Here is a 72,089-nt window from a genome sequence, read left to right on the forward strand (position 1 = left end):
AAGTTACACATTCACATGTTCTGGAGATTAGAAGATGAATATCTTTGGAGAGAGCTATTATTCTAACAAACTGACGAAAAACATATGTAGGCAAGTTATATCAGTGGTTAATTCATATGCCAAGACTTTTAGGAAGACCGGTTTTCCCACTTTCTCCATTTGCGTAGAACTCTTATCAGTTTTATTACCAAAGTCCCATCACATGCTATACCATTTTGTTTTGGACAAAGAGAGATAGCTACCTTACCTGGGCCCCTAGCAACTCTAGTTTTCCTTCATCCCTCATACACCAAAAAATGACAGCTGTGTCTTGGGCAATGCTAGGTTTCATTTACACAGTACTGCTTGGAAAAGGGATATAGTGGTAACCATGGTTAAAGGGTTAGGTTTGGAGAAGACTAAAAAGGTTGTAAGGTATGTGAAATCCACAGGGACATTGGTATATTATGCAGTCTTCATGGTATTTTTTGGCTATTGCTATGCATTTTTTGTTGACAAATGTATAATTAAAGCTAACTTGATTCATCTTTAAAATGTGTCAACCTGAGACAGAGATGCAAGCATTCCCCAGGGAAGACTTAGTTAGAATCATAAAATTTGAGGGAGGAGTTTTTGGAATTTTATATATATATATATATATATACATATATATATATATATATACACACACACACATATTTACATGTGCTGGAAATGCTATAATTTTAGGACTGATTTTTATCATGTCAAAGTTATCATCCATGAAACCCACAGATATATATATGTATATATAAACAAATTAAGTGGGAGTTTATACCTTATTTGTTTTATTTTATTGTATTTATTTTTATTCATCATGATGAGTGTACTCTTTAATCCCCATCACCTATTTCAGCCATTTCCCCCACCCCCCACCTCTAATAACCATCATATACTTTATTTCTATATTTTGCCCAGTTTAATTAGTATTTTATATTTATTGCTAAGAAAAAATATTTTAACTAAAATTCACCGAGTAACATTTTGGATGCATGGTTTGCAATATCATTATTACTTAGGAACCACAGAATGCTTTCAACTATTGGTGATAATTCTAAGATCCATATTAATTATTCATAAATATTATTTTAGTTAAATTCAACATGTTTTCATTTCAGGAAAACACTCCTACAATTAAAATATGTGATATATTCTGGCAATATTTTTCTGTTCATTTTATCTTAATGGGAAACTTGCCCTAATTATGTGATAAATAAACTGTCAAAACTGAAATGTCAGTGCTTAGTGTAAAAGTCAAAGAAAAAAGTCAGTAGCTATATATAAAATTATATATCAGATACTGTTATTCCTATTTTAAGATAAACATTTTGAGTCTCTAAAACAAAAAATGAATCAAGTCATAGCTTAAAACAGAAAATAGAAAGAATAGCAGCTAACAGAATAAAAGATAGCCTGTTCAGTTAAAGTATATTTATCCCGGGTCCAATTACATATATACAGCTATTTTTTTTTTCCTATTTCTATTTTTTTCTATTGAAACCCAATTATAATTGAAAAAGAAAAGTTACCTCATGAATAGTTTGAAATATGGGTGTTCTACTGAGCTTATCATATTTAAATGCAAGGATTACGTGATATGAGTATTATGATCCAGATCAATGATGGTGAGAAAATATATTATTTGGGACGATTAGGATTAAAAGAAGCAAAGTAAAGACGAAAAATCAGAGAAGAAAGATAAGGAAAGAGGGTTCTTAGTTACCTGTTGCTACATAATACATCACCTCACAATTTCGTGGCTTAACACAATAAATGTATTTTATCTCATGGTTTCCGTGGGTCAGAGAATCAGGTGCATCGAAGCTGGAATCTCCTGGTTCAGGGTCTTTCATGCGGTTATAGTTAAGAGGTTGGGAAGGACTGCAGTGACAGTCATCTGAGGGCTTAGCTCTGATTGGAGGATTTATTTCCAATATGGTTCCTTACATGTCTGGTAAGTCGGTCCTGGCTAATGATAGCAGGCCGCAGCTCTTGACCATGTGGACATCCCCATAAGGCTACTTGAGTGTCATCAAGACATACCAGTAGACTTTCGGAGCAAAATGCTAAAGAAAAAAAATAATGTGGAACCAAAATTTGTTTTATAATTGAGCCTTTCTTGAATGCCCCATGCTGTTATTTCCACAACATCGTATTGATTATACAGGTCATAGGAGACTGCATAAGGATGTAAATCTCAGGAGGTAAAGTTCATTGGGCGTCGTAAAGTTCCTCATAATCACAAGAAGAAACAAAGATATCCATTATTGAAAAAAAAAATCGTATGATCATAAAAATGAATAAAACACACATAAAATTGTTTTAGTGTTAATGGTCTAACAGAATATACGCTGAAGGAGCAAAAGGATCTTGCAATATATTGGGCTAATGATTTATAGACAGTGAATTTGTCTCATTTCTTGATTTCATCCAAAATAAGTGTATGTGCTGGAGCCTTCTGCAGGTACACTCCTACACATAGGATGCCTCAAATCCTATGGCTTTGATGCTGGGGAAGGTCACTCCAGCTTTTTGAAAATGCTTGAGGATTAGTGTATCTTTTTTAGCATCTAACAAAATGTTACATTTGGAGCGAGGTTAGAGTATACAAAGGCTGGATGAGTGAGCTCTTGCCATGCATGAAGAAACTCTCCAGTGATGCTGAATTCAGAGTTGGCTGTTCCAACCACAAGCAAGTTTTATGCTTTCTGGATGTTTAGGCTCTTAATATAATGAAATCCCTGAAGATTGGTTGAGAGTTTCTTCCAACACACAGACATCTTATGTTAAAGATGAAGACTTTATTTAAGTTTAACAGACAAACTTTCATCTAATTATCAGGATCAGTTTTCCTTAGAAGGGAGTAAGAATTATTATTCTTTGATTATTCATTTTCTTCAACATATACAAGTTGTTTCAGTCTTTCCTCACCTTCCTCTTCTTTGAAAGTCAGTAACTAGAATACCATTAAGAAGTGTAATAGCATTTTTTGTCCTCACAGATTAGTCTGATTACTATCATCACCATAGAATGTCTGCTGTGTAGCTATAGCTCCTCCTTATGACCAAGTTTATTGTCTCAAGCCTGTCTTTATGGATTACATTACTGTTCAACGACTTAATGCCTTGTATAAATGTTAATACTGATATTATTAAATTTACTCCAGATGCTCTGAAATTACACACTCTCTGATGGGACTAGTAGAAACATTTTTTTAATGTACTTTGAGAACATACAGTAGTTTCAAAAAGTATAAGTAAAAGAATTCAAATCAAAGCAAACAAAGGCTAACAGAGCAAGATCTCATTTCAATTCCTTTAAATCCTGGAAATCTTTCTTATTCATATAACCTTGCCCATCCTTACACACACACACTACCCACATCTACACTGAACACAACAGAAAATCCCAAACTCTGCTGGCTCAGGCAGATACGAATAGTTTATGTGGCCAATGAATAGCACTTAGCTCATCTATCCAAAGCTCATTTTTACAAACAAGTTGGCTTCACCATTTTTCCAAAGAATAGTGGACAGTGAGTGTGGGTATGGTGAGTCCTAGAGCCCACCTAATCTATTTTGGATTCTGGACATCAAAACCTTTAAGATAATAAATTTGTGTTGTTTTATTATACTAAATTTGTAGTGTTTTTTTAAAGCAGCAAGAGGAAACCAATTTAAATAGCTTAAAATGTCTAATTTAGGTAAGTACTAATTTGAAAGGTGGATATAGGGGAAGATATAAAACAGCATAAGTTAGTATAAATATCAGTAAGGAAGGCAAAGATCTGTAGCATTGCCAGAGAGAGAAGATTATCAGGCATTTTGTACATTTTTTCCTTAGGATATTCTTAAAGAATCTTGGAAGAGGTTACACTTAGATTGAGGCATAAAAATCAGAAGGAGTCAGACATTTCAAGGCAAAATGGGGAGTTGGCCAGAGATAATCTGATTATCAGTGAATAGTATGAATAAAGGCACCAAGGAAGAAAACTGCTTTTCATGCTTACAAGTTAAGAGAGTACAGATGTGCAAGAACATTGGAAATTAGGTTGGGGAGTATTACATTTAATGAAGGAGACTAGAGTTCTTTAAAAATGGGATTGATCTATTACTGAGGAATAATTTGATACACTGAATTAGAGGGATAGAGGAAAGAGTGAAACCTTAATGGGGAGCAAGAATTCATCTATGATGTCCTTACTACTGAAGTGTGGTCCAAAGACCAGCAGCACCAGTTAACATAGGCGAGATTGTTAGAAATATACAATCTTGGGGCGCCTGGGTGGCTCAGTCAGTTGAGCGTATGACTTCAGCTCAGGTCATGATCTCACAGTTCGTGGGTTCAAGCCCCATGTTGGGCTCAGCTGACAGCTGAGAGCCTGGAGCCTGCTTCAGATTCTGTGTCTTCCTCTCTCTCTGCCCCTCCCCTGCTAATGCTCTGTCTCTCTCCCTCTCTCTCTCAAAAATAAAATAAAATAAAAACATAAAAAGAAAAGAAATATACAATCTTAAGGCCAGTCCTGACCTACTGAAACAGAATCTGATTCACTTTAACAAGATTCCCAGGTAATTCATAGGTACGTGAGAAAAATGCAATAAGTGGAATTTCCTGGAAGAAAGAAAGAAAAACTAAAGACCCAATAATCATATGAGAAAAGAGCAGCCAGAAAGGGAAACAAACAAAAGAAAAAACCCAAAACATTAGTAAGAAATGAGTACAAAAGGAATTTTTGAAGTGAAATACTTTATTCAGTGGAGTAGGCAATGTGACCTTTCTTATAATCCCACATATCCTGAATAAAATTATAGAAAACAAATTATGCCAATGTGATTAGTTGTCTTCTAGAAGTCAGTTAAGGTGATGAGTTTATGGGTTGTCTCAGGCCAAAAGGACAGCCATCTATCTGGATTACCTTCCATAATTCAGTGGATTTTTTTTTCTCCTTTAGATATCAAAAGCAGAGAGGAAAATAAATTACATGCTTCACTCTATATTTTGGGTAGTGTGCATAATTTTGAATGTTTTTATTTGCTTTAAGTTGTTTTTCCTTTAAAATCTTTCTGTTAGTATTAGTGTCACTTATCAATTTAAACAGACATGTTCTGTGTAAATGTAATGGTACCAATGATATCAATGAGAAGTATCAGATAATATTTATTAAGGGAATCATGCACAAGATAGAACACCAAACATTCTAGAACACTGATTAAAATACACAATGTTTTGACTGTAACTAGCTAACTACCTTCATTGTACATGGATATACGCTCCCCGCAAACTGCTCTATTTTTCATGACATCAGGGATAGATGTGATAATTTTATAAAAAGATATAAAATTTATGTGTACTCACATGCAAACATACATATATTTTAAAAAGTGTTTAGAAAAGAATTGATATTAGACAGGAAGGTGGGTGTTATCACGATCCATTTTTTGTTCATGAGGAAATCAATGTATAGTGTGATTATTGATATTGATATTGATATTGACATTTTGTACCCATCCTCTTTCCTTTGGCAAATACCCTTTTGTTCTCCATATTCATAAATCTGTTTCAGGTAGGTTTTTTTGTTGTTGCTGTTTAGATTCCACATGTAAATGAAATCATATGGCATTTGTCTTTCTGTATGACTTATTTTCTTAACATAATACCCTCTAGGTCCATCCATGTTGTCACAAATGGCAAGAACTCATTCTTTTTTATGGCTGAGTAATATTCCTGTGTCTATGTGTTTCACACCATTTTACTTTGAAAGTTTATACACAGTGTAATTTGCTTCTTTTTCCTTTTTCCCCCTTGTTATTTATTTATCTATTCATGTTTGTTTGTTTACTTACTAATTTATTCATTAATTAAGTTTTTATTTATATTCCAGTCAGTTAACATACAGTGCAATATTAATTTCAGGTGTAGAATCTAGTGATTCATTACCTACATACAACACCCAGCGCTCCTCATAAGTGCCCTCCTTAATACCCATAACACTTCTAACCCATCCCTTGCTCCCCTCCCCTCCAGCAACCCTCAGTTTGTTCTCTATAGTTAAGAGTTGTTTCATGATTGGCCTCTGTTTTCCCCCCTTATGTTCATCTGTTTTCTTTCTAAAATTCCACTGTAAGTGAAATCATATGATATTTGTCTTTTTCTTACTGACTCATTTTGCTTAGCGTAATACTCTCTAGTCCACCCGTGTTGTTGCGAATGGTAAGATTTCACTCTTTTTCATGGCTGGGTATTTTTCCATTGTGTATGTATGTATACACACATACACACACATACAACTTCTTTATCCATTCATCAGTTGATGGGACATTTGGGCCCTTTCCATAGTATGGCTATTGTTGACAATGCTGCTATACACATTGGGGTGCATGTAGCCCTTCCCACCAGTATTTTTGTATCTTCTGGGTAAATATCTAGTAGTGCAATTGCTGGATCATAGGGTAGTTAGTTCTATCTTTACCTTTTTGAGGAACCTCCATACTGTTTTCTAGAGTGGCTGTACCAGTTTGCATCTCTGTATCCTTGCCAACCCCTGTTGTTTCCTGTGTTCTTAGTTGTAGCCATTGTGACAAGTGTGAGGTAATATCTCATTGTAGTTTTGATCTGTATTTCCATGACCATGAGTGATGATGAACATCTTTTCATTTGTCTGTTAGCCATCTGTATGTCTTGGGAAAATGTCTATTCATGTCTCCCTCCCATTTTTAAACTGGATTATTTGTTTTTTGGGTGTGGGGTTTTCTATGTTCTTTATATATTTTGGATACTAATCCTTTACCAGCTATGTCATTTGCAAAATCTTCTCTCATTCTGAAGGTTGTTTTTTAATTTTATGGATTATTCCCTTCACTGTGCAGAAGTTTTTATCTTGACAAAGCTCCAATAGTCCATTTTTGTTTTTGTTTCCATTGTCTCAGAAGACATATCTAGTAAAAAGTTGCTATGGCTGATGTCAAAGAGGTCAGTACCTGTGTTCTCTAGGATTTTGATGGTTTCCTATCTCACATTTAGGTCTTTCACCCATTTTGAATTTAGTTTTTGTATAGTGTAAGAAATTGGTCCAGTTTCATTCTTTTACATACTGCTGTCCAGTTTTCTCTTTGCTATTAGATATCTTTCCTGTGTTGTCAAAGATTAGTTGACCATATAATTGTGGGTTCATTTTTGTGTTTTCTGTTCTGTTCCATTGATCTCTGTGATCTCTGTGTATGTTTCTGTGCCAATACCATAGTGTCTTGATGCCTACAGCTTTGAGGAATATAACTTGAAATCCAGAATTGTGATGCCTCCACCTTTGCTTTTCTTTTTCAAGATTGCTTTGGCTATTTGTGGTTTTTAGTGGTTTCATACAAATTTTAGGATTGTTCTAGCTCTGTGAAAAATGCTGGTGGTATTTTGATAGGAATTACATTAAAAGTATAGATGGCTTTGGGTAGCATAGACATTTTACTAATTTTTGTTCTTCAAGTCCATGAGCATGGGATGTTTTTCTATTTCTTTGGGTCCTTTTCAATTTCTTTCATAAGTGTGTTGCAGTTTTCAGAGTACAGATTTTACGTCTTTGGTTAGATTTATTCCTAGGCATCTTATGGTTTTTGCTGAAATTGTAAATGGGATCAATTCCTTGATTTCTCTTCCTCATCTTTCATTATTGGTGTATAGAAATTCAACAGACTTCTATATGTTGATTTTGTATCCTGTGGCTTTATGGAATATGTGTATATCAGATCTAGCAATTTTTTGGTGGAGTCTTTTGGGTTGTCTATATAGATTATCATGTCATCTACAAATAGTGAAAATTTGACTTCTTCCTTGCTTATTTGGATGTCTTTTATTTCCTTTTGTTGTCTAATTACTTAGGCTAGGATTTCCAGTACTATGTTAAATAACCGTGGTGAGAGTGGACATCCCTGTCTTGTTCCTAAGGGTAGAGAAAAAGCGCTCAGTTGTTTCCTATTAGTTGTAAGTTTTTTATATATGGCTTTTATGATGTTGAGGTATGTTCCCTCTATCCCTACTTTTTTAAGGGCTTTTATCATGAACAGATGTTGTACTTTGGCAATTGCTTTTTCTGAATCTATTGAGAGGATCATATGGTTCTTATTCTTTCATTAATGTGGTGTATCACATTTGCAAATTTGCAAATATTGAACCACCCTAGCAACCCAAGAATGAATCCCACTTGACTGTGGTGAATAATTCTTTTAATGTACTGTTGGATTCGATTTGCTTATTCTGGATTCTAAATAAATAGATTATTGAAAAGTTAACCAATGCCATTTCCCTCTTTGTTTTCCATTATTTGTTTCAATTGATATTTACTTAGTACTTCTTCAAATCCAGGCATATTATCTATTAGTGAGCTAATATTCTGGTATAGGCACCATCATTATACAAAGGAAATTATGTATGCATGTATATATTTATGTATATTTACAGCTATACGTGTGTGTGTGTGTGTATGCATGTTAAGGATGAATATATTTCCATAATACTCTTGTCATAGGACTTAGTTCATTTCTAGAGAGGTTTTTTAATACTCTTTTAAGAAAGCATTAAAGAGAGAATTTCAAGTTGGGTTCTCAAAATAGAAATAATGATTGAAATTTTGACTATTTTCAACAGCCTATAATTTGAGAATATTAGGAGAAAGAAATGGAATGTTTTACATACAAGGAAGATCAGCTAATATGAAAGTTCAGGGAAATTTTCTGAAATCCATGCAGAATGTTCAGTTGGAAGTTCTTGGTATCTCTGTAGTGCCTTAGCTAATTTTGCAGCAGTGCTTAACTGTCAGTAGTATCCGATGTTCGGTAATTGACTAGTACGGAGAGTTGGATGACCTTTGAAAATGCCAACCTCTGATCAACACCTGATGTAAAAGTCTTTAGGAAACCACAGATCTATGTATGGGCTGTTGCTGCTCCAGTAGCTATCATTCTTTTACTGTTAATGCCAAATTAGTATCAAGTTTAAGTTGACACATAAGGGTGATGACTACTGTTCTCATTATAATACATTCTGAATTTAAAAAAACATAGAAGCATCAGAAAATAAAAGAAAAAGATGAGATAAAATAAATAAATCTGAAGTACTTTTAAGCATATTTCTTTGCTTTTTATGAAGCTTAATATTAAAAATATAAAATTAAACTTGTATGTTGGAAAATATGTCATAAGGTTTTGTTAAACTTTATGTTTCATAGCTTAGAATAAAAGGAGTTCCAGGATCATTCTTTTTTCCTCAATGCAAGAAGTAGATCATTGTATGGGTACAAACAGCATCACGGTGTAAATTAAAAACAGTAATAATTATAATGGTAAACTCTTCCTAATATTATTTCAGGTACCTTGGACAACTCATTTAAACATAAATGACATCCGGAGTAAGATTAAATACCTCTGATGATATTGGAAATTTAGAAGATATGGTCAAAATAATAAAACATGAAAACACAACTTGCTATTTCTTTAGTTATATCTGATACTTAGACTAGTAAAATAATATTTTCAGATAGAAACAGAAAATCATAAAATATACAAGAAGAACACTACATTTTATTGGCCTTCTAAATATTCTACGTACCAGTTTTTCTTGCGATATGAAGTCATATTTTAAGTATTACATAAAAAAAGGTTATATGACTTTTAATATGGGACTTACTTTGGAGATTTTGGTATCATTGCTTTCTGTATATTTTTAAATTAGATTTTATAAGGAAAATTTTATTCCCAACTCCCAATGTCATGGGACAACTTGTTTGTCCAGTTTTATTTTTATCCTCTAGATATTGTGATTATTTTAACTGATTCCTATTTATCTTTTCTTTGCCTTATAGAACTTCTTATAGCTGCCTTTGTAAAACAAGTCTACTAATTACATATGGCCTAATAACATGCATTCCATGTGCTAACTTTTCCTTAATAACTATTTTAATTTCTACTTTTACTTCTCATTCAATAGTCCCTTCAATTATTCTCAAAGGCACTACAATTTATAAATTAACTACATTATGAACAAACAAATGAAAGAATGAATACACAATATAGTACTAAGAGAAAATTTATTAGTAGTGGTTTTAACTGGGGAACTATTGATATTTTATTACTTTTCTCAATGTCATGTGGCTATAAAACTGCATATATTGTATCTTCAGTATAAAAAAATTATAAAAACTATTAGAAACTATATAAAAACAAATATAATAAAGTTTTATTAGAATTTTTAATGGGATGAATTATTTTAGAATGATTTGTTTAATAAATTTTATTTTAGAAGAATATTTTTAGAATAAATTATTGACACAAAGTAAAGAACCTACTTTATTACAGATATTGATCTAACATAGGATTTTCTAATCTATTTGCTGGACCGTTTTGCTATTCAATCAACAGTGGGAGGCATCACCTAGCAGTTTGTGATCAATGAGAACACTGTGATATCTGTAGCCTCACCATAAAACTACTGAATTGGGATTTGAACTTTAACAAAGTCTTAGGTTATTATTTGCATGATTTAGTTTTAGAATCATGGCTGGAAACTGCATCAAATAAAATATCTCATGTAAAAGAAGAATTCTATAGTTTAAACTTTTAGTATAATACATTTTTGTTATCTTCTGCATCTGTATAGTACATCTTAATTTTTTTCAAACATCTGAGGTCACAAACAATATATTTTATTTTTTAAAGAATTTTTAAGTGTATTTATTTATTTATTTGGGAGGGAGGGGTAGAGAGAGAGGGAGAAAGAGAATTCCAAGCAGGCTCCATGCTGCCAGCCTGAGCTGAAGTCAGACGCTTAACCAACTGAGCCACGCAGGTGTCCCACAAATAATATATGTGAAAAATCAAACCCTAAATATTGCAAATACATTTGATAAAGATGACTTTTTTCAAGTAAAGGTTATTTAGCATATTAAAGAATAAGTGTTCCATTATAATGCACTTTAAAATTATTGGTTTAAGCCAAGAGCAAAATAAACAAATAAAAGAATATCATTTTAGGTGCAGAGATATAGAAAAGGACTAAGAAGTAAGATTATGTCTATAAAGGAATATTTTTCTTCTATTTTCTATGCTAAGAATTTGCTTATATAGAGGAGAATATATATTTTCACAACTCATTCTGTTGTTTATTTATCAGGTAGATAATTAAGTATCTATTCATCCAGATATTGGATACTAGTACATATAAGAATATATTGTCAGTGAAGTAGACATTCATAAAAATATTTTATGTATGGTATTATCATATGAAAAGCATTAATTTTAACAAATTTTCCTTATCATACTATCCAGAGATAAATATGGTTAATATTTTTCTTTTTAAATTTACATCATTATCCTCGATATTGGAAGTGTACTTTCTAATATGTTTTATGAATATATTTTCTATACAGTGTACATTTTTAAACAACTTTCAGTGTATATTGTATCAGAGTTTATACATCACTAGTTCATAGAATATGACAAGACTGCTGAGTCTCACACCCGAGAAACTTCAGTCTTTAAACAGTGTAATACGTTTTCTATGAGTTGGTGAATAAAACTATAATTTATATACTTGTATAACACATCAGTCTTAATGAAATCAAATCCTGTCAGTAATGCTTAGTGGAAAGATCTAGAAAAGAATAACTGTTTACTACTTTGAGCTAGTCCTTATGCAAACTTGCATCAAATCCTAAGGACAAAGAAACACCAAAGGGAGAGAGGAGAAGGTGGCCAAATTTCTTTAAAACCTATTGATTTTATCTTTCTGGCAATATTTTCCAAACATAAATCTATGCTGAAATAAATAAAACCCACAACCAGCAGAAGACAGGAAATAATAAAGATTAGACCATAAATTAATGCTATCAAAACCAAAAAAACAGTAGAACAGATCAATGAAACCAGAAGCTGGTTCTTTGAAAGAATTAATAAAATTGATAAGCCACTAGCCAGTTTGATCAAAAAGAAAAAGGAAAGGACTCAAATAAATAAACTCAAGAATGAAAGAGGAGAGATTACAACCAACACAGCAGAAATAAAAACAATAATAAGAGAATATTATGAGCAATTATACACAAATAAAATGGGCAATCTGGAAAAAATGGACAAATCCTAGAAACATATACACTATCACAACTGAAAAAGAAAGAAATAGAAACTTTGAACAGACCCATAACCAGTAAAGAAATCAATTTAGTAATCAAAAATCTCCCCCCAAAACAAGAGTCCAGGGCCAAATGTCTTTCCTGGGGAGTCTAACAATATTTAAGGAAGAGTTAACACCCATTCTCTTGAAGCTTTTCCAAAAAATAGAAATGGAAGGAAAACTTCCAAACTCTTTCTATGAAGCCAGCATTACCTTGATTCGAAAGCCAGACAGAGACCCCACTAAACAGGATAACTATCGACCAATTTCCCTGATGAACATGGATGCAAAAATCCTCAACAAGATATTAGCCAACTGGATCCAACAATACATTACAAAAATTATTCACCACGGTCAAGTGGGATTTATACCTGGGATGTAGGGCTGGTTCAATATCCACAAAACAATCAATGTGATTCATCACATCAATAAAAGAAAGGACAAGAACCATATGATCGTCTCAATAGATGCAGAGAAAGCATTTGACAAAATACAGAATCCTCTCTTGATAAAAACCCTCAAGAAAGCAAGGATAGAAGGATCATACCACAAGATCATAAAAGCCATATATGAAAGACCCAAAGCTAATATCATTCTCAATGGGGAAAAACTGAGAACTCTCCCCCTAAGGTCAGGAACAAGACAGGGATGTCCACTCCCACCACTTTTATTCAACATAGTATTGGAAGTCTTAGCCTCAGCAATCAGACAACAAAAAAGAAATAAAAGGCATCCAAATCGGCCAGGAGGAGGTCAGACTTTCACTCTTTGCAGATGACATGACACTCTACATGGAAAACCCAAAAGTTTCCACCAAAAAACTGTTAGAACTGATTATGAATTCAGCAAAGTGGCAGGATATAAAATCAATACACAGAAATCGGTTGCATTCCTATACACAAATAATGAAGCAACAGAAAGAGAAATCAAGGAATCGATCCCATTTACAATGGCACCAAAAACCATAAAATAGCTAGGAATAAATCTAACCAAAGAAATGAAACATCTATTCACTGAAAACTATAAAAAGCTTATGAAAGAAATTGAAGAAGACACAAAAAAATGGAAACAGATTCCATGCTCCCGGATAGGAAGAACAAATATTGTTAAAATGTCAATACTACCCAAAGCAATCTACATAATCAATGCAATCTCTATCAAATAACACCAGCATTTTTCACATAATTGGAACAAACAATCCTAAAGTTTGTATGGAACCAGAAAATACCCTGATAGCCAAGCAATCTTGAAAAAGAAAACCAAAGCTGCAGGCATCACAATCCCGGACTTCAAGCTGTACTACAAAGTGGTAATCATCAAGACAGTATGGTACTGGCACAAAAACAGACACTCAGATCAATGGACCAGAATGGAAAACACATAAATAGACCCACAAACGTATGGCTAACTAATCTGTGACAAAGCAGGAATAAAGGCAGTCTCTTCAGCAAGTGGTGCTGGAAAAATTGGACAGCGACATGCAGAAAAATGAACTTGGACCACTTTCTTACAACATACACAATAATAAACTCAAAATGGATGAAAGACCTCAATGTAAGACAGGAAGCCATCAAATTCTCGAGGAGAAAGCAGGAAAAAACCTCTTTGATCTTCACTGCTGCAACTTCTTACCCAACACATCTCCAGAGGCAAAGGAAACAAAAGCAAAAATTAATTATTAGGACCTCATAAAAATAAAAAACTTCTGCACAGCGAAGGAAACAATCAGTAAAACTAAAAAGCAACCGACGGAATGGGAGAAGATATTTGCAAACGACAAATCAGATAAAGGGTTAGTATCCAAAAGCTATAAAGAACTTATCAAACTCAACACCCAAAAAAAAAATAATCCAATGAAGAAGAAATGGGCAAAAGACATGAATAGACATTTCTCCAAAGAAGACATCCAGATGGCCATCCAACACATGAAAAAGTATTCAACATCACTCATCATCAGGGAAATACAAATCAAAACCACAATGAGATACCACCTCACACCCGTCAGAATGGCTAAGATTAACAACTCAGGCAATAACAGATGTTGGTGAAGATGCAGACAAATAGGATCTCTTTTGCACTGCTGGTGGAATGCAAGCTAGTGCAGCCACTCTGGAAAACAGTATGGGGGTTCCTCAAAAAATTACAAATAGAACTAGCCTACGACCCAGAAATTGCACCACTAGGTATTTATCCAAAGGATACAGGTATGCTGTTTTGAAGGGGCACATGCACACCGATGATTGTAGCAGCACTATCAACAATAGCCAAAGACAAAGAAAAATATCATATGACTTCACTCATATGAGGACTTCCAGAGACAAAACAGATGAACATAAGGGAAGGGAAACAAAAATAATATAAAAACAGGGAGGGGGACAAAACATAAGGAACTCTTAAATATGGAGAACAAACAGAGGGTTACTGGAGGGGTTATGGGAGGGGAGATGGGCTAAATGGTTAAGAGGAATTAAGGAATCTACTCCTGAAATCATTGTTGCACTATATGCTAACTAACTTGCATATAAATTTTAAATAAATGAATAAATAAAATACAAAAAAACAATTTTTTTATTTGCTATGTATGTAAGTTAGGTCTAAAGGCACATTAGGTATATTTAAGAATTTTTATTTTAGTGTATGATTTCTCAATATATTCTTGCTAATTTTATCTATTTTTAATGGAAGTACATTTACCTACTTTGATAAAAAGGCTATGGAGCTGGAAGATCCAAAAATACAAATTTGGGCTATGAATTTGATATCAAGAGTTAGCAGATCAGGAAAACAGCAATATTTTTTGAATACTGTCCCAATAAGTTTTTCTACTGGTGTATTTCACATTATACCTATGTACCGTAGTAATCTTTGTATTATTAAAATAAGTATTATTTCCTCTTTCTTTAAATTCCACACTATATCATTAAATCTTTATATTATTTCTTCATGCTCATAGTATTACATATATTCAGATTATTCCACTTTCTATTATTGTAGTGAGATTTAAAATATGAAGATACTAAACTATTCATAATATTACCTGGCAAATAGTAAGTGTGCACTTAAGGGATGTTATTATTATTATTATTATTATTATTATATTAATGGGTACTAATGGTAAAAACTGTAAAAAGTTAATGATGAAGAAATAATTACTTCTCAACTTATTACTAGTAAGTATCTTCATAGTAAATTATAGAATCTCAAAATATTTGCTGAAATCATGTGTGCTTTGCAAATTATTAGATATAGAAAAACTCTAAATATAGCTGTTGTACCTACTCCCAGTCATACATGTTTAAAACAGTAATATTTTGAAACTAATTCATCTAAAAATCATTCTTCTCAAACTATTCAAAATACAAGAGGATGGAAAACTTACAAATTCATTCTGAGATGAGTATCACCCTGATACCAAAACTAGATAAAGACATCACAAAAAAAAGAGAACTATAGGACAATGCCTCTTATGAATAAGGATGCAAAAATCCTCAACAAAATAATTAGTAAACTGAATCCAACAATATATTAAAAAAAATCATACATCACAGTCAAGTGGAATTTATTCCCAAGATGCAAGGGTGGTTCAATATTTGCAAAACAACTTTCTCAATAAAAGAAAGTATTAAAACTATATAGTCCTTTAACAGATGCAGAAAAAGCATTTGACAAAGTGCAACATCCATTCATGATAAAAGCCCTCTGTAAAGTAGGTCTAGAGGGAACATATCTCAACATAATAAAGGCCTTATCTTATATGAAAAGCCAGTAGGGAACATCATACTCAATGGTGAAAAACAGAGGTTTTCCCCTAAGATAGGGAATAAGACAAGGATGTTCACTGGGCCTCACTTTTATTTAACATAGTACTGGAATTCCTAGCTGCAGCAATTAAACAACATAAAAAATAAAAGGCATTCAAATTGGTAAGGAAGCATTAAAACTCTCACTATTTGCAGATGATATGATACTATAAATAAAACAAAACAAAAAAACACCCTAATGACTCCACCAAAACAGTATGAGAACAGATAAAGTTTCAGGATACAAAATCAATGTACAGAAATCTGTTAACATTCCTAAACAGTAATAATGAATTAGCAGAAAGTGAAATTAAGAAAGCAATCCTCCCATTTACAATTGCACCAAAAACAATAAAATATCTAGGAATAAAGTTAACCAAAAAGGTGAAAGACCAGTACTCTGAAAACTAAAACACTGATAAACAAAATTCGAGATGACACAAAGAAATTCCGTGGTAATGGGTGGGAAGAACAAATATTGTTAAAATGTCTACAGTACCCAAAGCAATCTGTAGATTTAATGCAATCCTTATCAAAATACCGATAGCATTTTCCCACAGAACTAGAACAAACAATCTGAAAATTTGTATGGAACCACACAAGACCTCAAATAGCCAAAGCAATCTTGAAAAAGGAAAAACAAAACAGAAGGTATCACAATTCAGATTTTAAGTTATATCACAAAACGGTAGTAATAAAACAGTAGGATACTGGCATAAAAACAGACATGTAGATCAATGGAATAGAACAGAAAACCCAGAAATAAACACACAATTACATGGCCAGTTATCTTCAACAAAGGAGGAATGAATATACAACGGGAAAAAGACAATCTCTTCAACACATGGTGTTGGGAAAACTGGACACCCACATGCAAAACAATAAAATTGGACCACTTTCTTTCACCATCTGCAAGAATAAACTCAAAATGAATTTAAGACCTACACGTGAGACCTGAAACCATAAACATTTCTGAAGAGAGGACAGGCAGTAATCTCTCTGATAATGGCTGTATCAACATTTTTTGAAATAGGTATCCTGAGACAAGGGAAATATAAGCAAGAATAAGCTATTGGGACTACATCAAAATAAAACGCTCCTGCAAAGTGAAGGAAACAGTCAACTAAACTAAAAGTCAACCTACTGAATGGGAGAAGATATTTGCAAAGGACAGATACAATAACAGGTTAGTATCCAAAATATACAAGGAACTGATAAAACTCAATATCCCCAAACCAAATAATCCAATTAAAAAATGGGCAGAAGACATGAGCAGACATTTCTCCAAAGAAGACACACAGATGGCCAACAGAGACATGAAAGATGTTCAGTATCCCCCATCATCAGGGAAATGCAAATCAAAACTACAATGAGATATCACCCCTCACCTGTCAGAATGGCTAAAATCAAAAACACAAGCAATCTGGTGAGGATGTAAAGAAAAAGGAACTTCTTGCACTGTTGGGGGAATGCAAACTGGTGCAGCCACCGTGGAAAACAGTATGGAGATTCCTCAAAGAACTAAAAATAAAATGAGTCTATGACCCAGGAATTGCACTATCCGGTAAAAATACAAAATACAAAATAAAAAAATCAACTAATACAAAGGGATACATGCACCCCTATGATTACTGCAGCATTATTTACAGTAGCCAAACTAAGCAGCTGAGGTCTCTCTCTCTCTCTCTCTCTCTCTCTCTCTCTCTCTCTCTCTATATATATATATATATATATATATTCTGCTATTGTTATTGAGATAATTTATTTCATAAAAATGAAACAAAGGGTGTAGATGTCTGTATTTTAATATATAAAATATGAACCAGTGTTTATAACTGAAGGTTGCAGAAGGGCAGGTGGGCAGGGGATGGGTTAAATGGGTGATGGGCATTAAGGAAGGGACTTGTTGGAATGAGCACTAGTTATTGTATGTAAGTGATAAATCACTAAATTCTACACCTGAAATCAATGTCACACTATATTTTAACTAACTAAAATGTATTTTTAAAACTTTTTTAATGTTTATTTTTGAGAGAGAGAGCCAGAGTGAAAGCAGGGGAGGAACAGAGAGACAGAGGGAGACACAGAATTGGAAGCAGACTCTAGGCTCCAGTTGTCAGCAAAGCGCCCAATGAGGGGTTTGAACTGAGGAGCTGTGAGATCATGACCTGAGCTGAAGTTGGATGCTTAATCGACTGAGCCACCCAGGGATCCCATAAACTAACTACAGTTTCAATAAAGATTTGAAACCACAAAAAAAGAACCATTCTTTATCTAGCAAAATATTATATTTTAAAAAGTTAAGGATGAGCTGTTGTGGGTTTTTGTGGGGGGGGGTGGGGCTTGTCTGTTTGTTTTACAAACAGACACAGTTCTACATTTTCTTACCATCTCTCTGCTCACATATTGGTGGAAATACACTTCCTCTGACTAATAAACACTTCCTGACTATCTAGTAACTGAAAAATAACTTTATATTTTTATAAACTTTCTTCTAGAATAGTTGTAGATTTTTTTTAAATAGGTAGTATAGAAAGCAAACAGACGCCCTTCACCCAGCTTCCACCAATAATAGTGTCTTATAATGATATTTGTCCGAACTAAGAAAGTAAACTCAGTACAATACCATTAACTAAATAACAAACGCTGCTTGCATTTCAACAGTTTTTTTTCACTAATGTCTTATTTACGTTCCAGATTTTGTTCGGTATGTAATTTTTTTATCTTGTTTTCACTGGCTTATATATTTATATTTAAATTGGGATATTTTTCCATTGGATATATAATTTCCATTGGATATATAATTATATATATATATATATATATATATATATATATATATATATATATATATTTGAGTATAGTTGACACACAATGTTGCATTGTTTTCAGGTGCACAAAGTAGTGATTTGACAAATGCATATTACGCTATGCTCACCAAAGTGTGTCTGCCATGTGTCACCACACAGTGCTATTACAGTGTCATTGGCTATATTTCTTATGCTGTGCCTTTTGTTCCTGTAACATACCTGATCCATAACTGAAAGTCTGTGGCTCCCACTCCTTTTCTCATTTGCCCTCCTCCCCAGAGGAGATGCCTTCTCTTCTGGCAACCATCAGTTTGTTCTCAGCATTTACAGGTCTGATTCTGTTTGTTTGTTTGCTTGTTTGTTTGTTTTTGGTTGTTGTTGATGGGATTTTTTAAAGGCAGGATATATCTTGGTTATGTTCATTAGAAACAATTTAATAATCTATTTATTTTAGCAATTGTGTTTGGACCATTCTTATTTAAACTGATTATAAATATATTTGGATTAAAATCTGTCATCTTTCTAGAAGTGTTCTCTTTTTTTTTTAAGTTTATTTATTTTTAAGAGAGAGAGAGAGAGAGAGAGAGAGAACAAGAGCAGGGGAGGGGCAGAGAGAGAGGGAGGCACAGAATCTGAAGCAGGCTCCAGGCTCTGAGCTGTCAGCACGGAGCCCAGGAATTGTGAGATACTGACCTGAGCCAAAGTTGGACGCTTAAAGGACTGAGCCACCCAGGTGCCCCTCTAGCAGTATTCTATTTGTTTCTTTTGCTCTTTGTTTTTTTCCAGCTTTTCATTCTTCTCTGGTTTTAATTCATCATTTTATGACTTTATGGTTTTTGCCTCTCCTCTATTTTCAGCTATTTATTTATCTTTTGTTGTTTGACTTTTCCAGAGTTTACAATACACATTTGTAAATAATATAAACATATTAATACTCAATTACAGCACTGACATGTAATGTATGCCTTTATATTCTTATATCTTCTTCCCATTCCATATTCTATTATCACACATTTTTCTTTTACAAATGTGTATTGTACATATATATTACCATTTTTGCTTTAATGAGTAAACTGTCATTTATTTCAAAGGTGATTCTGTTCATTTCTCTGTGTAGATCCAAGTTTCTGACTATATAATATTTTGTCTTTTTTTAATATTTATTTATTTTGAGAGAGAGAGAGAAAATGTGCCAGTTGAGGGGAAGAGGCAGGGAGAAATGAGAGAACGAATCCCAATCATGAGATGAGAGAGAATCCCACGCTGAAAGCACAGAGCCTGACGTGGGGCTCAAGCTCAGGAACCGTGAGATCATGACCTGAGCCGAAATCAAGAATTGCTTGCTTAACCAACTGAGCCACACTGACGCTCCCAGATTTTGTCTTCTTGAAGAAATTCCTTTAACATTTTCCGTAAAGGAGTTCGTTAACTATGAATTCCTTCAGGTTTGGTTTGCCTTAGTAAATCTTTTTTATTTCTTGTGATTTGGAAGAGGATTTTTGCTGGTATTGAATTTGGGGTTGAAAAACTTTTCTTTTACTACACTTTCACTCGCCTTTTTGTTTGCATTGTGTTTGATGATTAGTGTGCTGTATATTTTACCATTGTTTCTTGACATACCTTTTCTTCAGGACATGTTCGAGGTTTTCTTTTAGTCTTTGCTCTTCAGCAGCCTGACTATAAGATGCCTAGGTGTGTGGGTGAGTGCTGTGTGCACACGTGCATGTGTGAGCAAGCACGTGCTTCTGGTGTTGATCTAGTTTGTGCTACCCGACCTTCTTAGAACAATGATTTTCTGTCTGTCATTTTATTTTTGGAATCACATCAACCATTATTTCTGCAAACATTTCTGCTTCAGGGATCCCAATTATACGTATATTCCAGCACCTGACACTGGGCCGCCGATCTTGGATGTTTGGTTCTGTTTTGTTGATTACTCTTTTTTCTTTTTGCACTTCTTTTTGTGTAATTTATTCACCCTATATTCAAGATGACCGATTCTTTCCTCAGCTGCTCTAAGTCTACGGATGAGCTCATTAATGGCGTTCTTCATCTCCACGCACGGGCTTGAATCTATCATTTCCATGTGATTCCTTTTTAAGATTTTCATTTCACTGCTGAAATTATCTATATGTTCTTTACTGTCATCTACCTTTTCATTAGAGGCTTTCTCATATTATTTATAGTTTTTTAAGTACTCTGTCCAACCTATATCATGATATGTCTGAACTCAGTTCTCCTGAATGTTTTTTGTTGTCTTTTTGTATGCCTCATAATTTTTTTGGTTGTTGTTCAATGTTGTAAGGACACTCTAATAGGCAATAAACACCTCCATGCTTATCCCAAATATTTTTATAAGTTTTTCTTTGTTAAGTTCTAAATATATCACAATTTTCTTAATGATTTATTGGTTTATATGCACACATTTCTGAAGTATGTTTTGTTTCCAAATTATATTATTTTAGCTATCTACTGTTATTAAGATATTTGGTTTTTGTAGTATGGCTAAAAAAGAGACATGCATGTTTTTATTCTTTAGCATTTCCTGAGACTTCTTTTGGTGGAAGAGAACATGGGCAACTTTCATTCCTTGTGTGCTTGAAAGGAATGATTATTTTCCAGAGTAAGCTTATAGATGCCATTATTTTTTGTACGTCAGAAAGAAGCTTCATACTGTTTATTAACTCTCTGCCATATCCGAATCTCTAAATATTTGTGTACACACACACACACACACACACACATTAGGTTAGTAACTTTAGTACACATAATCCATACTTGCACATTTTAAAAATATCCCATTAACACATATAAATACATATAAATTTTCTCTCAAATGCAATGTATATAACAACTAATCAAAGATGTCTACTGAAATAACTGGTGTGTGCGTGTGTGTGTGTGCGTGTGTATGTGAGTGTGTGCGCATATGCACATGTGTATATGTATCCGCAGAGGACACCTAGAGACATTATGATTTGTTTAGCAGTTTTGCAAACAAGGAGGTCAGGAGGTGAAACAACGGTACTACTTTGAGGATCCTCTCATCTTCACAGAGCAAGAGTAGACTTATACTATTTTAGAATTCCTCTTCAGTTTTTTTAACGTTAATTAATTCTGTAATCAGAAGACAAAGAATAGAGCATATATATGAGCAGTATCATACAGTATCTTCTTAATACGGTGTGGGGTTTGGGGGAAAAAGATACATTGTTTAGGTTTTATACCTTAACATAAATACGCAAAAATAGGAAGATTATTTGATTTCATTTATTCCTAATTAAATCCCTTCCTTCCTTCCTTCCTTCCTTCCTTCCTTCCTTCCTTCCTTCCTTCGCACAGACCATTCTGATTTATTACAATGTATTCTATTGCACTAGCTTTTCAGTTAAAATGATTTCTTCAGGTATGGTACTGTTTGCAAATTCACATCACTTATCGCCTTTACCCTTCATATCCTAAATCTTTAGTGCCTGATCCCATCTTAATCCAATCTTCACTTTTGCTTCCTTCTTGGATCAGATAACATAAATAGATTTCTTAGAATCCCCTTTACATTTTATAAGCCTTGCTTTCTAAGATGGCAGTAATCACAGGGTGGAAAGAAGAACAAAATCAGTAAGAAAAAAAAAAACACATCAATCTCTTTGTTAGTCAAGGATGGATGTGACAGTGAGACACAGAACAGTCAGTCGCTAACATTGTATGAGCATCTACGCAGCAGCAGCAGCATCTTCTGGACAAAAAGAAAAATTTGAAATGATAGGAATGAGCCTGTAATTAGTGGGAAGCAGGCGTTTGCTAATAAAAGTCCATTTCTTTTAAGGGGAGTATTAGAAATGTAAATAAAACTGAAAATATTAAGTATATAAGTTCTAAAAAGGGCTTACAAATCTCTAAGTTAATCTTTCACTTAAATGTGGCACTGTGAGTATGATTTAGGGTTTCTAATTTGAAAGGAAGGGATGATCTGAGATAATTATAAGATATAATTAGATCTTCATTAAAAAATAATTATGTGCACTTTAAAAAAAAAACCTTCACATTATAACAACTACACCACCTTTTTCAGTTGGCATTTTATCCTGACAACTTTAATCAAATTTTGTGAATCAGCACAGAAATCAACCATGCACACTAAACAATATCATGTACAATAGCTATTTATAAGTGGAATGAGCTAGCATTTGTTTGCTTTTTAATTTTTTTTTCAAACTATAGCAATTAAGTTCAGGTATATGATAAATTTAATGTAAATTCTTTGGCTTTAGGAATTTAAAATAAAAGTTTAAAAGAAAACTTTATTTTTATAACTTAAAGATATTGATAAAATCCTTTATATCATTAAACAAATTGGACAGGAGGGAAATCAATAATTCTATGTGAATGAGGCTTCCTCTGCCCCTTCAGGTAAAAAGGTTTTAAGATTATATTCAGAATTTTTATAAAGAGGGCACTTTGTTTGAGCCTGTATCACACACAGTTGAACACAATTATCGCACAGTTTTACCAGTACCAGAATCAGACATTAAATGGAGAAAAAATTATACATTTGTTCTTTATATAAGAACAAAATGAGCAGACTTCTCAAGTTCTGTATTCTTTGGCCAAATATGCTTCCTCTTTACATATACAAGATCTATCTCTGTGTAGAATTATAAGTCTGTTCTAGTTTATATGGAAAGACCAATATATGACATTAGTGCACTATATGATTTTGTGAAAGACTTGAATTCAATTAAATAGGAAAAGGATTGTAAGTGGTATTAGCATTAGATGTCTTAATTATGTTCTGCTTTGCGCACCACAGCAGACTGCCTGCTTATCCTCCGAAACCTTTGTCTTCTTCACCCCTCCATGACTCAGTGGTGTTTTTTTTTTTCATTCTTTGAGCTAGCAATCAAGTTCTAGAGTTTGAAACACTTAAAACATTTTCTCCATACAAGCCAGTCTCTAGTTCAAGAAATTTTTGTGCTAGCTGATTAGACAGTAAAGTGTCTCCACATGATTATATACCTTAATTTCCAGCCTCTCTAAAGACACACACACACACACTCACAATCTTTTCCTATTTTCTGCTTCAAAGGATCTTTTCATTTAGAGGTGCTAGAAATTAATTTTTTCTGAAAACAGATAATTTTCCAGGTGCTTACATATTAAATACTGCCAGGTTCCACGTGTGAGAGGATTAGATTATTCCTGGATCAAAGCCTGAAATGTATTAAAAATTACTTTAAGAGTCCATATGAAAAATTCAAGTCTATGTATTTCCTTAGCACAGTTTATGTTGTGTTACATGATTACATTTTAGTTTTCAAAAGTAATCAGTATTCTGAGGCTGTACAAGCCAGTGAATAGAAATAAGATTTTTTTTTTCCTGAATACATCCCTGAGCTTATACTGTGCTAACCTTTGTGGGAATACACCTCAAAAAAGTTTTATGATGTGATGATTTTCTTGGCGCTTGCTTGTGTAACATAACTTTCAGTTTTAGGCAAGATCACTTTCCAGATACAAATCCCTAAAGGGAAAGAGATAGGACAGAGGAGGATTATTTTACCTATTATTGCAGCCTGTCCCTGAGGCCTGCATATTGCATATTTACAGTGTGTAATTTATTATAGCTTGCTAGTCTCTAGAGATATTGTCTACATGTTACTTGAGTCTAAATCTGCAGTCTGAATCTACTCAGTCTAACTCTAAATCTCTTTTCTCCTTTGCCACTTGGCAGCCATCTTAGCTTTCTTGGCACCACTCGCTTCAATTGGGGGAGGGGGACAAAAGCAGAGCTATGAGGAACTTCAATAAATAAGCACCTTCATGGAAACTATACCCTTTGTCTTCTCATAATATATGACTATTCTCCAGGATGAGAAAGATTAAGGATCAGAGTATTGGACAGAGGAGCCTCAGATTAGAACCAGTATCATTGCTTGCTGGAGTTCAAACCATAAGTTTCTCCTGAGACCACACAAAAGACCTAAATGGCAGGTGATGTCAGTAGTACTGAGTGTTAAGAGGGAAGAATGTTGCCTCATAGGTTTTGCCTATGTAAAGTACTCTGTAAAAATAAAAACATTGCCATCTATTTATAATGCATTGTAGTCAAGCAGAAACCCCATCTGACTTTCTCACATATGCTGAGAAAAAGGGACTAATTAATAGTGCATAAATTCTCAGTGGGAATTGAAAAATCCTTACGTTATGCATTTTTTCCCTAAATAGAAAAATAGAATATAATCAAAGAGCATAAACACTATCACAATAATAACAGAAAAATCCAAATTGTGGATGGATAAGTCTAGAATTAGGAATGTATACTAGTACAATTAATGAATACTGGCTGGACAAGTTGTAATTATCAAAGCAATAAAAATCACAATGAATGTTCTTGTTCAGTTCACCATATGCATTGGTTTTATTTAGAGTTTTATAGTTTCATTTAGAGTTTTATATTTATCACAAAAATTTTTTGACATTTTTATATGGAATCTTTATGCACTAGAATGTCAAACATACTTTTCAATTTTATCTAACCTAAATGCGAAATTCAAGAATGGAAAAAAAATCCCTTATCATTTCTTAAAGGTGTGTTGTAATTTGTTTCCTGTGCCTTCTAGGAAATAGACTGAATTCCTACTTCACCTTTTTAAAAATAATTGATAACTTATAAATAGATCCTTACAACTTTATTTTTTTTAAGTTTTCTTATTTTTAAGAGAGAGTGCACACATGTGAGCAGGAGGAGGGGAGAGAGTCCCAAGCAGGCTCTGTGCTGTCAATGAGGAGCCCCAGGCAGGGTTCCATCTCAGGACCTCTGAGATCATGACCTGAGCTGAAGTCAAGGCTCAGAGGCTTAATTGACTAAGCCACCCAGGTGCCCCAGATCCTTGGAACTTTAGAATTAGTATGATTCTGATGTTTGAATAAATTTAAAAGTACAAAAATGCTATGTTTTAATTTTCTCATTACAAAGAAGAATCATGAAAAGAAATTTTTAAAGTTTTGCTTTTCTCTTTAACTAACTTCAGCACTTCATGACAGACTCAGGAGAAATTGTGAAAAAAAAAAAACAAAAAACAACTATGTAACTTTGTCCTGGGCCAGAGGTTTCATGTATTGGGGAAAAAAATGTTTTTAAAGCAATACCTGAGTTATTCCACTAGAAAAGTTTTATTTGGCTGGCATTAGACCAATACAAGACTTGAATTTTATGCCAAAGTTTGCTTCTAACTCTGTATCTTTGGAAACAAACAAAATATTTCCCCAAAGATCTTACATTTCTCTACAAAAGCTATGGATTTAATTAGATCATCTGTAAAATGTATGTCAATACTAAAAATGTACTGTTATATTTGACTATAACTTAGTTTTCCAGAGCTCTAATTTTGACATTTAAATAGCCATTGCCCAAATCTTTGTGTACTTATGTGCTTATCATGACAAATAGCTTTCTTATAAGGGTCATAATTTACAATATTTATAATTTTTTAAATCATTCTATGTATTTAACCACTTATTTGATGGCACTATACAGAGAGAATGCAATTCAAGTAGAACATGGAAACACTGACTGCATTGAATAACTAATTGTTAAACTTGCTGGAAGCGACACTATGCACTTTTTAACCACGGACCAAATTAATTCTATTTTGGATGGTATACTCTGTGCTCCTTGGACATCGTATGACAGTTTATCACTTTAAATTCCATTATTTGAAGAGATCTATTTGCTACTAGTCTCTTTTAAAAGATGATGAAATGCTAGAAGGAGAAATAAAAATTGTTGATTAATGCAAAAATGCCAGGAAAGATGGATTAAATGAACAAATTACAGATTCAACAAAGAGAAAGCCAATACCACATTGTTGGATGTAAACCTAATTATGATAATAACTGCATCAAAATAAATTTAGTCTGGTTAAAAGACAAAGATTAAAAGACTGGTGAAAATAAAACACTCAATTCAGTGCTGCTTTCAGGAAACACGCTAAAAGTTAAAGAAATAATCACTCAGTCACAGATAAAGTGAAAAGAGAGTATGGAAAATATAGATGTACCATCTAAAAACTAACCAAAGGATGGCTTAGCTATATTTATACCAAGAAAACATATTTAAAAGCAAGTAGTATTACAAAAAATCAAGACTTAAGTTGCTTAAAGAAAATATATAATGTCCCCTACCCTGCACTAATAACATATTTTCAAAATATAGAAACAATGACATAAGTGAAGGGCACTAGAGTAGATCACAAAATGTCTAGGGAATTTAATAGTAAAGATAAAAGCAAGAATAAGTAAACTAGGAACCATACAAATAAACAAAGCTAAGACTGTATCTCCAAAAAAATTAATAAATTATATAAACTTTTTAAAATTATTTTTTTAATGTTTATTTTTGAGAGACGGAGATAGCATGAGCGGGGGAGGGGCAGAGAGGGAGGGAGACACAGATTCTGAAGCAAGCTCTAGGCTCTGAGCTGTCAGCACAGAGCCTGATGCGGGGCTCGAACTCACGAACTGCGAGATCATGCCCTGATCCGAAGTTGGTCGCTTAACCAACTGAGCCACCCAGGTGCCCCTAGATAAACTCTTAAAAGATGTAGAAATGCAAAATCACTAAAATGCTACAGATATCCGAAAGATAATTATAGGATATTCTGAAAAAGTTTACTAACCCAATTAAAATTTAAAAATTAAATAAAATCATAATTTCCCTGATAAAATTTACAAGCACTATCACAAACAGAAATAAAATGTTGGCATAGAATTATGAGTATTAAAAACCTTAAATCCATAATTTAAAATACGTATACACAAAGAAATCCCCAGCCACAGATGGTTTCATTTAAATAAGAATGCAAACCAACAATTCATTAAAAAAACTTTCAAGTAATATAAAATATGAGAATATTTCCAAATTCCTTTTATTAATCAAGAATATACTCGATACCCAAATTTTAAGAGTGCTACAAGAGAGGATAATTACAAAGTGATATTTCTCACACACCAATTAATTTTAAGTAACATTAAAAAAATAAAACCCAGCAATATATAGAAAGGATACTACATCATAACTAAAGTTTATTCATGAACTGCAAGGTTGATTTGACTTTTAGAAATCACTGAATATAATTTACCACACTAATAGTACAAAGAAAAAGTAATCATTTATTCTAAAGCAGAAAATAATTTGATAAAATCAACATTTATTCTGGGTTTAAAAATGACTTAAGAAGCTCAGAATTAAGGATCCTTTTTTCTGATTAAGAACATGGACATAAATAATCTACATTAAATATAATATTCAATAGTGAAATATTAATTGATTTCTTACTGAAGTTAAGAACACACCAAGGATGGCCAATCCTTATTTAAGATAGTACTAGAGATCCTAGGTGCAACAGCACACATTCAGTGGTTAATATTGTAAACAGGCTACCATAAGTTAAAGATACATATGGTAAACCCTGAAATAGCCATCAAAAATTAAAATAAAGAAAACCATCAAAAATTAAAATAAAGAAGTGTAGTTAATGAGCCAGTAAGGGGTTAAAAAGGAATTCCAAAAACGCTCTAGATCAAAAGTATGTAGGAAAACAGGACAAATACGGAATAAAGAACAAATCAGACAAATAACCAAGTGGTAGACTTACACCCAATCAAAATGATAAGTTCCTTTTATGTAATTGGTCTACACACGAATAAAAGGTAAACAGTGCCAGGGCAGATTAAAAAAAGAAAGAAAGAAACACACATCACATTTAAAGAGAAAAACTCAAAAAATAGGAAAGACTTGCCTAGTGATTTTATGAAGCTAGGATTCTTCTGTGCTTTTGTGAGGACAAAATTAGATGGCTCCATACTTTTAAGAGGTAAATTTCTCCAAATCAATCTATAGATTGAATAGAATTTAAGCATATGAATAATAATTCAACAACTCTTTTGAAATGACAAGAACTTGCAAGTGATATGCATTAGATGACACTACCTTGAATGAAAATTAGCAGAAATGGGCAACTTAACAATACTGTACTTGAAGAAATACTATACAGCTATTATAATTAAGATACTGTGATAATGACATGAGAATGAACAAATATAACAATGGAATAGAAAAAAAATGTTCAAATAGATCCACACATACATATCACTGGTTTTGTGACAAAAATGAGATTATAGGTGGAAAATGATCTTATCAATAAACATTTAGATGTCACAACAAAAAAGAAACCCCTTGCCTGGGGCGTCTGGGTGTCTCAGTTGGTTAAGCATCCAACTTTGGCTCAGGTCATGATCTCACAGTCTGTGAGTTGGAGCCCTCCATCCGGCTCTTTGCGGTCAGCACAGAGCCCACTTCAGATCCACTGTCTCCCTCTCTTTCTGCTCCTACCCCAGTCATGTTCTTTCTCTCTCTCAAAAATAAGTAAACATAAAGAAAATATTATATCACATATTATCACTCACTCTCCATTCTCCACTACCTGTAGCCACTGGTAACCGTTGATCTACACCTGTGTCAATGGATTTGCCTCTTCAGGACATTTCATGTAAATGAAAGCCTACAATATGTGGACTTTTGTGATTGGTTTCTTTCACATAGCATAATGTTTTCGAAGTTTACCTATGTAGTAGTATGTATCAGTACTTTGTTTTTTTAAGTTGATGAATAATATTCAAGTGTATGCATATACCACATTTTGTTTATCCATTCAATAGGTGAACATTTAAATCATTTCCTTTTTTGGCTGTTAAAAATTAATGCTATGTTGGGGTGCCTGGGTGGCTCAGTTGGTTAAGCATCCAGCTTCAGCTCAGGTCATGATCTTGCGGTCCGTGAGTTCAAGCCCCGCGTCAGGCTCTGTGCTGACAGCTTAGAGCCTGGAGCCTGTTTTAGATTCTGTGTCTCCGTCTTTCTCTCTCCTCCCCCACTCATGCTCTGTCTCTCTCTTCTCAAAAATAAATAAACGTTAAAAAAAATAATGTTATGTATACAAGTTTTGTGCAGATATATTTCATTTCTCTGAGTATATGCCAAGGAGAGGAATAGTTAGGTGATAGAATTACTCAATTTTTAATATTTTAAAGAATTACAAAAATTTTCCAAAGTAAATGTACCATTTTGCTATCCAACTAGGAATCTGCGACTGTTCTTAATTCTCCACTTCCTTAATAAGACTTGTTATCTGTCTTTTTAGCCATTATAGTGGATGGGAAGTTTACTTAATTGTAGTTTTGACATGCATTTCCCTAAAGATAAATGTTGTGAATCATCTTTTCATGTACTGTGGCCATTTGTAAATCTTCTTTAGAAAAATGTTTATTTAAATCTCTTGCTCATTATTTTTTACTGAGCTGTCTTTTTAATATTGACTTGTAAGACTGCTTTATATATTGCACCTATTAATATATTTTCAGATAAATACTTTGCCATATTTTATTCCATGGAATGTCTTTTGACTTTCTTAATGGTGTCCTTTGAAGCACAAGGATTTAATTTTGATGAAGTCAATTTATGTCTCTTATTCCTTTTTTTCTCTTGTGCTTTAAACATTTTGTCTAGTAAGCCATTACCTAACTGAAGATGAGAAATATTTGCTATCTTCTAAGAATTTTAAAGTTTTTGTTGTTATATTTAGATCCAAGTTCAGTTTAGTGTTAATTGCTGTATATGTTCCGAAGTAGGGGTCTGAATTCATTATTTCGCACATGTATATGCAGTGGTCCCAATACCACTTTCTGAAAGAATATTCTTTCTCCAGAATTGTTTCCGCACTATTGTAGAAAACCCAATTGACCATTTATGGAAGGTTTTAATTCTAGACTCTAAATTCAATTCCCTTGTTTCTCATACTTATGCTTACCTAGTATCATACTATCTTGATTACTATAAATGTGCATTATTTTGAAACAGGAAAATGTGAATTCTCCAAATTTGTTCTCTTTCAAGATTGTTTTGGCTGTTCTGATAACATGTTTTGTTTTGTTTTATTATCTTTTATTGTCCTTTTTTATTGTCACTTGCATTGTCATATACATTTTAGTCTTAGCTTATACATTTTTGCAAAAAGAGCCAGTCAGTCTTTTGTTAAGTATTCTGTTCAACCTACAGATAAATTTGGGAAGTATTGGATCTTAATAGTATTAAGTCATCAAATTCAAGAACAAAGGATAGCTTTCCATTTCATAAGCATACCTCAGAAACATTGCAGGTTCAGTTCCAGACCACCAGAATAAAGTAAATATCTCAGTAAAAAAATTCAAATGTATTTTTTGGTTTCCCATTGTATATAAAAGTTATGTATACACTATACTGTAGTCTATTAAATGTGTAAAAGCATTATGTCTAAAAGTATATGTACCTTAATCAAAAATGCGTTATTGCTAAAAAATGCTAACTACTCTGATGGGCTCTCAGTGAGCCATAATCTTTTTGTTAATGGAGGGTCTTGCCTCGATCTTGATGACTACTGATGACACTGGTGGTAGCTGAAGATTGGGGTGGCTGTGGCAATTTCTTCTTTTTTAAAAAAATCATTTTATTTTTTTTCATCGTGATAAGTATACTCTTTAAAACCCATCCCCTACATCCCCCATCTCCCCATCCACCTCCCCTCTGGTAACTATCAGTTTGTTCTCAATAGTTAAGAGTCTGTTTCTTGTTTTGTCTATCTCCTTTTGTCCCTTTGCTCGTTTTATTTCATAAATTCCACATATAAGTCAGATTATATGTATTTGTCTTTCTCTGACTATTTCACTTGGCATAATACTCTCTAGTTCAATCTATGTTGTTGCAAATGGCAAGATTTCATTCTTTTTTTGACTACTCATATTCCATTTGATATATTTATCTTCTTTATCTATTCATCTATTGATGGACATTTGGGCTGCTTACATAGTTTGGCTATTGTAAATGATGTTGCAATAATCATAGGGGTGCATGTATTCCTTTGTATTAGTGTTTTTGTATTTTTGAGTAAATACCCAGTAGTGTGACTCCCAGATTGTAGGGTAGTTCCATTTTTAATATTTTTAAGGAATCTCCATACTATTTTTCACAATGGCTGGACCGATTTGCATCCCTCATAACAGTGCAAGAGGGTTCTTTTTTCTCCACATCCTTACTAACATTCTTTTTTTTTCTTGTGTTTTTGATTTTAGCCATTCTCACAGGTAAGAGGTGATATTTCATAGTAGTTTTGATTTGCAATTCCCTGATGATGATGTTGAGCATATTTTCATGTCTCTGTTGGGCATCTGCATGTCTTCAGAGAAATGTCTGTTCATGTCTTCTGCCCAATTTTTAATTGGATTATTTGTTGTTGTTGTTTTTGAGTATTGAGTTGTATCAGTTCTTTATATATTTTGGATACTAACCCTTTATTGTATATGTCATTTGCAAATATCTTCTCCCATTCAGTAGACTTCCTCTAAGATTTTTTCCTTCACTGTGCAGAAAGCTTTTATTTTGATGTAGTCCCAACAGTTTATTTTTGCCGTTATTTCCCTTGCCTCAGGAGATGTACCTAGAAAAATATTGCTATGGCCGATGTCAGAAAGATTACTACCTGTGCTCTCTTCAAAGATTTTTATGGTTTCAGGTCTCACATTTAGATCTTTAATTCATTTTTAGTATATTTTGCATATGGTGAATGAAAGTGGTCCAGTTTCATTCTTTGGCTGTCCTGTTTGCCCAGCACCATGTGTTGAAGAGATTTTTTCCCATTGTATATTCATTACTTCATTGTCGAAGATGAAGTGGATCTGTTTCTGGGTTCCTGCTCTATTCTATTGATCTATGTGCCCATTTTTTGTGCCATTACTACACTGTTTTAATTACTACTGCTTTGTAATATAAATTGAAATCTGGAATTGTGATACCTCCCATTTTGTTTTTATTTTTCAAGATTTCTTTGACTATTTGAAGTCTTTCATGGTTCCCTACAAATTTTAGAATTGCTTGTTCTAGTTCTGTGGAAAATGCTGTTGGTATTTCATAGGGATTGCATTAAATTACAGTTTGCTTTGGGTACTGTAGACATTTTAACAATATTTGTTCTTCCCACCCATTAGCATGGAATTTCTTTGTGTCATCTCAAATTTTGTTTATCAGTGTTTTAAAGTTTTGAGAGTGCTAGTCTTTCACCTCTTTGGTTAAGTTCGTTCTTAGATATTTTATTGTTTTTGGTGCAATTGTAAATGGGAGGATTGTTTTCTTATTTCACTTTCTGCTGATTCATTATTACTGTATAGGAATGTTAACAGATTTCTGTACCTCAATTTTGTATCCTGAGACTTTACTGATTTCATTTATCTGTTCTCGTAGTTTTTGGTGGAGTCACTAGGATTTTTTATACATAGAACCATGTCACCTGTAAATAGTGAGACATCTACTTCTTCCTTATCAATTTGGATGCCTTTTATTTCTTTATGGTTTTCCAATCGCTGTGGCTAGGGCTTCCGGTACTATGTTGAATAAGAGCAGTGCCGAGTGAATATCCTTGTCTTGTTCCCTATCTTAGGAGAAAAGCTCTCAGTTTTTCACCATTGAGTATGATGTCCACTCTTGGGTTTTTCATAGAAGACTTTTATTATGCTGAAGTATGTTCTCTGTAGACCCACTTTACAGAGGGTTTTTATCATGAATGGATGTTGTATTTTGTCAAATGCTTTTTCTGCATCTCTTGAAATGACCATATGTTTTTATACTTTTCTTTATTGATGTGACATATCACATTGATTGTTTTGCAAATACTGAGTCACTCTTGCATCTCAAGAATAAATCGCACTTGATTGGGTATATGTTTTTAAAATATATTGTTGGATTTATTTTGCTAGTATTTTGTTTCACATCTATATTCGTGAAAGATATTAGCCTGTAGCACTCTCTCTCTCTCTCTCTCTCTCTCTCTCTCTCTCTTTTGTGGTGTCTTTATCTTGTTTTGGTATCAGGATAATACTGGCCTCATAGGATGAATTTGGAAGTATTCCTTCCCCTTGTATTTTTTGGAATAGTTTGAGAAGAATAATTATTAACTCCTCTTTAAATGTTAGCAGAATTCACCTGTGGAGCCATCTGGTCCTGGACTTTTGGTTTTGGAGTTTTTTAAATTACTGACTGGATTTCATTGTTGGTAATTGGTTTGTTCAAATTTTCTATTTATTCCTGCTTTAGTTTTCATAGGTTACATGTGTCTAGGAATTTACGTGGCAATTTCTTAAGACAATAAAGCTTGCTGAACAACTGACTCTTCCTTCTGCAAAAGATTTCTTTGTAGGATTTGATGCTCTTTGATAAATGTTGTTACCCATAGTAGAACTCTCAAAATCGGAGTGAATCCTTTCAAATACTGCCTTTGTTTTACCAAGTTAAGTTTATGTACTGTTCTAAATCCTTCATCATTTCAATAATCTTTATAACATATTCACCAGGGATAGATTCCATCTCAAGAAACCACTTTCTTTTCTCATCCATTAAAAACAACTCTTCACCCATTAGTTTTATCATTGGATTGTAGCAATTCATTCACATCTTCAGGCTCCACTACTAATTCTAGTTCTGCTATTTCTACCGCATTGCAGTTACTTCCTTTATAGAATTCTTGAAACTTCAACTGGTAAAAAATACAACAGCTGCAAAGTGCAATAAAGTGAAATGTAATAAAGACAGGGATGTTGTATTTAGAATTGCTTTCGTTTTTAAACAAGGTTTTGTAATTTTTGGTTTAAAATCTTGACTTTATTATTCTTATCTTACTCTTAAGTATTTTATTTTTTTGATTCTGCATATCTGATGCTAAATATTTTATTAATTTCATTTTCAAATTGTTTATTCCTTGCATACAAGACTATAATTGATTTTTGTACACTGATCTTATTTTTCTTTTATGTCCCTGAACTTGGATATTAATTCTGGTAGGGTTTTTGCTTTTAATATGGGGGGGGGGTTGTTTTGTTTTGATTTTAGTGAATTCATATAAATTTCTATACACTAGGTCATGGCATCTATGGAAATAGTTTTATTTTCTCATTTTAAATCAGTATACCTATTATCTCTCTCTCTCTCTTTTTTTTTTTTTTTTGATTGAATTGTCCAGAATAAAACCTTTTGCACAGTGTTAAGTATAAGTGGCAACAGTAGACATCTTGGTCTTGTTTCCCATCATAATAGGGAATCATTCAGTCTTCCACTATTATGTGTGATGTTGGTTGTGACTTATTCCAAGAAGATTTTTTGATGAGTAAATTGTGTTCTGTGCCCAATTTGGTTAGTGCTCACATCATGAAAACATGCTGGATTTTATCAAATGCTTTTCTGCATCTATTAAAATAATCATGATTTTTCCCCTTTATTCTATACAACCATGTATTACATCAAATGATTTCCATATGTTAGACCAACTTTGCAGTGCTGAGATAAAAATCACACTTGGTCATGTTGTATAATTCTTTTATACAGTGCTGCATATGGTTTGGTAGCATATTAATGTGTAGTTAGCTAATTATTCTGCATGCAGTTTTTGCAGTATTTTTCTACAATCCTCTCTATTACTAGGAATTCAGTAATGATGATCTCTTTCATTTTAAATATTATTCACTTCAGTCTTTTTCTTTGACATTTTTGCTGAAGGTTTGTGATATTTGTTGGTATTTTCAAATAGGAAACTTTTTTGTGGTTTCATTGATATTCTGTAATAAGAGCTATTTCATCTATTTGTGATCTAATAACATTAATTATTTTCTTCCTTTTGGTTTAATTTGGTCATCTTAGTCTTAAGGTTTCTTAAGGTTTTGGGTTACATTGTGGAATTTATATCTTTTTTTTTTTTAATTTAGGTTTTTATCTCTGCAAATTTCTCTTTATAACTCTGCTTAGGTTGTATCACAGAAGTATTGCTGTGTTACATTTTTGTTCTTATTTATCTAAGCAAAGTACTATTTTTCTGAATACCTTGTGATTTCTTTCCGGAATCATTCTTTATTTAAGAACTTACTCTTGGGGCGCCTGGGTGGCGCAGCCGGTTAAGTGTCCGACTTCAGCCAGGTCACGATCTCGCGGTCCGTGAGTTCGAGCCCCGCGTCAGGCTCTGGGCTGATGGCTCGGAGCCTGGAGCCTGTTTCCGATTCTGTGACTCCCTCTCTCTCTGCCCCTCCCCCCATTCTTGCTCTGTTTCTCTCTGTCCCAAAAAAATAAATAAACATTGAAAAAAAAAAAAAAAAAGAACTTACTCTTTAATTTCCATGAATCATTCTTTACTTAAGAACTTGTTCTTTAATTTCCATATATTCATGAATTTCCCAATTTTCCTTCTGGTATTTATTTCTAATTTAATTATGCTATGTTTGGATAATACATTTTGTATGTTTACACTTCTTTTTAATTTACCAAAGCTTCTCTCATGGCCTAACCTATGGCCTAAAGGTGTTTTGCATGCACCTACAAAAAATGTGTATTCTTCCATCATTGGGAAGAGTGTTCTATAGGCATCTATTAGGTCTAACAGTTTCACTGTATTGTTCAATAGTGTATCTAGAAATCACTTAATGTCTCCTTCATCTTAGACATATAATTTTTCTGGATATATAATTCTTGATTGGCAGTCTGTTTCCTTCAGTTATTTTAATATGTCATCTATCACTTTTCACCTTATTATTTTCGATAAGTCAGCTATTAATTTTATTAAGTATCTTCACTGAACATAAAGAGTCATCTCTTTTTGATGTTTTCAAAATGTCTCTTTATCTCTCAACAGTTTGAGTACGATGTGACGAGTTCAGCTTGTCTTTGAATTTATCCTACTTGGGGATGGTTGAGCCTCTTGCATTTGTAGTTTCACATTTTTCATTAAATACTAAGCTCCAGCAAAAGGAGCATATTCCCTCTTCCTCTACCTTTGCATTCTATTCAGGCTCCAAATGAATTGGATGATGCCCAATGGCACTGGTGAAGGAAATCTTTACTCAGTCTACTGAGTATGCTAATCTCTTCTAGAGACACTTTCACAAATATGCCCAGAAATAATTTGTTTACCAGCTATCTGGGCATCCTTTAGCCCAGTCATGTTAACACACACAGTAATAACCATCACAATAGAGATCTGCTCAAGTAAACTGTAAGCTCCGTTTGACAGTGGCTTATTTCGTCACACATATAGCATGTACTTAAACATATGTTGCATAAGTACATGAGTAGATTGAATTAAGCTTTACCAATTAATAATATATATGAATCCTGGAAAATATTGAAAATAAGCTCATTTTTACTGAATAAATTTTCAGTGGGCAACAAATAGTCTTCAGAAAAATGCCTTTCAAATTAATAGATTCAAATAAATTTTCTATTGATAACATGTTTGCTTCTTCAGGAGGTTCATTAACTTGCTTCTTATGATAAAAAGTAATAAATATGTTTGGTAAAAAAAAGCCAATTTTATAATCATTGCCATTATTTATCTTTTACTGTATGAAAGCCTCCCTTCTTTTCAGTATCGTATACTATCAATGTCTCAGTAAGTTAAATTTGCCCAGTATTTCTCACCTTTATCTATTACTTGAACAAGTTCAAATGGCCACAATTAATTTGTTGGTTATTAAAATAAATTTTCCAGGCTAACTCCACGAAAAGATGCAATTAAATAACATCACATTTAAGATTAAGCATATTATATTGGGGCGCCTGAGTGGCTCAGTTGGTTAAGTATCTGACTTTGACTCAGGTCATAATCTCACAGATTGTGGGTCTGAGCCCCGCATCAGGCTCTGTGCTGACAGCATGGGTGCCTGGAGCCTGTTTCAGATTCTGTGTCTCCCTCTCTCTCTGCCCCTCCCCCTGTTCACGCGTGGTCTCTCTCTGTCTCTCAAAAATGAAGACATGTTAAAAAAATTAAGATTAAGCATATTAGAATATATGATATGAAACCTGTACAACATATAATGTATATGTTGTACAAACAATATATAGGACACATAAGAAAAAGTTCATTCCTACTGTAAGACTAAAGAATGTTAACTGATACTCACAGTGATAAACTTATGTATGGCAACATCCTAAAAGAATGTGTTTTTGTTGCTGATGTTGTTTTATTTATTTTATTTATTTTGGTTTTTTTTGGAAAAATTAAGCAAGGACTGAAATGTTAAATGTTTATCTTTATGTGGAATCATATGAGAGAAAAAGGGACTTGGAGTTTTCAGTCTGCTTCTTCTACTTGACAAGTAAGGGGTCATTAAATGTTCCTGAATTGTAGTTTCCTTATCTATACAATAAAATAAAACCTATAGAATGATTATAAAAGCAAACTCAAAAGATCAATGTGAATATAAAAATATTTTAAAATATTAATTAACCTTTTAAAAGTTTTTTTTTTTTTTTTTTATGTTTGAGAGAGAGAAAGTCAGAGTATGAGTGGAGAAGGGGCAGAGAGAGAAAGAGGGAGACACAGAATTTGAAGCGGCTCCAGACTGAGTTGTCAGCACAAAGCCCTATGCAGGGTTCCAATTCATGGACCTTGAGATCATGACCTGAGCCGAAGTCGGACACTTAATTGACCAAGCTACCCAGGCATCCCTAAAATATTAATTTAACATGCAGCTACTAGGACAATCACCAACAGACACTGTTGATAACTTACTCTTTTCATTTATTGGCTCATTTTCCCCTCATACATACTCTATCAGGCATGTCCTGTAGTTTTGCTTGTTATAAAGGATGCAAAACTTGAATTCTATTGAGATCAAATACACTGCTCTTGAACACACAACTCTACCTTTCGAGTAAGGATTTAAATGCATTAAGTTTGAAGTCTTTACTAACTATAGTATGTAACATATTTGAATAAACTCTTTATTAGTAGTTTAATCATTTGTACAATTTTTCTCACTTATCCTGAATAAACAGAAACTTCAGCATATTCATAAACATATAAATACAAAGCAGAGTCAGTAAGCACCTTCCCCCCGCTCCAAAGCTTGGTAAGGTTCAGCTGCAGTAATACAAATCAATTTGGAGTATCACTCTAATGGCACTCTAGCAGTAAGAATCTCCAAGTGAATGGAAAATTACAAGTGCTGGATTTATTCCATTTACCAAATGAAAAGTACAGTGTTGTCTTCTTCTTCGGATAGAGAGATCCAATGAAAATACTTCATTCTGCAAATGCCAAGCACTGCTTTTTGGACAATTACAGTACCAACTCTTCCCTTCTAACTGTACATTTGCGGATTTTATACACCGACCAATCAAGACTGTTTACTTCACTTAGAACTTCTCCTGCCAAGAAAGCATTTTGTGTATAAATGGCTCCAATCTGGGAAGGCATCCAAAAGAAGCTGTTCAGGTGAATAACAGTGTGATTTACATGCAGGTGCAAAGCATAAGCCTAGAAATAGTTTGAAAATACTAACTAAAGATATGGAGTAGAATTAAGTTAACTAGACAGGTATATCACTTTTCTCCTGATATTTTAAATACTCTAGAAATTTTCTATTTTTTATGTATTATTTTTTTCTTAGATTTACAATAATACACCTTACTTTAAAGTTTACTTATGCATTTGATTTTTAGTAAAATAGATATTAGGGAAATGTCTCATGGTCACACAGAATCCTAGGGTAAAAAATACTGTGGAATAAAAAAGATCTTTCCTGCCTCACTAAAAACAGAATCACTCCCAGGGGATGCATTCAAATACCGAAAATATAATGCAATTTTTCTCTACTTTCATCTTCTCAGCCTTTCACACAACTATGATTTTATTTATTTGTTTGTTTGTTTATAAATCACATGCTGCACAAAACAACCATATAAATCATCAACAAACCAAAATTAGGAAAAAAAAGGATCCAGGTTGTGCAATTAGTTCAAAATACACCTATCTACACTATTGCTCCTAGATCATTTCAGAAATTAAAAAGAAATTATGAACCACTGAAACTATGAAATAAAGACCTTAGTTTATGAGAGGTAGAGGTTTTAAGTGTTTCTTTCCTTTGTTTTGAGTGGTGTTTTAAGTTCTGATTAGCTAATAGCTGTAACAGGGATATACAAAAGCTGATGGGGAAACCAATGCCTGGTATTTTAGTGCAAGCACAAACAGGTACTAAAAATGGTAACTTAAGAGCATTAAATCTTAATTTTCTTACTAGAAAATAATGCTTCCACTGACTATCTTTTATATTTATTTTCCCTTTGAGAAAGAGAGAGCACGAGTTGGGAAGGGGTGAAGGGAGAGGGAGACGGTAAGAGAGTGAGGGAAAGGGAGAGGGAGAGGGAGAGACTCTTAAGCAGGCTCCGTGCCTAGCATATAGCCCGATGCGGGGTTTGGACTTGGGACTGACATTTCAGGACCTTGAAATCATGATCTAGGCTTAAATCAAGAGTCAGAGGCACCAACTAGCCACCCAGGGGCTCTTCCACTGACTACCCTTTAAATTTATTATAATAGTAATTTAATAATTAAAAAATATAAGGAAACACACTTTAGTATTACCTAATAAATAAATGTAATAATTAACAAAGTGTTACTAGCAAGTGTCTTAGATACTCCAAGTACTATAAGAAATTGATTAATTCATTCATTCATTCACTTGTTGACAGAGATTGAACACATGAGCACAAGGCGAGGAGAAGTGGAGAAAGACAGAGAGAGACAACATCAAGCAGACTCCATACCCAGCAGGAAACCTGACGCGGGGCTAGATCTCACGATGGTGAGATCATGACCTGAGCCAAAATCAAGAGCCAGATGCTTAACTGAATTAGCCATCAGGCGCCCCACTACTCCGTGCACTATAACATTTTTTTTTAGATTCCTATTTGAGACATTTAACAACAGTGGTTCTAATACGTTAAAGAAAACATGACATAATCTTTCCTAAATAAGAGAACTAAAACTACATTAAATATACGTATTTTGGCTCTGTGCAGCCACTGCTATGTTCCAAGTATTTCAAACAAACAGTAAATATAAAAAATTTGTATGAAAAAATAGCCTTACTATTTCACTAATAGCCTAATTATTCCTCTAATAGGTAGATGAATATTGTTCATAATCAGCTCTTCCTGAATGTCCAATACATTGCTAATTTTGCAGTTAGTCATGCTTGAATTTATATTTTATTTCTGGCACATATTAAAGTATATGCCCTTGGATAAGGTACATAACTGTTTGAGTCACCTTTTCTTCACTTATAATAGTTACGTAAAGAGGACATAGAAAATAGATGTAAGAGAGAAGAAAATTAGGAGAGGAAAATGGAAGGTATTTCAGATATAAATGAAATAGCTGGAAATTAAACCTTTGTAAACCCTAAGCCATTGGTTTATAAAACTTGTTTAACAATATGTTTTTGTCCTGGTTGATGAAAGGACTCAAGGGAAAAGTTCTGTGATGAAATTCACTATGTAAATTTAGTTTTGTCCTTTTCTGCCAGGAATTTTTAATCTAATAGTATTGTATATGTATTCACATTCCTATGAATTGTTCTGATAGAATGTAATTTTATTTTCATGGCTTACTTATTATTGGTAACTGATAAAGTACAGATATGATTTTAATACTTTATCTAAATTTCTAACCCTGAAATTTGATCATGTTTCTCCAATAATTCGTGTGCATTGACCAAATATATCATATTTTCAATGCTTAGTTGGATAATCATCAGTAGGGCTTATAAGAAACCACTGATTAAGCCCCTAGAAAATAAAAATTGTTGTAAGCAAATATTAGACAAATATTCATTACATAATAGTGGCCCTGCCACTATGGGTAATTGAGCAAATGTGTACATGATGGCTTCCAAAGGAACATCCAATAATTTTAGATACAAGATGTGGTGATAAATAGAGTAAGCATTTGCATAGAGATTCTAAGAATTCAACCGGGCCCAGAAAGAATTGAGTAAAAAGAGGGAAGAAGGGGATACTTTATATATGAATGGAATCCAGTTAAATTCCTATTTTCAGAAGTAGACACTTCAGTGTATTAGAAGTATCTGCTTTAGTGATCTATTGACTTAGGGAAATGTGTATAGTCAAAGTAACCACTTTTAAACATATACACTATATATATATTTTATTAACCTCTGGTGGAAATACAATGGCCATCTCGCTATAGTCAGTAAATATTGCATCAAAAATGCTTTCCACAGTATCATTAATATGAAGTATAATACACAATTACCACAATAAAATTTTTAAAATTACAAAAATTAAAATTAAAAAGCACAATATAAAGTGAAATCCCCCAACAAAAGCACTGCTCTCAAAATAAGCACTCAATCATGCTCATTGTATGCTTCTACGATATTTCCTATTATGTACACATACACTCAAGGGCCAGTGATTTTTCAACCAGTGCTCTTACTACATAGTATTCCAATATGTGAAGATCCCAATTTCAATGATTTAAATCAGTTAGACTATTATAGTTTATTATTATTGTAAATTATGACTTTATTCAGTCAACGTATGATCTATATAAATCTGTGTGAATCTAGAGAGATAGTTATAGATGTACTTACATAGGATACATTTTAAACATGAAATTGCTTTGTTAAAGTTTATGTGCATTCCATAAATAAATAGATATTGCCAAATTCCCCTGAAGGGATTGTTAGAAATTTTAAGTCTCATCAAGTCTGTTGCAGTGTGTTTTCCCCACATTATTGATATTTAACAATATATTTTTAAACATTTTCTAAAATGATAGTCAAACACTAATATAAAATTAATGCTATCATTTTAACATCTCTATCTTTCATCACATTTCACTACTTTACCCATGTTTATTAGCCAATTTTATTTCTGCTGTAAACTGCCTTTTTATATTCTTTGCACATATACTATTCTCTTTTTATTGTTGATTTTGTTGACCATGAGTATTACTTTCTTTTTAATATGTATTAAAAATAATCATGTAAATTTGACATGCAGTTTTTTTAATAGAAACTATTCTCTAGTGAGAGATTGTTATCTGACAATTATTACTTGGGTCACACCAAGAAAACTTCACCAAGACACTATTCTTTTAATACTAAGATTTTTTTAGGTTTTGATCTATAAATAAGTTACTATTATATGAAGTTTGTTGAAATTGTTTAAATTGTGTAGGCAGTGGATTAAATACAAAGCAGTGTATATTACTACTGTCCAATCAGTGATTCAAAATGCTAAATTTATTATATATTAAATTTATATATTCATCACATTTGTATCTTTTTAATACTTTTTGAAATGTGATTGTCATGATTCTTATTTTAAAGGATTTTATTAACTGTTCTTCCTTATTTGTTTTCCAATTATTGTCAACTTATTAAAATTACAGTGAAATTTTCATTCGAATTATTAGAGGCCACCCTCACTCCTCACCAAATGGGACTCTGTGACATGACAGTTTGCTTCACCAGAACCAGGAATAAGAGAGTCTGTTACCATCTTGGATGTTGTAATCTTCTGTAACCTAATCACAGATGGCATCCTTCAGTGCTGATCTATTCTCACTATTCAGTGGCTAGTTACTCAAAGGGAGAGGTCTGCAGTAGACAATGGATACTATCAGGTGGAAATTCATAGGGACTGCTTTACATGGGTAGTACAACACATCAAAACCAGGTAAAAACATTGGAAAAAGAGAATCTATAGACCAGTAACCCTCATGAACATAGCTGTAAATATCTTCAAGATTACATTATGTAACTGAATCCAGCAATATATTAAATGATAATACATTCTGACCAAATGGAGTTCATCTTAGAAATACAGAAGTTGTTCAGCATGCAAAACTCAACCTGTATAATTCACCACAAAAAAGATAAATAGGAAAAATTGTATAATCATTCCAATAGATGCAGAAAGACATTCAACTATATTTGGCACCCATCCCTGATAAAAATCTCTTACCAAAATAGAAATGTGTTTTCCTTGTCCCACCTAATGAAGAGCAATTTCCAAAAATTTATACCCAACATCTTACTTAATGGTGGGAAGCTGAATGCTCCCCACTATTATGGAATGAACTATCCCCCAAAATTCATATGTTGAAACACTAATCTAATGTGATTACATTTGGAGTCTTTATGTAGGTAATTTGTTTAAATGAGGTAATGAAAGTGGGGCCCTAATGCAATATGACTTGTATCTTTAAAAGAAGAAGAAGACCTGGATAGGAAGAACAAATATTATTAAAATGTCGATACTACCCAAAGCAATCTACATATTCAATTGAATCCCTAACAAAATAACACCAGCATTCTTCACAGAGCCAGAACAAATAATCCTAAAATTTGTATGGAATAAGAAAATACCCAGAATAGCCAAAGCAATCTTGAAAAAGAAAAACAAAGCAGGAGGCACCAAAATCCCAGACTTGAAGCTATAGTACAAAGCTGTAATCATCAAGACGGTATGGTACTGGCACAAGAACAGACAGTCAGATCAAAGGAATAGAATAGAGAACCTGGAAATGGACCCACAAACATATGGCCAACTAATCTTTGACAAAGCAGGAAAGAATATCCAATGGAACAAAGACAGTCTCTTCAGCAAGTGGTGCTGGGAAAACTGGACAGCGACATGCAGAAGAATGAACCTGGACCACTTTGTTACACCACACACAAAAATAAACTCAAAATGGATGAAAGACCTCAATGTAAGACAGGAAGCCATCAAAATCCTCAAGGAGAAAGCAGGAACAACCTCTTTGATCTTGCCTGCAGCAACTTCTTACTCAACACGTCTCCGGAGGCAAGGGATACAAAAGCAAAAATGAACTACTGGGACCTCATCAAAATAAAAAGCTTCTGTACAGCGAAGGAAACAATCAGCGAAACTAAAAGGCAGCCTACAGAATGGGAGAAGATATTTGCAAATGACACATCAGATAAAGGGTTAGTATCCAAAATCTATAAGGAACTTATCAAACTCAGCACTCAAAAAAAAAAAAAAAAAAATCCAGTGAAAAAATGGGCAAAAGACATGAATAGACACTTCTCCAAAGAAGACATCCAGATGGCCAACCGACACATGAAAAAATGCTCAACTTCACTCATCATCAGGGAAATACAAATCAAAACCACAATGAAATACCACCTTACACCTGTCAGAATGGCTAACATTAACAACTCAGACAACCACAGATGTTGGCGAGGATGCAGAGGAAGAGGATCTCTCTTGCATTGTTGGTAGGAATGCAAGCTGGTGCAGCCACTCTGGAAAACAGTATAGAGGATCCTCAAAAAACTAAAAATAGAACTACCCTATGACACAGAAATTGCACTACTACGTATTTATCCAAGGGATACAGGTGTTTCAAAGGGGCACATGCACCCCCATGTTTATAGCAGCACTATCAACAATAGCCAAAGTATGGAAAGAGCCCAAATGTCCATTGATGGATGAATGGATAAAGAAGATGTGGTATATATATATATATATATATATATATATATATATATTTTACTTGGAGTATTACTTGACAATCAAAAAGAATGAAATCTTGCCATCTGCAACTACGTGGATGGAACTGGAGGGTATTATGGTAAGTGAAATTAGTCAGTCAGAGAAAAACAAATATATGAGTTCACTCATATGAGGACTTTAAGAAACAAAACAGATGAACATAAGGGAAGGGAAACAAAAATAATATAAAAACAGGGAGGGGACAAAACATAAGAGACTTATAAATATGGAGAACAAACTAAGGGTTACTGGAAGGGTTGTGGGAGGAGGGATGGGCTAAATGGGTAAGGGGCATGAAAGAATCTACTCCTGAAACCACTGTTGCACCATATGCTAACTAATTTGGATGTAAATTTAAAAAAATGAAAATAAATCTGAGATTATATTAAAAAAAAAGATACACAAGGATATGCACTCAGACTAATGACTATGTAAGGCCACTATGAGAAGGCAACTGTCTGTGCACCAAGGAGAGATACCTCAGGAAAAATCAAAGATATTGACAAGCAGAGTTCAAATTTTATTAATAAAAAGGGAACTATAATACCTCCCAACTATTCTGAAAATGAATACAGTTGAAGAGCCATAATACTAGATTTTAGCATTTACTATAAAACTATTATAATGAAGACAGTGCTGTATTGGTGAAAGAATAAATACATAGGTCAATGGAACAGAATAAAGACACAAAATAATCCACACCAATAGAGTGACTTGATGAATCATAAAAATGCAAAGGTAATTCAATGAAGACACTTAATCTCTTCAACTAATGGTAGTGGAACAATGGACTTTCCAAACGCAAAATGATTAATTTAGACCCTGTCTCATAACTTATACAAAATTTAATTCAAGGTAGATCATATACTTTAATACAAAATGTAAAACTATAAAATATCTAGAGAAAATCCGTGTCACCTTGGGTTTTACAATGAGTTTCTCGTTATCTACTTTATCATCATCTATATTTATATAGGAGATAGGTGTTATTTGAAAACATGATGGCTAACACACTAACAATAACAGATTATCTAGTTCTAACTAATTCAAGAAATATAAACTGTCCATTTGTTTTAAAATTACAGATACAGGGGCGCCTGGGTGGCGCAGTCGGTTAAGCGTCCGACTTCAGCCAGGTCACGATCTCGCGGTCCGTGAGTTCGAGCCCCGCGTCAGGCTCTGGGCTGATGGCTCAGAGCCTGGAGCCTGTTTCCGATTCTGTGTCTCCCTCTCTCTCTGACCCTCCCCCGTTCATGTTCTGTCTCTCTCTGTCCCAAAAATAAATAAACGTTGAAAAAAATAAAATAAAATAAAATAAAATTACAGATACATAAAATGTATAATCCCTCTGCACAACAATATTCATCTACAGGGCATTCCATGAAGCCCGGTATACTCATAAAATAAATAGTTACAACAGCAGTCATCTAGTGATCAATTTACCAGATCCATATTATCAACAATGGATTTACACAACAATAAGTGTAGAGAAAAAGAGATCTATACAAATATACACGGAGGATTTTGCAGTTAATTTATATATTGACACAACAATTTTGTGTAGGTAGAAATATAAAGATAAGATATATATCAGCTATATAAAGTTACGTATGGGAATGATAAATCCCCAAATTAGTATAGCGGTCATATATTTTCATAAGGAAGAAATGTGTCCATTATGACAGTGAGTTTTGATTTTATTCATAATATTTTATTCCTTAAGCTAGAAGAAAGACATATAGTGTTCCATTAAAATATTTCCATTAAAATATTTGATTTCCATTAAAATATTTTCTTACACTGATCGCCTAAGAATCAGGCTGTTAAGAAGCAACAGTATCTCCTTTACCTGGTTGCCATCTTCTTGACAGCCACAAAGCAGCAGCCACATGTGAGTGCATCTCTACCCATATTGGCCAGGCTGAGTCCAGACTGGCAATGCCTGCCAGGAGCTCTATTGCCTGGAACACGGCATCCAGTCCAGTGGTCAAATGCCAAGTGACAAGACCACTGGGGGAGGAGATGACTTCTTCAACACATTCTTCAGTGAGACAGGTGCAACATATGCTAACTTCAATAGGTTAATAGATTAAATTGTGTCCTCCATCACTGCTTCCTTCAGATTTCATGGAGCCCTAAATGTTGATATGACAGAATTCCAGACCAGCCTGAGGCCCTATCCTTGAATCCACTTCCCTCTAGCCTCATATGCTCCTGACGTCTCTGCTTACAAAGCCTACCATGAACAGCTTTCTGTAGCATAGATCACCTATGCATGCCTTGAGCCAGCCAACCAGATGGCGAAATGTGACTTTCGTCACAGTAAATACACGGCTTGCTATCTGTTGTATCATGGCAACATGGTGACCAAAGAATGACAGTGTTGCCATTGCCACCATTAAGACCAGGGATACCATCCAGTTTGTGGACTGGTGCTCCACAGACTTCAAAGTTGGCATTAATTACCAGCCTCCCACTGTGGTACCTGGTACCTGGTAGCTGGCAAGCTGTGTGTATGCTGAGCAACACCACAACCGTTGCTGAAGCCTGGGTTCGCCCAGACCACAAGTTTGACCTGATATATGCCAAGTGTGCCTGTTATGTGGTGAAGGCATGGACACAGGAAAGCATTCTGAGGCCCATGAGGACATGGCTGCTCTTAAGAAGGATTGAGGAGGTTGGTGTGGATTTTGTTGAAAGAGAAGGTGAAGGAGAGGGATATTAAAGTTAAAAATGTCACAAAAGTGTTGCTTTGTTTTTAGTTTATTTTTAACGTTTATTTATTATTGAGAGACAGAAAGAGACAAAGCATGAGCAGGGGAGGGGCAGAGAGAGGGGAGACACAGAATCCGAGGCAGGCTCCAGACTCCAAGCTGTCAGCACAGAGCCCAGAACGGGGCTCAAACCCACAAACCTCAAGATCATGACCTGAGCTGAAGTCAGACACTTAACCGACTAAGCCACCCAGGTGTCCCAAAAGTGCTGCTTTTTATAGGGAAGCTTATTCTGTTTTAAACAATGAAAAGTTGTGCTCTGATTAGTTAATTTGTATGTAGCAGTGTATATTCTCATATACAATTACTGACCTATACTTTAAAATATAACACTTTGTTACAGGATCAAGTTGTCCTTTACACATGACTACTCTTTGGAGAGGTTAAGTATGATCCAGGATTGTCATTGTTATTGGTCAGAACATGAGTCAAATTTTGGAAAGCAGATTTAGATGCCTCCTAGGAGAACACATTTTGCTCAAATTGAGGGTAGTGGGTATACAAGAAAACTTTCAAGTAAGATACAGCAGCTATGGTAAAATGAAAAACGGGCCATAAATTATTCCTTTCTTTATATCTTTGCCCTTTGATATTACTCTTATATACTAACTCTGAGTTTGGCCATGGCAAGCACCACAGACAAAGGAAAAGTGGACATAAAGCAAGCAGGGCTTTGAAAGGCATTTCTCTTATTGCATTTGAAACCTTTCTACCATCATGTCATTAAGTCTGCGCAAGTCTTTTTCATCAATCTGATGCTCTGTTGGTAGATGGTTATGTTACTGACAGACAACTGAGTACCAACACACCAATGTGCTTCATTCCAAAACACCAGAAAACATTCTTGGCCAAGTCCAGCCAAATTGACAAGCCACAAACTCATGACTAAATAAATGACTGTTGTTATAAACATTACATTTGGGACCAAAAGTTTGGGGTCAAACAACTGTTATGCACGAAAAGCTAACTTATAGAACACAAAATAATATATATGTTGGGCTAATGAAAGAATTTACGTCTATTCTTGTACACTGATTTAAATCGGAAAAATTATTGAAAATTTAGCTCCATGTTTAGAAATGAGATATAAAAACATTTTATATCTAAACCCTTTATTGCTGATTTATATGTTAGTAACTTGCAAATAGCATTTTTAGATTAATTTAAGTTAAACTCATTTCTGTGTGCTAAAATACACATCAAAATATTATTTTCACCAACCTATTAAATTTAGTATATTACTTACGCACAAATCTACCTGGTTCTTAATGATTCCAGCAAATAGCAAAACCAGTTTGGTGATGAAATATTGTAACTACCAATAATTTAATCTTGTATCTCATTCCACATAGACAAATTAATCGAAATACACACATTTTAAATGATAATTTCTGAAAAAGTTAAATAAACCTATTTATACAAACTTGGAAGACAATTTAGTGCATGGCTTTAACATTAAAATTATGTTTGATTACATCTACAAGACCTGTATTTAATCATGAACTATTTTAGCATGATAATCTACAATAAATGACAAGAAGTAATTTATACATTAAAATCTTATAAAATAAAAAGAAAAAATACTAACAGTGGTTTTTAAAGTTCACCAAAATAATAATTGAATAGTTTTTCATATAGTTTACTTGTATTTTTTCATTGATATATCACTTAAAAAATAGTCTTCACTGACAATTGAGCTCAAAATTAAAAATACTTCATAAAACTGGCATAAAGATGTAGGAAAATATTTTTTCTTTTCATTCTTCATGAAGACTCAGATTAAATTTTAAATTTCAGATGCACTAGTATATTTTTATTTGAAATCTGCCTTTTAATTTCTTCTTACTTTTCTCCCTTCTTTATTCTGCACTTGTTAGCTATCTTGCCCTTCTTTTCCTTTCTCTACCTCTCTGTCTCTCTCTGTCAGTCTCTCTCAGTCTCTATCAATTTAAGCTAATAACAGTTTTTTTTCCTTTATCTCCAGTGATTGGCAAGTAAATTATTTCTTAGAATTGCTGCTATTTTGTATCCTCAATAATAAAGAAAGTAAATCACTAGTGATCACCATTTTTCCAATTAACAATGTATGTTTTGGGGGCCAAAGGAATCCATATAGATGAGACACCTCCATTGCTCCGAGTAAACAAGGCTCTATTGGGGTGACAAGACAAGTCTACAGTCCTGAAGTCTTATCTGTAACTTAGAGTATGAGAGAATGAATGCTTGTAAAGAAGAAGGAATAAAAATAAGAAGGAATACAAGGAGATTAGCCAGACTCTAAACCTGAAGATTAAACTGTCTCTTGATTTGTAAGAGTTGAAGTTGTAATCTAAGGTAAGAGTAAACTGTTGACACACAACATGTTCTTCCAGGACCTTTATCACTTTCCTCAATCATTTATCTTTCACTGGCATTTAGTTGGTCTAATTTAATCTTCTTTATTTCTAGTTAAGTCTTGTAATTTTAAAAATGAAAGTAAAAATTACATGCTTACAGATATGATTTCTATTCCCATTTCTTCCAAATATTTAATCTATGAATGCTGGAATTTTATCTGGTAGTAAAAAAGATATAATTTCACTGTATCACCTTCAAACTTTGAAATTTACAGGGATAATTTAAACAATCATTTAATTATAGGAAAGTGAAAAATTTATACATTGCAGTGACTATAAATTCTTATAAATTACAAATCTTATTTATTAAAACATATGCATAATAATTTAATGTAAAGAGGCCCCTGGTTAGATAATACTTGGAGTTCATATCTTTTAACTCCAGTTTTAAAGATTTTTATTATAACTAAAATAAAATGTATAGCTAAAATAACCATAGTACTAACATAACTATATTGAAGTATACAGTTAAAGTAAAAAAAAAAAAGTACAATTAGACCAGTTACATTTTCTTATATTTTAACATATTAAAAATCACAAAGAAATTGAAATTAGGATCTCAAAGAGATACCTACATTCCCATGTTCATTTCAGCTATATTCACAATATCCAAGATATGGAAGCAATCTAAATCTACCTTGATGAACACATAAATAAAATGTGGTATATAAACACAATGGGATATTACTTAGCCTTAAAAAAGAAGGAAATATTGTCATTTGCAACAATATGAATAAGCCCAGAGGATATTATGTCCAGTGAAATAAGCCAGACACAGAATGACAAATACCAAATGTTCTCACTTACATGTGTAATCTAATATAGTCAAACTCATAGAAGCAGAGCGTAGAAAGGTGGTTGCCAAATAGGGGGAAATGGGGGAGGTGAGGATCAAAGAATACAAAGTTATACTTATGCAAAATAAATAATTCTGTAGATCTTCTATATAGTGCTTATAGTTAACAATAATTATTGTACACTTAACATTTGCTAAAAAGGTACATATTATGGTGTTATAATTAAATATAATAATAATAATAATAATAATAATAATAATAATAATATCAAGGGGCAGAATGAAACTTTAGGAGATGATTTATAGGTCTATAACACTGATGGTTTCATGCATGTATATTTATCCTCAAACTCATCTAATTGCATACATTAAATACATACAGCTTCTTACATGTTAAGCATAACTCAATAAAGTGATTTAAAAATTAAATTACTGGAAGATGGTGGCGTAGGAGGATGCTGGGCTTACTGTGTCCTCTTGATCACTAAGATTCCACCTACACCTGCCTAGATAACCCAGGAAACCACCAGAAGACTAGTAGAATGGATTCTCCAGAGCCAAGCCTAGACAGGAGGTCCATGGAAGAGGGTAGGAAGGGCGGAGAGGCGGTGCAGCTATGCGGACTGGTGGGAGGGAGCCAGGGTGGAGGGGCGGCCCACTGGCAAAGCAGAGCCCCTGAGTCTGGCTGGCAAAAGCAGAGGGGCCTGACGGAGTGTGTTGGAACAGCAAGCGCGACTTGACATCTGGAAGGTTATAAGTTAACAGCTCTGCTCTGAGAGCGGGAGACCTGGAGGACAATGGGAGGGAGAGTTGTTGAGCCCTGGACAATAGAGTGCAGCTTGGCGGGGAACAAAGAGGCTCGCCAACACCATCTCCCTCACCCATCCCCCAGCCAAAATCCCAAAGGGAACCAGTTACTGTCAGGGAACTTGCTTGCACTGCACAAACACCCAACACTGTGCTTCTGTGGATCCATCCCTCCAGGGGCGGTCTAACTACCTCCCGGTGCTGCAGGGCCCCTCCTGAAGCGGATCACGTCAGGATGAGCGAGCTGAGCCTGCCCCTCCTGCCCCGCGCACCTTGCCAATCCACCCCAGCTAACACGCCAGATCCCCAGCACCACAAGCCTGGCAGTGTGCAAGTAGCCCAGAAAGGCCACGCCACCCCACAGTGAATCCACCCCTAGGAGAGGGAAAGAGAAGGCACACACCAGTCTGACTGTGGTCCCAGCGGTGGGCTGGGGCAGACATCAGGTCTGACTGCGGCCCTGCCCACCAACGCAAGTTATTCAAGACAGCACAGGGGAAGTGCCCCTCAGTCCCACACCACTCCAGGGACTATCCAAAATGATGAAACGGAAGAATTCCCCTCAGAAAAACCTCCAGGAAATAACGACAGCTAACGAACTGATCAAAAATGATTTAAACAATGTAACAGAAAGTGAATTTAGAATAATAGTCATAAAATTAATCACTGGGCTTGAAAACAGTATAAAGGACAGCAGAGAATCTATTGCTACAGAGATCAAGGGACTAAGGAACAGCCAGGAGGAGCTAAAAAATGCTATTAATGAGCTGCAAAATAATGGAGACGGCCACAGCTCGGATTGAAGAGGCAGAGGAGAGAATAGGTGAACTAGAAGATAAAATTATGGAAAAAGAAGAAGCTGAGAAAAAAACAGAAAAAAAATCCAGGAGTATGAGGGGAAAATTAGAGAACTAAGTGATGCACTAAAGAGAAATAATATACGCATAATTGGTATTGCAGATGAGGAAGAGAGAGGGAAAGGTGCTGAAGGTGTACTTGAAGAAATAATAGCTGAGAACTTCCCAGATCTGGGGAAGGAAAAAGGCATTGAAATCCAAGAGGCACAGAGAACTCCCTTAAGACGTAACTTGAATCGATCTTCTGCACGACATATCATAGTGAAACTGGCAAAATACAAGGATAAAGAAAGAATTTGATAAGCTGCTAGGGATAAACATATGCTCTAACATATAAAGGGAGACCGATAAGACTCGTGACGGATCTCTCTACTGAAACTTGTCAGGCCAGAAAGGAATGGCAGGAATACTTCAATGTGATGAACAGAAAAAAATATGCAGCCGAGAATCTTCTATCCATCAAGTCTGTCATTTAGAATAGAAGGAGAGATAAAGGTCTTCCCAAACAAACAAAAACTGAAGGAATTCATCACCACTAAACCAGCCCTACAAGAGATCCTAAGAGGGATCCTGTGAGACAAACTACCAGAGACATTGCTACAAGCATGAAACCTACAGACATCACAATGACTCTAAACCCGTATCTTTCTATAATAACACTGAATGTAAATGGACTAAATGTACCAACCTAAAGACATAAGGTATCAGAATGGATAAAAAAAACAAGACCCATCTATTTGCTGTCTACAAGAGACTCATTTTAGACCCGAGGATACTTTCAGATTGAAAATGAGGGGATGGAGAGCTATTTATCATGCTACTGGAAGACAAAAGAAAGCTGGAGAAGCCATAATCACCTCAGACAAACTAGACTTTAAATTAAAGGCTGTAACAAGAGATGAAGAAGGGCATTATATAATCATTACAGGGTCTATTCATCAAGAAGAACCGACAATTATAAATGTTTATGTGCCGAATACCGGGGCCCCCAAATATATAAAATAATTACTGACAAACATAAGCAACCTTATTGACAAGAATGTGGTAATTGCAGGGGACTTTAACACCCCACTTACAGAAATGGATAGATCATCTAGACACATGGTCAATAAAGAAACAAGGGCCCTGAATGATACATTGGATCAGATGGACTGCACAGATATATTTAGAACTCTGCATCCCAAAGCAACAGAATAGACTTTCTTCTCGAGTGCACATGGAACATTCTCCAAGAATGATCACATACTGGGTCACAAAACAGCCCTTCATAAGTATACAAGAATTGAAATCATACCATGCATACTTTCAGACCACAATGCTATGAAGCTTGAAATCAACCACAGGAAAAAGTCCAAACCTCCAGGAAAACCTCCAAAAGCATGGAGGTTAAAGAACACCCTACTAAAGAATGAATGGGTCAACCAGGCAATTAGAGAAGAAATTAAAAAATATATGGAAACAAACGAAAATGAAAATACAACAATCCAAACGCTTTGGGACGCAGCGAAGGCAGTCCTGAGAGGAAAATACATTGCACTCCAGGTCTATCTCAAGAAACAAGAAACATCCCAAATACAAAATCTAACAGCACACCTAAAGGAAATAGAAGTAGAACAGCAAAGGCAGCCTAAACCCAGCAGAAGAAGAGAAATAATAAAGATCAGAGCAGAAATAAACAATATAGAATCTAAAAAAACAGAAGAAGAGAAATAATAAAGATCAGAGCAGAAATAAACAATATAGAATCTAAAAAAACTGTAGAGCAGATCAACGAAACCAAGAGTTGGTTTTTTGAAAAAATAAACAAAATTGACAAACCTCTAGCCAGGCTTCTCAAAAAGAAAAGGGAGATGACCCAAACAGATAAAATCATGAATGAAAGTGGAATTATTACAACCAATCCCTCAGAGATACAAGCAATTATCAGGGAATACTATGAAAACTATATGCCAACAAACTGGACAACCTGGAAGAAATGGACAAATTACTAAACACCCACACACTTCCAAAACTCAAACTGGAGGAAATAGAAAGCTTGAACGGACCCATAACCAGCGAAGAAATTGAATCAGTTATCAAAAATCTCCCAACAAATAAGAGTCCATGACCAGATGGCTTCCCTGGGAATTCTACCAGACGTTTAAAGCAGAGATAATACCTATCCTCCTCAAACTATTCCAAGAAATAGAAAGGGAAGGAAAACTTCCAGACTCATTCTATGAAGCCAGTATTGCTTTGATTCCTAAACCAGACAGAGACCCAGTAAAAAAAAAGAGAACTACAGGCCAATATCCCTGATGAATATGGATGCAAAAATTCTCAATAAGATACTAGCAAATCGAATTCAACAGCATATAAAAAGAATTATTCACCATGATCAAGTGGGATTCATTCCTGGGATGCAGGGCTGGTTCAACATTCACAAATCAATGTGATACATCACATTAATAAAAGAAAAGATAAGAACCATAAGATCCTGTCAATCAATGCAGAAAAAGCATTGGACAAAATTCAGCATCCTTTCTTAATAAAAACCCTTGAGAAAGTCAGATAGAAGGAACATACTTAAAGATCATAAAACCCATTTATGAAAAGCCCACAGCTAACATCATCCTCAACGGGGAAAAACTGAGAGCTTTTTCCCTGAGATCAGGAACACGACAGGGATGTCCACTCTCACCGCTGTTGTTTAACATAGTGTTGGAAGTTCTAGCATCAGCAATCAGACAACAAAAGGAAATTGAAGGCATCAAAATTGGCAAAGATGAAGTCAAGCTTTCACTTTTTGCAGATGACATGATATTATACATGGAAAATCCGATATACTCCACCAAAAGTCTGCTAGAACTGATACATGAACTCAGCAAAGTTGCAGGATACAAAATCAATGTACAGAAATTAGTTGCATTCTTATACACTAACAATGAAGCAACAGAAAGAAAATAAAGAAACTGATCCCATTCACAATCTCATCAAGAAGCATAAAATACCTAGGAATAAATCTAACCAAAGATGTAAAAGATCTGTATGCTGAAAACTATAGAGAGCTTATGAAGGAAACTGAAGAAGATATAAGGAAATGGAAAAATATTCCGTGCTCATGGGTTGGAAGAATAAATATTATCAAAATGTCAATACTACCCTAAGCTATCTACACATTCAATGCAATCCCAATCAAAATTGCACCAGCATTCTTCTCGAAACTAGAACAAGCAATCCTAAAATTCATATGGAACCACAAAACGCTCCGAATAGTCAAAGTAATTTTGAAGAAGAAGACCAAATCAGGAGGCATCACAATCCCAGACTTTAGCCTCTACTACAAAGCTGTAATCATCAAGACAGCATGGTATTGACACAAAAACAGACACATAGACCAATGGAATAGAACAGAAACCCCAGAACTAGACCCATAAAAGTACGGCCAACATGGGGCGCCTGGGTGGCGCAGTCGGTTAAGCGTCCGACTTCAGCCAGGTCACGATCTCGCGGTCCGGGAGTTCGAGCCCCGCGTCGGGCTCTGGGCTGATGGCTCAGAGCCTGGAGCCTGTTTCCGATTCTGTGTCTCCCTCTCTCTCTGCCCCTCCCCCGTTCATGCTCTGTCTCTCTCTGTCCCAGAAATAAATAGACGTTGAAAAAAAAAAAAAAAAAATTAAAAAAAAAAAAAAAAAAAAAAAAAAAAAAGTACGGCCAACTCATTTTTGACAAAGCAGGAAAGAATATCCAATGGAAAAAAGACAGTCTCTTTAACAAATGGTGCTGGGAGAACTGGACAGCTACATGCAGAAGAATTAAACTGGACCACTTTCTTACACCATTCACAAAGATAAACTCAAAATGGATAAAGGACCTGAATATGAGACAGGAAACCATCAAAACCCTAGAGGAGAAAGCAGGAAAATACCTCTCTGACCTCAGCCGCAGCAATCTCTTACTCGACACATCCCCAAAGGCAAGGGAATTAAAAGCAAAAATGAACTATTGGGACCTCATGAAGATAAAAAGCTTCTGCACAGCAAAGGAAACAATCAACAAAACTAAAAGGCAACCAACGGAATGGGAAAAGATATTTGCAAATGACATATCAGACAAAGGGCTAGTATCTAAAATCTATAAAGAGCTCACCAAATTCCACACCCAAAAAACAAATAACCCAGTGAAGAAATGGGCAGAAGACATGAATAGACACTTCTCTAAAGAAGACATCCAGATGGCCAACAGGCACATGAAAAGATGCTAAACATCGCTCCTCATCAGGGAAATACAAATCAAAACCACACTCAGATATCACCTCATGCCAGTCAGAGTGGCCAAAATGAACAAATCAGGAGACTATAGATGCTGGAGAGGATGTGGAGAAACGGGAACCCTCTTGCATTGTTGGTGGGAATGCAAACTGGTGCAGCTACTCTGGAAAACAGTGTGGAGTTTCCTCAAAAAATTAAAAATAGACCTACCCTATGATCCAGCAATAGCACTGCTAGGAAATTATCCAAGGGATACAGGAGTACTGATGTATAGGGGCACTTGTACCCCAATGTTTATAGCAGCACTCTCAACAATAGCCAAATTGTGGAAAGAGCCTAAATGTCCATCAACTGATCGATGGATAAAGAAATTGTGCTTTATATACACAATGGAGTACTACGTGGCAATGAGAAAGAATGAAATATGGCCCTTTGTAGCAATGGGGATGGAACTGGAGAGTTTGATGCTAAGTGAAATAAACCATACAGAGAAAGACAGATACCATATGGTTTCACTCTTATGTGGATCCTGAGAAACTTAACAGAAACCCATGGGGGAGGGGAAGGAAAAAAAAAAGAGGTTAGCGTGGGAGAGAGCCAAAGCATAAGAGACTCTTAAAAACTGAGAACAAACTGAGGGTTGATGGGGAGTGGGAGGGAGAGGAGGGTAGGTGATGGATATTGAAGACGGCATCTTTTGGGATGAGCACTGGGTGTTGTATGGAAACCAATTTTACAATAAATTTCATATATTAAAAAAAAATAAAGAAAGAAACTTAAAAAATAAAAAAATAATTTAAAAAATAAAAAAATAAAAATTGAATTACTGTGGTTGTTTTCACACTGTCTACCTATTGATGAATTTTAACATGTTTAGATCATCTCTCTCTCACACACACTCACCACCCACATACAAATAGTTTTACACTAGCTAGAAAATAATTTTAGATTAGGCATCTACTTCATGTATTTATTTATTTATTTTGTTTGTTTATATTAAATATAATTTATTGTCAAGTTGGTTTCCATACAAAACCCAGTGTTCATCCCAACATGTACTCTCCTCAATGACCATCACCCACTTTCCCCTCTCCCCCACCTCCCATGAACCCTCAGTTTTTTCAGTATTTAAGAGTCTCTTATGGTTTGCCTCCTTCCCTCTCTGTAACTTTTTTCCCCCTTCTCCTCCCCCATAGACTTCTGTAAAGTTTTTCAGGATCCACATATAAGTGAAGACATATGATATCTGTCTTTCTCTTCCTGACTTATTTCACTTAGCATAACACTCTCTAGTTCCATCCAGATTGCTACAAAAAGCCATATTTCATTCTTTCTCATTGCCAAGTAGTATCCGGTTGTGTATATAAACCACAATTTCTTTATCCATTCATCATTTGATGAACATTTAGGCTCTTTCCATAATTTGGCTATTGTTGAGAGTGCTGCTATAAACATTGGGGTACAAGTGCCCCTATACATCAGTACTCCTGTATCCCTTGGATAAATTCCTAGCAGTGCTATTGCTGGGTCATAGGGTAGGTCTATTTTTAATTTTCTGAGGAACCCACTGCTTTCCAGAGCGGCTGCACCAATTTGCATTCCCACCAACAGTGCAAGAGGGTTCCCGTTTCTCCACATCCTCTCCAGCATCTAGAGTCTCCTGATTTGTTCATTTTGGCCACTCTGACTGGCATGAGGTGATATCTGAGTGTGGTTTTGATTTGTATTTCCCTGATAAGGAGCGACGTTGAACATCTTTTCATGTGCCTCTTGGCCATCCGGATGTCTTCTTTAGAGAAGTGTCAATTCATGTTTTCTGCCCATTTCTTCACTGGGTTATTTGTTTTTCGGGTGTGGAGTTTGGTGAGCTCTTTATAGATTTTGGATACTAGCCCTTTGTCCGATATGTCATTTGCAAATATCTTTTCCCATTCCGTTGGTTGCCTTTTAGTTTTGTTGATTGTTTCCTTTGCTGTGCAGAAGCTTTTTATCTTCATGAGGTCCCAATAGTTCATTTTTGCTTTTAATTCCCTTGCCTTTGGGGATGTGTCGAGTAAGAGATTGCTGCGGCTGAGGTCAGAGAGGTATTTTCCTGCTTTCTCCTCTAGGGTTTTGATGGTTTCCTGTCTCATATTCAGGTCCTTTATCCATTTTGAGTTTATCTTTGTGAATGGTGTAAGAAAGTGGTCTAGTTTCAACCTTCTGCATGTTGCTGTCCAGTTCTCCCAGCACCATTTGTTAAAGAGACTGTCTTTTTTCCATTGGATGTTCTTTCCTGCTTTGTCAAAGATGAGTTGGCCATACATTTGTGGGTCTAGTTCTGGGGTTTCTATTCTATTCCATTGGTCTATGTGTCTGTTTTTGTGCCAATACCATGCTGTCTTACTGATTACAGCTTTGTAGTAGAGGCTAAAGTCTGGGATTGTGATGCCTCCTGCTTTGGTCTTCTTCTTCAAAATTACTTTGACTATTCGGAGCGTTTTGTGGTTCCATATGAATTTTAGGATTGCTTGTTCTATCTTCAAGAAGAATGCTGGTGTAATTTTGATTGGGATTGCATTGAATGTGTAGATAGCTTTGGGTAGTATCGACATTTTGACAATATTTATTCTTCCAACCCATGAGCAGGGAATGTCTTTCCATTTCTTTAAATCTTCTTCACTTAACTTCATAAGCTTTCTATAGTTTTCAGCATACAGATCTTTTACATCTTTGGTTAGATTTATTCCTAGGTATTTTATGCTTCTTGGTGCAATTGTGAATGGGATCAGTTTCTTTATTTTCTTTCTGTTGCTTCATTGTTAATGTATAAGAATGCAACTGATTTCTGTACATTGATTTTGTATCCTGCAACTTTGCTGAATTCATGTATCAGTTCTAGCAGACTTTTGGTGGAGTCTATCGGATTTTCCATGTATAATATCATGTCATCTGCAAAAAGTGAAAGCTTGACTTCATCTTTGCCAATTTTGATGCCTTTGATTTCCTTTTGTTGTCTGATTGCTGATGCTAGAACTTCCAACACTATGTGAAACAACAACAGTGAGAGTGGGCATCCCTGTCGTGTTCCTGATCTCAGGGAAAAAGCTCCCAGTTTTTCCCCGTTGAGGATGATGTTAGCTGTGGGCTTTTCATAAATGGGTTTTATGATCTTTAAGTATGTTCCTTCTATCCCGACTTTCTCGAGGGTTTTTATTAAGAAAGTGTGCTGGATTTTGTCAAAGGCCTTTTCTGCATCGATTGACAGGATCATATGGTTCTTCTCTTTTTTTTTGTTAATGTGATGTATCACGTTGATTGATTTGCGAATGTTGAACCAGCCCTGCATCCCAGGAATGAATCCCACTTGGTCATGGTGAATAATTCTTTTTATATGCTGTTGAATTCGATTTGCTAGTATCTTATTGAGAATTTTTGCATCCATATTCATCAGGGATATTGGCCTGTAGTTCTCTTTTTTCACTGGGTCTCTGTCTGGTTTAGGAATCAAAGTAATACTGGCTTCATAGAATGAGTCTGGAAGTTTTCCTTCCCCTTCTATTTCTTGGAATAGCTTGAGAAGGATGGGTATTATCTCTGCTTTAAACGTCTGGTAAAACTCCCCTGGGAAGCCATCTGGTCCTGGACTCTTATTTGTTGGGAGATTTTTGATAACCGATTCAATTTCTTCGCTGGTTATGGGTCTGTTCAAGCTTTCTATTTCCTCCTGATTGAGTTTTGGAAGAGTTGGGTGTTTAGGAATTTGTCCATTTCTTCCAGGTTGTCCAATTTGTTGGCATATAATTTTTCATAGTATTCCCTGATAATTGCTTGTATCTCTGAGGGTTTGGTTGTAATAATTCCACTTTCATTCATGATTTTATCTGTTTGGGTCATCTCCCTTTTCTTTTTGAGAAGCCTGGCTAGAGGTTTGTCAATTTTGTTTATTTTTTCAAAAAACCAACTCTTGGTTTCGTTGATCTGCTCTACAGTTTTTTTAGATTCTATATTGTTTATTTCTGCTCTGATCTTTATTATTTCCCTTTTTCTGTTTTTTTAGATTCTATATTGTTTATTTCTGCTCTGATCTTTATTATTTCTCTTCTTCTGCTGGGTTTAGGCTGCCTTTGCTGTTCTACTTCTATTTCCTTTAGGTGTGCTGTTAGATTTTGTATTTGGGATGTTTCTTGTTTCTTGAGATAGACCTGGAGTGCAATGTATTTTCCTCTCAGGACTGCCTTCGCTGGGTCCCAAAGCGTTTGGATTGTTGAATTTTCATTTTCGTTTGTTTCCATATATTTTTTAATTTCTTCTCTAATTGCCTGGTTGACCCATTCATTCTTTAGTAGGGTGTTCTTTAACCTCCATGCTTTTGGAGGTTTTCCAGACTTTTTCCTGTGGTTGATTTCAAGCTTCATAGCATTGTGGTCTGAAAGTATGCATGGTATGATTTCAATTCTTGTATACTTATGAAGGGCTGTTTTGTGACCCAGTATATGATCTATCTTGGAGAATGTTCCATGTGCACTCGAGAAGAAAGTCTATTCTGTTGCTTTGGGATGCAGAGTTCTAAATATATCTGTGCAGTCCATCTGATCCAATGTATCATTCAGGGCCCTTGTTTCTTTATTGACCTTGTGTCTAGATGATCTATCCATTTCTGTAAGTGGAGTGTTAAAGTCCCCTGCAATTACCACATTCTTATCAATAAGGTTGCTTATGTTTATAAGTAATTATTTTATATATTTGGGGGCTCTGGTATTTGCCGCATAGACATTAATAATTGTTAGCTCTTCCTGGTGGATAGATCCTGTAATTATTATATAATGCCCTTCTTCATCTCTTGTTACAGCCTTTAATTTAAAGTTTATTTTGTCTGATATAAGTATGGCTACTCCAGCTTTCTTTTGGCTTCCAGTAGCATGATAAATAGTTCTCCATCCCCTCACTCTCAATCTAAAGGTATCCTCAGGTCTAAAATGAGTCTCTTGTAGACAGCAAATAGATGGGTCTTGTTTTTTTATCCATTCTGATACCCTATGTCTTTTGGTTGGCACATTAATCCATTTACATTCAGTGTTATTATAGAAAGATACGGGTTTAGAGTCATTGTGATGTCTGTATGTTTTATGCTTGTAGTGATGTCTCTGGTACTTTGTCTCACAGGGTCCCCCTTAGGATCTCTTGTAGGGCTGGTTCAGTGGTGACAAATTCCTTCAGTTTTTGTTTGTTTGGGAAGACCTTTATCTCTCCTTCTATTCTAAATGACAGACTTGCTGGATAAAGGATTCTCGGCTGCATATTTTTTCTGTTTAGCACACTGAAGATCTCGTGCCAATTCTTTCTGGCCTGCCAAGTTTCAAAGGAGAGATCAGTCATGAGTCTTATAGGTCCCCCTTTATATGTGAGGGCACGTTTATCCCTTGCTGCTTTCAGAATTTTCTCTTTATCCGTGTATTTTGCCAGTTTCACTATGATATGTCGTGCAGAAGATCGATTCAAGTTACGTCTGAAGGGAGTTCTCTGTGCCTCTTGGATTTCAATGCCTTTTTCCTTCCCCAGTTCAGGGAAGTTCTCAGCTATTATTTCTTCAAGTACCCCTTCAGCACCTTTCCCTCTCTCTTCCTCCTCTGGGATACCAATTATGCGTATATTATTTCTTTTTAGTGTATCACTTAGTTCTCTAATTTTCCCCTCATACTCCTGGATTTTTTTATCTCTCTTTCTCTCAGCTTCCTCTTTTTCCATAACTTTATCTTCTAGTTCACCTATTCTCTCCTCTGCCTCTTCAAGCCGAGCTGTCGTCGTTTCCATTTTGTTTTGCATTTCGTTTAAAGCGCTTTTCAGCTCCTCGTGACTGTTCCTTAGTCCCTTGATCTCTGTAGCAAGAGATTCTCTGGTGTCCTCTATACTGTTTTCAGGCCCAGTGATTAATTTTATGACTATTATTCTAAATTCACTTTCTGTTATATTATTTAAATCCTTTTTGATCAGCTCATTAGCTGTTGTTATTTCCTGGAGATTCTTATGATGGGAATTCTTCCGCCTGGTCATTTTGGATAGTCCCTGGAGTGGTGAGGACCTGCAGGGCACTTCCCCTGTGCTGTGGTGTATAACTGGAGTTGGTCAGCAGGGCCGCAGTCCGACCTGATGTCTGCCCCCAGCCCACCGCTGGGACCACAGTCAGACTGGTGTGTGCCTTCTCTTCCCCTCATAGGGGCGGGATTCACTGTGAGGTGGCGTGGCCCGTCTGGGCTACTTGCACACTGCCAGGCTTGTGATGCTGGGGATCTGGCGTATTAGCTGGGGTGGGTAGGCAACGTGCACAGGGGCAGGAGGGGCAGGCTTAGCTCGCTTCTCCTTAGGTGATCCACTTCAGGAGGGGCCCCTCTTCCGTGGGCCTCTCGTCTGCGCTTGGCTCCGGAGACTCCGTTCTGCTAATCCTCTGGCGGTTTTCTGGGTTATTTAGGCAGGTGTAAGTGGAATCTAAGTGATCAGCAGGACGCGCGGTGAGCCCAGCGTCCTCCTACGCCGCCATCTTCCCTCTCTCCTCGCCAAAATAATTTCTCCAGAGTAATTAAAGGCGTTATCTACCCAAGGAATGGAACAAATAGGAAGTTCAGGTTCTAAGGAGCTGCCTTGTTTGTGCCAGTGGCCCCATGCTAGCTCTTTATTAATTGCGCCATCTGGGATGCTGATAGCGAACTGAGCTTTGGGACATTTCACGCCTGGCATGGAATGCAGTTTTTACACAAGTGTCTTGTGGTTCAGAAATCCGATTTCACAGCTTATCTTCCGTTAGATGAAAGTGTTTATGGTGTGTCTGGAGCTGGAGTAAGTTCCTGCGGGTGCCCAAGAGCAGGGGCCTCCTCTCTCCTCTCATTAATTTGCTGATGCCTGCACTGATGCAGCGGTGAGAAACCAGGGAGAGAGAAACCACAATTTCTTTATCCATTTATCAGTTGATGGACATTTAGGCTCTTTCCATAGGTTGGCTATTGTTGAAAGTGCTGCTATAAACATTGGGGTACAAGTGATCCTATATATTAGCACTCCTATATCCCTTGGGTAAATTCCTAGCAGTACTACTGCTGGGTCATAGGGTAGATCTATTTTTGATTTTGGGGGGAACCTCCACACTGTTTTCCACAGTGGATGCACCAGTTTGCATTCCCTCCAATAGTGCAAGAGGGTTCCCGTTTCTCCACATCCTCTCCAGCATCTATAGTCTCTTTATTTGTTCATTTTAGCATTCTCACGTTGAGCATCTTTTCATGTGCCTGTTGGCCATCTGGATGTCTTCTTTAGAAAAGTGTCTATTCATATCTTCTGCCCATCATTTAAAAATGTCAAGAGACTTTGTGTGGACTCAGGACAGCAAGGAAATAAAAGAAAATATATGTATGGATATACTTTTTGTTATAAGAATAATAAAAGAAAATAAACCTAAAATACGTCATTGGAAAATTCAGTAGAATGAAAAATTTTAACATAAACTTACAAAGAAAATTTATAGGATATATTTATTGCAGAAATTCAAAGACTGTTAAAAAGGATCTGCTTTGCAAATTAGATGTTTTCTAAAAAACAAAACAAAAACTAGTGAACCATGAGAAAAATAAACCCATGAAAATAAAATATAAAATGCTATAAAAATAACACTGACTAGACACAATTAATAACAAAATTCCCATCTTGGAAAAAATAGATAAGTAGAGTTTAACCTATGAACCAAATGAGAAATATACTTTTAAAATGCAGAGAAAGAGCGCCTGGGTGGCTCTGTGGGCTAAGCCTCCGACTGTTGGTATAGGGGTCTAGTCATGATCTCACGGTTTATGACTTCAAGGCATGCATAGGGTTTTAAATGGACAGTGCGGAGGCTTCTTGGGATTCTCTCTCTCTCTCTCTCTCTGCCCCCCTGTCTCTCATTCCCTCTCTCTCTCTCTCTCAAAATAAATAAATAAAAACTGAGAAACAATATTTTAAAAAATGCAGAGAAAAGGGGAGCTCCAGTTTGGGGATGCCTGGGTGGCTCAGTTGGTTAAGCATTTGACTTTGGCTCAGGTCATAATCTCATGGTTCATGAGGTCGAGCCCCACTCCAGGCTCTTTGCTGTCAGCAGTGAGCCTGCTTCAGATCCTCTGTCCCCTCTCTCTTTGCCCCCCTCTCCTGCTGGTTCTCCCTCTCTCTCTCAAAAGAAATAAATAATCTTAAAAAATAATTTCAAAACTGCAGACAAAAGGAAAAGATGAAGATGATAGGATAGACAATGTTAGGTATATATAATTCATAGCTGGAATAAATCTACAAATAACCAGAACCCCAGAAGTAAAAAATTACAAATGAAGCAGTAAAAATATTAGTAAAATAAAACTAAAATTGTTAAACCTAAAACAAATCAGAAAAGCAGTTTGGAAGATGCATATTCATGGAGCAGAGAGGGAATCAAAAACATATATTGTACTTTTAAAAATTTAAGAGTAAAAGAAATATCAAAGGACTTCAGTAACATATACACTGAATTTTTATTGGTGAAATCTGCAAAAGATCACTTGCCATTTATTATATTGTCTTCCAAAGTTTTCAAATTAAATATTCCATTTTAAAATGAGACATTTTTCATATTTGCTATTGTTGAATAGTTTGTAGCCAAAAAATAATCCCAATGAGAATTAGAAAAGCAGATTAAACGTGAACATAAAGAACAAACAATCTTCGGTTTAAAGATCTATGAGATCTTCTGAGGCAGCCAGGATTTGAAGGACCAGATGTGAAAAGAATGGCTCATTTATGTTAGTCAAGCTCAACTTTCTGCACCTGCTCTTCTTATCTGAGTATTCGCTGGCACTTGGCTTGGGGCAAAATCTAAGAAGCTTGGCATAGTGGTGTTAATAGAAGTGAAAGCACTGCTTTAGACAATCTCATGGGTTGGGGCCAGAAAAACTTCCTTTTAGGATTATAAAAGCAGTTGGGATATTAGAGACCAAAATTCCAGAGAGAAAAGAGGTACACAGACATCCAGAGTATACTGTCTTTTTCCAAGTAATGGTTTTAACTGTCAGTGAAGATTTTGTTATTTTTAGTATCCTTATAGCACCAAGGTAATGCAAAATCTGAGTTCTGTGTCAGTCAAGAACAAACTATAAATATCAATACTAGGCTCCAAGTTGAAACGACAACTATATCTAAGGATTAGGGTAAATCAGAAGATGACTGAGGTATACTTAGTCTACGAATCTGCCTTGATTAGGTATGGTTCCTCATTATTTCTTCTTTAAAAAAAATTTTAACATTTATTTACTTTTGAGAGAGACAGAGCACCAGTGGGGAAGGGGCAGAGAGGGAAGACCCAGAATCTCAAGAAGTCTCCAGGCTCTGAGCTGTCAGAGCAGAGCCGATGCAGGGCTCAAATCCACGAACCCCAAGATCATAACCTGAGCCGATGTCAGATGCTTGACTGACTGAGCCACCCAGGCACCCCAATTCCTGATTATTTCTATGTGATCTGTGCCCATGGTGATTATCAGAGATGAGGTGAATCCTTTCTGTGGGGAGTAACGGGATTTGTAGCTTCCAAAATTTTCTCATACAAAATGTCTAGCATCCAATAAAAAAAATATAGCAGTTTTTCCTTTAATAGCAATTGAGAAACTTACTAAAAATTCATAGAAATGCAAAGGACCAAAATCGTTGAAACAGTTTTCACTTCAGGACCCAAGCTACAAGATGCCAAGAATTACTATAAAGCTCCAATAATTAAGTCTTTTTGGTATTGGTTCAAGACATGAATATAGACCAAAGAAATGATATATTAAATAGGCCTAAGGATTCTTAATTTGACAAAATGTCTTTAAATGACAGTGGGTAAATTAAGACATTTTAAATAAATAATGCTGGGTAAATAACCATGTAAACACATAGCTACACAATAAGTCTTCAAGAAGAACAAAAATGCATAGGTTGAAAACATAGACACTACACATACCTACCAAAATGGCTACATTAAAAGAGACAGATACTAACATGTAGATAATAGGTAATGCTGAGTACTAGTCAAGGCATAAAACAACTGGAACTCTCTTAACACTGGTGACAGCCTAAGTTGGGACAACTGCTTTGGAAAATTATCTGGCAGTATATTAAAAAACTAAGCATACACAAATCACATTCATTCATCACATAATTCTCCAAAAGAAAGGTCTATGTATTACCAACAAGACATACACAAGCATGTTTCTAGCCACATAATTTATAAGAGGTAAATGTTAAAGCAACTTATTTGTTGATTGCAGTACATTCAGATAATAATAATAATAATAATAATAATAATAATAAAGATAATGATATTGAAATAAGCCAGATGCCAAGCACAGAAATGAACATGGAACATGATTCCATTTATAGAAAGTTCAAAATTGGAAAATTCAGATTTAGAAGTCAAAATATTGGTTGTTCTCAGATGTATTAATCATTAGCATGAGGTGAAGGGAGAATTTGAATGTTGGTAATGTATGTCTTGATGAAGATGTGATTCAAGGATAAGTTTACTTTGGAAAAATTCATGGAGCTGTACATTTAAGATTTGTTCGAGTTATTTTTTGAAACTGAAAAAAGTCTACCGAGATTAGGAATATTTATCTTCTAGGGATAGCTATTAAAAGTACCTTTTCCTTTTTTTTTTCTTAAAATTTTTTTAACGTTTATTTTTGAGAGAGAGATGGAGACACAGAATCCGAAGCAGGCTCCAGGCTCTGAACTGTCAGCACAGAGCCTGATGGGGCTCAAATTCATGAGCGGCAGGATCATGACCTGAGGCAAGGTTGGCCACTTAACCAACTGAGCCACCCAGGCGCACTCCCCCCACTGCTTTTTTTCCCCTTTTTAAGAGTTTTTGGAATTTTTTAAAATTTCCAGTAAGAGAATACATTATTATTAATTTGAGACTAAAACTCTGCACTAAATAATAATTAATTATAATAATAAATAAAACTAGAGCATCAGAAAAAATGGGGTGCAGCAGGGGGAGATGAGTGGCAAAATGGCATAGATGTTGCTAGGGTAAAAAAGGACATCTACTTCAATGACTACATCTTGATAGGTGAATATTCCTACATGTGAAATAAAGCTGGCGATATCCCCCAAGTAATAACACTAGATAAACACATACATACTCAGTTACCTTTAAAACTATTTTCTCCTTGCTCTTGGGTGTAAGCAAACTGCAGCCTACTGCGTTTTGGTAATATTGTCTTCAGTGAAATTTGCATTTGTTTAACTTGAGGAACAAGATAATAGGTGAATTGAATCCAAACATAACTAAAAATACCAGGCAATGTCACGTACATGTTCTATGTTTCCAAGTTATTTTTTGCAGTTGTTGTTAAATAAAAATAACAGCCTCTTAAAAGCAATATGAATAAGATGGGGCTACAACACGTGATAATAAGCTATAAAACATTTTTTCTCTAGCCAAAATGAAAAGCACATACATTGTGACATACTTTTTCTCTGACTCTAGTAGATTTTCAGAGTAGGAAAATTTGTTAAGAACAACCCAGGGAGACAAAACAGGCATAATGGGCCTAGCCTGTACTTTAGAAAAATATACTTCATAGGCACTTAACAGACATTCAGTCATGCGTTACTCATCTAAATGTGCTCTCACTGTCTTTGTAAACATTGAGTTTACATGTGAAAATTAAGAAAATGTTCCATGCAGATTGCAAGGCATAAATGTGTTACATAATTCTGCCTACCCTTTCTTGAGATACCAATGTTCCCTGTCTGCCTTTTGGCTGTTACTTTGTGGAACATTTATTTTTGTTTTCATAAGCCCTTTAAATAAAAAGCCATTTAATCCAGTCATCTGAAGCATAACATATGCTTTTTCAAGGTTATCAAAATATCTTACTTTTCTTTTAAAGGATCTTAACTATGCAATTCCAGTTTTGGGCTTTCTTCCAAACAAGACTAAAATAGACTTGCAGTTGCACAATAAACAAGAGTTGCTAATTGCCAATTTTGTAGAATATCTTACAAAAAAGGAATATCACTTCAAATGTGTTTTGATGGAACTTTTTCCTCTCTATTCATCTTGTTTCTGATAACTCAGGACTATTTCTTTGCACTTGTGCATTTGAATTTTGCCTATGTTTTGAAAGACAAGTTTCTTTTGTTTAATTTTCTCTTCACTAATGCATTTTATTCCTTTTTATTCTTGTGTAAGAATGTAGTAGTTTTCAAAATTTGTAATTTATCTTCATAACATTGTGCCTATGTGTTCATATTCAAGTAGAAACTAAGAGTCTTAAAAGTCGTGATTAAAGCAAATGACTTACAACAATATAATCAATAGAGTTTTTGCTTCCAGTTATTCACCAGTGTGTGGATGTTGCCCTCTGTTTTATTTAAATTCACTGCTCCAGACTCCTATGTGCTTTATTTTGAGATAAAAGCCATCTTTAAGAATGCCCAACTGCCACTAAGGATTAAAATAACATTTATTTGTTCCATTTCTCCTAGCCTTTTTTAAAAATGTTTGTTTATTTATTTATTTATTTATTTATTTATTTATTTGTTTGTTTATAGGGAGAGAGAGAGAGCACACACACAAGCAGGGAAAGGGACAGAGAGAGAGAGGAGGGAGAGAATCCCAAGCAGGCTTCACATGTCAGCTTGGAACCTGACTTGGGGCTTGATCCCATGAACCATGAGATCATGACCTGAGCCAAAATCAAGAGTTGGATGCTTAACTAAATGAGGCGCCACTCCATTTCTTACATTTTTAAATGTGGGTTCTATAAAATAGATTATTTTCACCTTGTGATTTATAAGAAAAGTTTGGAAAAATAAGAATATACGTGAAATTAATTATATATTAAAAGCAAGAGAGACATTTATCATTAATAAGTTTATTTGAACATGACCCTGATACCTACTTCAATGAATTTTTTCTGAAGAAAATGATGAAGTACTTTTATACTGCATATGTAGTAGTTACTTAACATATAGTCTCCCAAACAAATTTCTGTGGCTAGCTTTCCCAGAATACAGAATTTTTTTTATAGATTGGTGAACTACTGAGCTGTCAGTCAATTCAGAATGTTTTTGTATATTGTTCTTTACTTCAACCACCTCCCCTCATCCCTTAATCTTTCTCCCACTCATATTTATATTTCAACCTAAATTTACAAGTAATTTTAATAATCCTTAATTTCTTTTTTTTTTTCAACGTTTATTTATTTTTGGGACAGAGAGAGACAGAGCATGAACGGTGGAGGGGCAGAGAGAGAGGGAGACACAGAATCGGAAACAGGCTCCAGGCTCTGAGCCATCAGCCCAGAGCCTGATGCGGGGCTTGAACTCACGGACCGCCAGATCGTGACCTGGCTGAAGTCGGATGCTTAACCAACTGCGCCACCCAGGCGCCCCAATCCTTAATTTCTTAAACTAGGTGAATTCCCTAGCTGTATGTTCCCAATATAACTCCTCTGTACTTTCTGTGTAATATGTACAGCATATTAGACCTGTAATAATGTCTTCATTTTAGGGTCTTCCCAATGGTCTGCAGTCTTTAGGTGGAATATTTATCTGCATTTGCAGGAGCTAGAAACTTTGTTGTTACCTCTATCTTTCTCTTCTCAATATCTATCATTAATAGATAGGTTGATAAATATTAATTTCTTAAATGACAGTCTAGTGCTTTATGTGAGGGAGAATGTTCATAGCCAGGTTTTTGTGCCTCACATCAGATTATATATATTTGAAAGAACAAAATATGAAGAGAGGAAGTAAAATTTCTGAGGCAACTCAGAAAGGCCAAAAGCAGCTTGAGGCATATTTGCATAAACCATGCTTTGGATTTAGAGATGGATCTCCATATTTGAACCAGGGAAAGCACCACTGCTAGTGATGGAGAAGCCAAGGTCAGTCTGACCAACTCCAGGAAGTCGTCAGTGGAGCTGGTTTTATGAGGGTCGCGTGACTACTACCTATTTCCATTCCAAGCCGCAGAGGCGAGGCCAGAGATTGGCTTACAACTCCAATAGAGAAGATGGCATGTTGGAGGTTGGAGCTGCAGTGCCTGCCAGTATTTCCTGATGCCTCGAAGCAAAGTCTATGGCATTGCTCCTGACTCTGCAGACCCAGCCAACATTTCCTCTCCAGAGGCGATTTCCTCACGCATGCCACATGCTAATTCAAAACCATGCAGGGAGGCAATGAGGTGCGGGTTGACATATATATATGTTACAAGATACTAAGTCTTTTTAATGGGGTAGTGAGGAACTATTTAGAAGCTAAAATAGGAAAATAGAGAGCATCTACCTCACTTTAACATAGCCTGTAACACAAGTGAAGTGCCAGGGAATGTAGATATAGATATAGATATAGATATAGATATAAATAATATAAATAGCTTCCCATCGGGAAACCTGCCATGAAGACCATGTCCTCAGGGAACTGTCAGATTTCAGTTAGGGAAGGTGTGAGGGGAATGTCCAGCGAACAGCTGAGGATATATGAAGGGACATGGCTGATGACAGCTTGTCGGTTAGAGGCAGTACACAACAGAAGGTCTTAGAAGAAGGGGAAAGGTAGACAATTAGGACAGATTAGTAAGTGTGTAGAACAGAATCTAAGTGATGACAGACAACTGGGGTAGGGGGGATTAAGAACTGCAGAGCTGGTACAGTGAGCATAATGCCATTCGTTAGAGCCTATTCCCTCAATCTTTTGGAGGAGGAGTATTAAAACAAGAGAAATGGCTCATGTGGCTTTATATAAAAATCCTTCAAGGGGCATCTGGGTGGCTTAGTCAGTTAAGCTCAGCTCAGGTCATGATCTTACAGCTCTTGAGTTTGAGCCAAGCGTTGGGCTCTGTGCTGAAAGCTCAGAGCCTGGAGCCTGCTTCGGATTCTGTCTTTGTCTCTCTCTGCCTCTCCCCCACCTCACCTCTTCTCTCTTTCTCTCTCCCTCCCTCTCTCTCAAATGTAAATA

The 72,089-nt window shown here is 35.0% G+C and overlaps 1 pseudogene; it reads left to right on the forward strand.

The window, feature by feature from the left end:
- The first annotated feature begins 370 nt into the window (after positions 1-370).
- On the forward strand, positions 371-47,958 carry LOC123583228 (annotated as a pseudogene).
- The last annotated feature ends 24,131 nt before the right edge of the window (positions 47,959-72,089 follow it).

This window comes from Leopardus geoffroyi, chromosome A1, assembly GCF_018350155.1.
Source record: "Leopardus geoffroyi isolate Oge1 chromosome A1, O.geoffroyi_Oge1_pat1.0, whole genome shotgun sequence".
NCBI classification, from domain to species: Eukaryota; Metazoa; Chordata; class Mammalia; order Carnivora; family Felidae; genus Leopardus; species Leopardus geoffroyi.